At 37.0% G+C, this 72,089-nt stretch overlaps 3 protein-coding genes, 1 long non-coding RNA gene and 2 pseudogenes across 4 annotated transcripts; 3 read left to right on the top strand and 3 right to left on the bottom strand.

The window, feature by feature from the left end:
* The first annotated feature begins 15,383 nt into the window (after positions 1-15,383).
* LOC107646630 (kinesin-like protein KIN-12F) lies at positions 15,384-17,211 on the top strand (annotated as a pseudogene).
* A 350-nt stretch (positions 17,212-17,561) lies between these two features.
* Positions 17,562-19,479, top strand: LOC107646115 (3-ketoacyl-CoA synthase 1). Its single transcript, XM_016350309.3, has one exon. The coding sequence runs from the start codon at positions 17,856-17,858 to the stop codon at positions 19,419-19,421; it is 1,566 nt and encodes a 521-aa protein (XP_016205795.1). The 5' UTR covers positions 17,562-17,855; the 3' UTR covers positions 19,422-19,479.
* Positions 19,480-20,353: 874 nt separating this feature from the next.
* LOC107646116 (death domain associated protein) lies at positions 20,354-20,882 on the top strand. The gene has a single exon (XM_088490120.1). The coding sequence runs from the start codon at positions 20,354-20,356 to the stop codon at positions 20,735-20,737; it is 384 nt and encodes a 127-aa protein (XP_088346246.1). The 3' UTR covers positions 20,738-20,882.
* Positions 20,883-21,610: 728 nt separating this feature from the next.
* On the bottom strand, positions 21,611-25,427 carry LOC107646117 (heterogeneous nuclear ribonucleoprotein Q-like). Its single transcript, XM_088490119.1, has 9 exons — positions 25,155-25,427; positions 24,395-24,806; positions 24,185-24,301; positions 23,732-23,872; positions 23,477-23,653; positions 22,706-22,910; positions 22,267-22,445; positions 22,077-22,162; positions 21,611-21,995 (listed from the first exon to the last, which is right to left on the bottom strand). Exons 2-9 carry the CDS (start codon positions 24,779-24,781, stop codon positions 21,857-21,859), a joined length of 1,431 nt encoding a protein of 476 aa, XP_088346245.1. The 5' UTR covers positions 24,782-24,806; positions 25,155-25,427; the 3' UTR covers positions 21,611-21,856.
* Positions 25,428-28,112: 2,685 nt separating this feature from the next.
* On the bottom strand, positions 28,113-29,468 carry LOC148554843 (uncharacterized). The gene is made up of 3 exons (XR_015885879.1): positions 28,948-29,468; positions 28,729-28,819; positions 28,113-28,467 (listed from the first exon to the last, which is right to left on the bottom strand). It is a non-coding gene; the product is annotated as an uncharacterized LOC148554843 (long non-coding RNA).
* A 7,569-nt stretch (positions 29,469-37,037) lies between these two features.
* LOC148554844 (uncharacterized) lies at positions 37,038-38,291 on the bottom strand (annotated as a pseudogene).
* Between the last annotated feature and the right edge of the window lie 33,798 nt (positions 38,292-72,089).

A 72,089-nucleotide genomic window follows, 5' to 3' on the forward strand; every position in this document is an offset into this window, starting at 1 on the left:
GCACTCTCTCTCCTCACTTGACACACTCAAACACGCTGAAATTGGTATGGAGGGGGGAAGAACACTCTCTCAAGTTCTATCTCTCACTTGATCTTTAAACCACCATAACTTTTGATATAGAGCTCCGATTGCCGCACCGTTTGCGGCCACGCGTTCACCGCGGAGAGCTCTACAAAACCCATACAATCAATCTTGAGGTAAGCCACGTTTTTCTCTTCGAATTTCCAGCCTTGATTTCGAGTTTCATGAGCAAAAATGTTGAGATTTTGGGCTCTTTGATGTTATAGGACCCAACTCTCTTGAAGGAGAAGGTTAATCTTGTCTCCTTGGACCTTGGGTGTGGTAAGATTATCAACCCTAGTGTAATTTGTTGTTCTATGATGTTTGGGTATTGAGATGTTGTGTATGGATATGATGATTGTGGCTTAGGTTGTGTATATGTGAATATTGGAGCTTGATTGGTGATTTTGGAAAGCTTGGGAGAGGGTTTTGTGTGATAAAATCTATTCTTGGAGGTGTTGAGACCTTGAGAGCTTGTGGACAAGTGGTTTGGAAGTGCTCCGGTTGAGCGTGGGAAATCGGCTAAGGTATGGTTTCGGTTTCCCGTATCTAATATGTAATGTGGTAGGAAATACTTAGGCTAGAGGCCCTAAGATAGGCATTGAATTGTTGGTGTTGTTGAATGGTTGAGATATATGATGTGTTCATATATGTGATTATGAATATTGATGCCTTGATTGCGTGATATATGAGAAATGCATGTTGTGATATATGCTTGATGGATGATTGAGGTTGAATTGATGGGTGGTACCATGTTGATGGTGAGTATGATATTGATCATGTATAATGATGGTTGATTGGAAATGGTATTATTGGAAATTGGGATGAGGAAGGATGTATGACATGATATTGTGTTTGTCCTTTAGCCATTTGATTGAGAAGTGTTAAAATGGTTGGATGTGGTTTTGGAAATTTTGGTAAAGTGTCAATGTGTGAGTTGAGGATGGCTTGTTGTTGATTTTGGTACATTTTGAATGATTTCAAAGAAAAGGGTTGAAATTGGCATGTTTTGATTGATTTTGAAAAGAGTTGAAAGTGGCTTGTTTTGAAAATGGCACTTTGTGGTTTTGTATGAAAACATGGTTTTTGGGCATACTTTGACGGGACATAACCTGGACTACGGATCTCTGATTTGTGCCAAATTTATTTAGAAATGAAATTGGATCCGGGATGTCCATGCCGTTCGAAGAACGGGTAAAAAATGATTTAAAATGAGAGAGTTATGACCGTCGGAAGATTGGGGGTTGAATCTGTGAATTCTGCAGCTTTTAACTTAGAAAAATTTTAGCAGAATAACCCTCCGCGCGTAGGCGCACTTGGCGCGTGCACGCCATTCTTCCAGGAAGCACCATCCACGAGTGCGCGTGGTGTGCGCGGGAGCGTCGATGCGCTGCGCCATATGCCCAGCTATTTTCCAGAGAGTTGTGCCAGAATTGTGCCAGTTTTGTGCCTGGGCACAAGAGCACCCACGCGTACGCGTGGCTGACGCTTGCGCGCCGTTTGGATATTTTTCAACCCGCGCGTATGACGCTTGCGCGTCGATGAGTTTTTGGCCATCCGCGCGTGCGCGTGGAGTGCGCGTACACGTGGCCCTGTTTTCATCCCAAAGTTGATTTTTGAGTTTTAAAAACCAAATTTCATACTTCTAAGCCTCCGATCTCACCACTTATGTCTTGAATCATTATGATATGCCTAGCATGAGAAAAAGGGCTAGTGAATGTGGTAACTTGCGAGTGAAGCAAGGGAAAATGGATGATCATTGAGGATCAAAGATGATTATGTGAGATGCGGTGGAAGTGCTTGTTATGCCATGGGCCGAAGGGCCGTGATTGTTAATGAATTGGCTGGTTATGGATTTAACCGTGAGCCAGATGGCTAGATTATTGTCGTGTTATGGCAGAGCCATGATTATGGCTAAGTATAAATGCATATATGCTGTTGAATGAATTGTGAATGTTTGCACTTCCACCATCAGAGATGAGGGTTTCCCTGGGAGGAAGCAGTGGCTAGCCACCACGTGCTCCAGGTTGAGACTCGAAGCTCTTTTGACCCTATGTCGTAAGTGTGGCCGGGCACTGTGAAAGGCCCGGATGAGCTCGCCCCCGTAAATATTCACCAGTGAAGGTGATGGATATGGATCATGATTATGAACAAGTTTATGATGAGTATAACTCGAGTTGGGGATGCGCGACAGAGGGACAGTCCAATGGTTAGCTACCAGGACTTGTCGGGTTGGCTCTATAACCGACAGATGATATCATCAGCCACTAGGGACAGGCATGCATCATAAGCATACTACATGAATTGTTTGAGATTGCCTATTTGACTGCATATTACTTGCTAATTGTCTAAATGCCTTATCTGTTCCTATTTGTAAATCTCTTGTCTGATATAACTGTGTTTGCTATATTATACTCCTGCTGGTGGTTGGGAGGTCTGAAGGAATTGGAAAGGAAAGTATTAGTTAGACTGAAGAATCTTTAGTCAGTTGCTACTTACGGTTTAGCTTGTTTATAAGCTTTGATATTATCTGGAGGAAGTTCTAGGATTGCCTTCGGCTTTCCTCTATTATTATGTATTATATATGTGGAAGCTGTTACCGTGCTGGGGACCTCTGGTTCTCACCCATGCGGATTTTGTGGTTTTCAGATGCAGGACGCGAGGCTTCTCGTTAAGGCATGCTGGAGACTTCTGGATTAGCGAAGATCCTTTGTTCTTGGGACTCCGTCTTGGTTTATATATTTTGTTTAGATACTTTTATCTCCATTAAATAATACAAACTGTGATGACTCCTTCTAGAGGGGATTTTGGAGAATAGATTTCTGTATTTGTGTCCCTTTGGGTTTCCTTTGGGGTTTTCCTTATTTTATTATATGTATATATTGCTATGCTCGGACCGGTTATCTTCGCAGCCGGATTTTGAGTCTTGATATTCCCGTTTTTGACACTCTTTGTATATATATGATCTTGCGCTAGCTTATCCTTTGCTCGTTACGTTATCGATCGGAGTGTTGCGCTTTCGAGTTACGGTTTTTGTTTACCCCTTTTTCTACAAAGGCTCCTAGTTATAATCAATTATTCATACTACTATACGTACTAAATTTTTGTTTTAGAGGTCGTAATACCTTGCCATCTCTGAATTATGACTTAAGCATAAGACTCTGTATGGTAGGGTGTTACAACAGGACAATGTTGAGTCAATTTTGAAACGTTAAGGACTTAAATAGGACGATTCAAATGTTAGGGACAACTTTAAAACTTACCCCAAATGTTGGGGATAAAAATGATACTTTATTCAAACAAAAAATCCTTTTCAACTATTGATCTTTAGCTCTGTAAAACTGGTTATTCTCTCCGTGAATGATCTTTCTCTTGAGTTAATGGAACAAACTTACGTGGTATGTTGATAAATTTATCTGTTAAGTGCCAACTAAGATTGACAAATTTTTTTATTAAAAACTTGTTTTTTGGATAATTATCAAAAACGATTTAAGATTTTTTTTTCTATTTTTTGTTATCTTTTTTATATATATTAGCTAAATCTACTGTATAAGAATTAAAAAATATTCATAATTTTTTATTTTTTTATTTTGCTTATATAAATTGAATAGAGGATATACATATTAATAAGAATGATCGTTGTTAATCATCATTGTTATTAATTTTATCTATTTGTTATTAATAATCTCAAAATATTAAACTTTGGATCTTTGATGTTATATCTACTTGGTTAGTTGACATAAATATATTCTCATTTGTTATATCTATTTTAGATAAAATATTGTGCCAATTTTTTTATTATCTATTATAAAATAGAATATGTATTTTTAATAATAATAATAATAATAATAATAATAATAATAATAATAATAATAATGATTTTATATGAATTATAATGGTTAATTTAAATTGAATACACCTAAGAGTTAATATAGTCTTAATAATATAATATTTTAACAACTTTTTTAAGTAATAGTAAAAAAAACTAAAAAATATATCATCTATTTAATTTCTATAAATAGAAAAGAATTATTAATATTTTTTAATTTTGCACAATAAATTTAGTCAATAAATATAAAAAAGGTAATGAAAAATAGAGAAAAATCTTAAATATCATGATAATTATTTTTAAAAGACAACAAGACATCTAATAAAGAAAATTATCAATTTTAATTAGTACATAATAAATAAACTAATAGTTTAATGTATCAGATAAATTTGTTCTGTTAACTCAAATAATAATAATAATAATAATAATAATAATAATAATAATTGATCAATGTCATAAAAATAGATAAGAGCCGCAACAAAAAAAAATTATTGAAAACTTCATTATATTTCGGAGTAATTATTAATGATTGTTTAGACTTTTTTCTCCTTAAATAACAAAAATGTCCGCATCTCCGCCGTGGTCGATAGTCTACTACTCTAAAAGCTTAGTCAATTAGTCTAATGTGCCTTACAGTCCTTACTCTCGGTTGTAGTTTCATCTTTATCTCATCTCTTTTTTATAATGTCATTTACATATATTATGATAGGATTAGTATTGGACTAGGCTAATTAGAAAATTATACTATAAAGAGGAATATAATGTAATAATGTGAGATACGTATGATATAATTGAAAATTCTATTTTCTTTCTTTGGTCTTAATTCTAGAAATTTCTCTTCTATTCTCTCATTATCTCTAATTCTCTCTAGTTTTTGATACAAATTCGTATCATATTAATACATTAAAAATTAAGTATATCTAGATATAAATCGTACCTAAATTAATTATTTACATTCAGATTTAATAAATTTCTGAAACATTAATTTGTCTAAATAAATAGCGATTTAAAATTAGAGGGCAATTATAAACAAATGTATTTTTGTCCATACATTAAAGTGCCATTAATTAAATATGAGTTTGGTATTGTTTCTAGATATTTTCAAAAGTTGTTTATTTTCTTAATTTTTTAAAGACTGTTACCTTTAAAAAGTTGGAATAATTATATTTAAGTTTAATTTTGATATAAAAATTATTTTTTAAAAATTTCTATGTTTAATTTTAAAATCAAACGAAATACAAGAACATAAATACTTTAACAAAAATATTATGTATATATTAAAAATTAATCACTAATAAATTATTATTTATTTGTATAAAAATATATATTATTTAATTTATTTTTAATATATATTTTATATTTTAAAATTAATTTTTTAATAATAAATTTGAAATATCAACTAAAAACTTTTACAAAAGTAGAAACATTCCTCTAATAAGAATTAAATTGTCCTAGCCCATGCTAAAAATGCACATCGTACACATTTTTTTGAAATCGAAGAACTAACTATTTAATCATTTAAATATTTTTTATCTAAGTTTATCTAAGTAGGTCTAACACTAACAAAAATCACTCTCATTAAAAGAACATGATTACACGCGCATCTTCTTCTTCTTCTTCTCACACTCGTTTACGTATGGAGCGTTGATAATCGGATTTTTTGACGGTTTAGAATTTTACTAATGAAAGCTCGTTGCAAGTATAGTTTCTAAACTAACAATTATCCTTTCATACAAAAGATTGTTTGTCACAAGTACAAACCACTAAATTTATAAACCGAAGTATTGAACCTCGGGTCGTTCTCCCTAGGAATTGCAATAAAGTGTCTTGTTATTGGTTATATATGAGGTATGTTTTGGGGTTTTTGGGATAAGAGACATGAAATGTAAATGGCAAGGAAGTAAACTAATAGCTACAAAGGTCTTGGCAAAGTTTGGTGGTCAAGGATCTCTATCCCTATCACTAACCACAACATGAGAATTGACAAGGATCAATCCCACTAAGTCATCCCCTAACTAATAGTAAAGGAAAGTCAAGTGAACTATAACAATCCAAGTCCATAAGTCCTAGCTCTCCACCAATTCAATTAGTGAGACCTAGAGTTAATGGCTCCCAATCATCAATTACTTGGACATTAGTAACTCAAGAGTTCCTAAGTTACCTTCCCAAGCCAAGAGCATAAAATTCTACTCTAACATCCTTCCAAGCATTTCATCAAACACTTGGAAGGCATAAAAGGAAAGCATAGTAAAATTGCAAGGAAAGTAAATCTACACTACTCAATTTCAAGGAATTAAACAACAACAAATCAAATGAACAATAAAGGAACATGAAAATATAAATTGCATTAAAGAGAAATAGAAGAACAAAAGTGCATCAACATAAAAGTAGAGAATTACAAGAATTAAATGCTAAACTAGAGATAGGAGATGTAGAGGAAGAAGAAATTGCAAAGAAAAAGTAAATCAAAGCATGAAACTAACCTAGATCTAAGAAGTTCTAATCTAGATCTAACATAATCCTAATCCTAGAGAGAAGTGAGAGCTTCTCTCTCTAAAACTAACTTTTCCTCCAAAAACTAATCTAAACTAAACTAATAATGACTAGATGTCTCATTCATCTTCAATCCTTGGGTTAAACAGCATAAAAAATGAGTTGGATTGGGCCCAAAATGCACCAGAAATCGCTGGCCACGAGTTGCACTTTAGTGAGTCACGTGCAACATCGGCGCGTACACGTACAGTGTGCATGCGCATCTCTAAACGCGATGCAACTATGGAAAATTTTATATCATTTTGAAGCCCCGGATGTTAGATTTTCAACGCAACTGGAACTGCATCATTTGAACCTCTGTAGCTCAAGTTATGTTCGATTAAGTGCAAAGAGGTCGGGCTTGACAGCTTTGCGATCCTTCATTTCTTCATGAGTTCTCCATTTCTACATGCTTTTCCTTCATTCCCTCAACCCAATCCTGGCTTCTTAAATCTAAAATCACTTAACAAACATATCAAGGCATCTAATGGAATCAAGGTGAATTAAATTTAGCTATTTTAAGTCCTAAAAAGTATGTTTTCACTCTTAAGCACAATTAAAGGAGAATTTACAAAACCATGCTATTTCATTGGATACATGGGAGAAAAGTTGACAAAACCCCCTAAATTCAACACAAGATAAACCCTAAAAATGGGGTTTATCAACCTCCCCACACTTAAACCATAGCATGTCCTCATGCTAAACCAAGAAGGATAAGAGAAGGGGTATGGACATTTATTCAATGCAAATAACCTAAATGCATCTATCTATATGGATGCAACTAAATACAAAATGATTCTACCTACTTGGTTAAAATAAATCAATCCTCCAAGAGCATGTATAAACGGGTAGGGCTAAGGTCATATGACGACTCATGAATCCTACCAATTCAAGTATAAAAATAAAGTTCAAGTAGACTTGCAAGAAGAACGCTCATGAAAGCCGAGAATCAAGGAATTGAGCGTCGAACCCTCACCGGAAGTGTTTGCACTCTAGTCGCTCAAGTGTGTAAGGTCGATTCTCTCAATTCTCTCCTAATCATGCTTTCCAAGATTTATTTTTCATCTAACAATCAACATTTATTTCATGCATGCATACAACTATCATGAGGACTTTTCATAAGTTGTAATGGGGTTAGGGTCAAGGTAGGATGCATATTTGGTCAAGTGGACTTGAAATTTGAATCTTTGATTACCTTAAACTTCCCACCTAACCTATATAGCAACCTATACAATTCTAAACAAACCTAACTACCCATTCTTCACTTTTTCACATACTCATGCATTTTTTTCCTTGATCACAATACATATGCATTGATTATTATTGAGCTTCACTTGGGGCATTTTGTCCCCTTTTTATTACTTTTCTTTTCTTTTTCTTTTCTTTCTATTTTTTTTTCTTTTTCTTTTTCTTTTGTTTTTCTCATTTTTCTTTCTTTCCTTTTTGCTTTGCAATAAAATATATACAAAAGCATCAATGCATATGGTTTTACATTTATTACACATGAGCATGTACCCGATTCCCGATATTTACAACAAAAATACAAAACTACCTTTTATTCACCCAATGTCCCGAGTTTTCCCACACTTGAATGATACTCACACTCACTAGCCTAAGCTAATCAAAGATCCAAATAAATGACATTTATTGTTTTCCGCTTTAAGGCTTGTAATGTGCTAAATTAAGAACAAGTGAGTTAGTCGTAGGCTCAAATTGACTAACAATGGACGATAAGAGGTAAGGCTATTTGGGTAAGTGAGCTAATTGAAATGATGACCTCAATCATATAAGTGCATGAATACGCAAAATAATGGAAATAGAGAATCAAACAAATCAAAGATCACAATCATAGAAAGAGAATAATGCACACAAGAAGGAAAATAAGTGGTTATAAGATGTAACCACACAATTAGGCTCAAATCTCACATGCTTGTATTCTTAGCTCAAAAATCATGTTCCAAAATAAATTCTTTCAAGCAAGTTCAACCAAAAATTTTTTCTTTCAATTTGGTAGGGCGCCCTATAAACAGTTTCTTGAAAAAGGAATCATCACCCTAACCAAGTAGTCCTAATCATAAAAAGAAGTGGCAAGATATGTACAAATTCTAACTAGCATGCAACCTAACATGCAATGCAATAACTAATCTAACACTGGTGTTGAAAAAGGAAATTGTTACCCATGGAGATCGGTCAGACGACCTCCCCACACTTGAAGATTGTACCATCCTCGGTGCATGCAAAGGAGAGCAATGTGGATGGGTTGCTACAACTGATTAGCTTCTTCAAAAGGTTGTGAATATGAACTTGTTTGTTGCCCCATTTAGAAACTTTTCCTTTTTTCCCTTTTTGGTGGCCAACCTAAATGGAAAGAAAAGGAAAGAAAAATTAAGCCTATGATGAAGATATCAAAGGAAATAGAACATAGGCGGGGGCTAATGCCAAATAAGCGTATGGTTCTCTACTACATGGTAGCTACAACATGTAGATGAGAAAGCAATATAGGCAAAGGCATATCATTAAACTTGATGCAAGAGTAAAGTCAAAGCATGAATAGCATATTGAGCATCAAGGTCGAACAAGAAAGAGTGGGTCATGAGAGACAATATGAGGTCATATCAATCCACAAAGACACAAGTGTCATAAAAGATTGAGCATTGATTTAAAAGTTTCATTATCCAACAATATCAAACAAGTCAAGAGGAACCAAAATAATGCAAGAACTTCTCAACAATTGAGTAGGAATATGCAACACCATTATTAAAATGAGAAACTTAGAAAATAAAATGAAAACAAGCTATAAAAACAAAATTAAAATGTAAAGAATAGAAGTATACGAATGCAATAAACAAAAGAAAATGGAAGATGAGAAAAAAATTATTTTTTTTAAATCGACGCGGACGCGTCATGCACGCTCACGCGCCGATGCGCAGTTTGGCAGAAGGACGCGTACGCGCCAGGTGCGCGCACGCGTGGGTTAGGTTAGGCGCAGGGTACAGTGTCAGCTCAGGGTTGGCTCAACTCTCTGGAAAATGTACCAGGAGGGCAGGTGGCGCTATCGACGCGCGCGCGCACAGCGTGCATACGCGTGCATTGCGCATTTAGCTTTATGGACATGTATGCGCCAGGTGCGCGCACGCGTGGGTGGTGTTGGGCCTGGGGCTCAATGTTTGCGCAGTGCAGCGTAACTCTTGGGTTTTTGGCTGGGGGTGGAATTTTTGCATCCACGCGTGCGCGTGGATGGTGAAAAATGCTTGGGTCACGCGTACGCGCCAAGTGCGCGCACACGTGGGTTGGTGCTCTGTTTTTCAAAATTTTTCCAAGTTCTTGCACCAAACCAAGCCTTCCATACCTCCGAACAGCTACCAAAACACCCTAAAACCTTATTTAACATATTATACTACCAAATATACTCAACTAGCTAAACTAAACATAAAATCAAAACTATTCTACCAATATTTACAAAAGAGAAAAATGAAAAGAGTTTACCATGGTGGGGTGTCTCCCACCTAGCACTTTTGTTTATTGTCCTTAAGTTAGACTTATGGGGAGTTCCTCATCAAGGTGGCTTGCGCTTGAAGCTATCTTTGAACATCCATCAATGCTTGAATCTCCAATAAGCTCCATTCTTCAAATTCAATATCTTCAAGACTTTATGGAGTTCCGCACAAGCTACGAGCTCCCAAAGGCGATCCTCATGTATTCCCGGATCACATATCTTGTTTTCACACCCATCCTCGAATTGATCATCATTGGTCCATCCGGGTGGCAAGTAAGGTGAATTCTCAAGAAAGTGACCAACAATCCTCCTAGACCCATCTAGTTAAGCTCTATTCCAACCTTTATATTCCACCTTTGATATATCAACCAAAATGAGCCTTGATTTGCAACGCCAACCATAAAACCTCTTCCACTTACGCTTCATCCCACAAAGTTCCCTAAGTTGGTCATCCGTTTCAAGCAAACCATACTCAAGTGGGACAATAAAGCTAATAGAGATAAATTTTACCCACTCGAATGAATGAGTGGATGGCAACCTAGGCAAAGAGGCTTCTAAGGGTCTTGACAAAGCGTATTCCACTCCCATCCTTCTCTTTCTAAGGACTTCCACCTCTTCACGAGTTTTCTCAAATGTAATCCTTTGTTCAAAAATTCTATCTAAGCCTTTTCCCTTACTCAAATCATAAATAGGAGGATGAGAGAGATTTACCTCCACAACGCTTTCAAATCCATCGGGAGAAGGTTCTTCATGTTCAAAGGATTCTTCACCTCTAAGACTTGATGCTTGATCTTCATTGCCAAGGGAACTCAATTCTTACTCTATCCCATCCAATTCTTCATAAGGGATATGCCTTGGGGTTGTGCACATTCTTCTTTAGCATCAAGTTCAATCGTCTTGGAGGGGTTTTCTTCAATTCTATGTTCCCATGGAGGCTCCGCATCTCCTAAGTCTTCAACCACTTCTTCCTTGTCTTCAACAATTATAGCTTCCTCCAATTGTTCCAAAATAAAGCAACACCCTCATTCTCCACCAATCTCTCCTTCATGTTATGCTCTTCATTAGGTTCTCCACATGTAGCCATGGGAGTTCCTTGAGTGTTCAAGCATTGGGATGCTAACCGGTTTACCACCTCGTCCAAGGCGGCCGTGAATTGTTGCACATCCCTTTTCATCTCCTCTTGTCCTTGAACAAGAACATCAAGGATGTCATCAATTGGAGGTTGGGGTGGATGGAAAAGTTCATGATCTTGGGGGAAGGGGTCATAGTAGGAAGGTGGTTCTTCTTGGTAGAGTTGTGGTGGTTCAATAATTTTCACTCTTTCCACTCGTTGCACAGCACGCTCCATGGTCGCTTGAAGTTGATCCAATGTTTTCTTGAGACGATCCCTTGACTCTCCTCTTGGATATCATAAGTAGGATCATATGGCTCTTAGATCGATGGACATGAGTATTCTTCCATGGGAGGTTGTGGTGGGAAGTAGAGTTCATCTTGTGGTTGAAAATTTTCATACATTGGAGGTGGTTCATCTTGGTAATAATATGGAGGGGATGGTTCTTGAAAATATTGATGTTGGAATGGTGGTGGCTCTATATGTGGTTCATATGGCTCAAAAGGTTGTTGGAATGGTGGATATGGATTAGGGTCATATGAAGGTGGTTGGTAAAAAGGGGCTTGTGAGTATGGTTGAGGGTTATGTTGTGGATATAGTTCATAGGCATATGGTGGTGGTTCTTGAAAGTTACAAAGAGATTCACCATAGCCATTGGATTGATATGCATCATAGAATGGCTCTTGTTCATAGTGTATTGGTGGAGGTTGTTGCCATGAAGATTGATCATATGCATATGGCTCCTCCCACTTTTGATTGTCCCATCCTTGATACACATCCTCATTGAAGCTCTCATTTCCTACAACATAGTTAGAACCAAACTCATAGCCAAAGTGAGAATTCATAATGGAAAGAGAAAATAGAAACAAAAGCTAACAAGAAATAATGAAACAAAGTCCTAAAATTAGCAAAAACTTAACAAGCAATCCAAAAATCAAGCTATTCATAATATTCACATATATACAATTACCAATAACACAACACCATTGCAATTCCCCGGCAACGGCGCCATTTTGATGATCGGATTTTTTGACGGTTTAGAATTTTACTAATGAAAGCTCGTTGCAAGTATAGTTTCTAAACCAACAATTATCCTTTCATACAAAAGATTGTTTGTCACAAGTACAAACTCCTAAATTTATAAACCGAAGTATTGAATCTCGGGACGTTCTCCCTAGGAATTGCAATAAAGTGTCTTGTTATTGGTTATGAGGTATGTTTTGGGGTTTTTGGGATAAGAGACATGAAATGTAAATGGCAAGGAAGTAAACTAATAGCTACAAAGGTCTTGGCAAAGTTTGGTGGTCAAGGATCTCTATCCCTATCACTAACCACAACATGAGAATTGGCAAGGATCAATCCCACTAAGTCATCCCCTAACTAATAGTAAAGGAAAGTCAAATGAGCTATACCAATCTAAGTCCATAAGTCCTATCTCTCCACCAATTCAATTAGTGAGACCTAGAGTTAATGGCTCCCAATCATTAATTACTTGGACATTAGTAACTCAAGAATAAAAGAAAAGCATAAAAGAAAAGCATAGTAAAATTGTAAGGAAAGTAAATCTACACTACTCAATTGCAAGGAATTAAACAACAACAAATCAAATGAACAATAAAGGAACATGAAAACATAAATTGCATTAAAGAGAAATAGAAGAACAAAGGTGCATCAACATAAAAGCAGAGAATTACAAGAATTAAATGCTAAACTAGAGAGAGGAGATGTAAAAGAAGAACAAATTGCAAAGGAAAAGTAAATCAAAGCATGAAATTAACCTAGATCTAAGAAATTATAATCTAGATCTAACCTAATCCTAATCCTAGAGAGAAGTGAGAGCTTCTCTCTCTAAAACTAATTTTTCCTCCAAAAACTAATCTAAACTAAACTAATAATGACTAGATGTCTCATTCCTCCTCAATCCTTGGGTTAAATAGCATCAGAAATGAGTTGGATTGGGCCCAAAATGCACCAGAAATCGCTGGCCACGAGTTGCACTTTAGTGAGTCATGTGCAACATCGGCGCGTACGCGTACAGTGCGCGTGCGCATCCCTAAATGCAATGAAACTATGGCAAATTTTATATCATTTTGAATTCCCGGATGTTAGCTTTCCAACGCAACTAGGACCGCGTCATTTGAACCTCTGTAACTCAAGTTATGATCGATTAAGTGCAAAGAGGTCGGGCTTGACAGCTTTGCGATTCCTTCATTTCTTCATGAGTTCTCCATTTCTACATGCTTTTCCTTCATTCCCTCAACCCAATCCTTGCCTCCTAAATCTGAAATCACTTAACAAACATATCAAGGCATCTAATGGAATCAAGGTGAATTAAATTTAGCTATTTTTAAGTCCTAAAAAGCATGTTTTCACTCTTAAGCACAATTAAAGGAGAATTTACAAAACCATGCTATTTCATTGGATACATGGGAGAAAAGTTGACAAAACCCCCTAAATTCAACACAAGATAAACCCTAAAAATGGGTTTATTAAGCGTCTTCTTCTTCGCCTTCTTATTCACGTTCCTCCTCCTCCTCCTCCTCCTTTTCCTCCTTCTTTTTTGCGTTCCTTCTTCTTTCTTTTGTTGTTGTTACTGTTATATTTTTTTTCTTTCTTTTCCTCTTTGTCTCCCTGATGAAGAAATAGTAGAAGGTGAGGAAGAAGAGTTTTAAATTGTGCAGAACAGAAATGAACCGAAATTATATTCAGAATGAACCGAAATTATATTCAAAATGAACCGAAAGTTAAATTCAGAATATAAACTCGTTTCAAAACAAGCACAGACTAAATGCACTTTATTTAAATCCAGAAGAAATCAAAATTACTTAATGATTGTAACATACAAACTTAATTCAAAAACAAACAGAAAAACAAATTTGAATCATGAACAAAAACACATCCAAATCCATTAAGTGATTTTGCAAAACTATGTATTTCTTCTTCTTTATTTGATTCTATGAAAATAAGAAAAGAACATGATGAGAAGTTTTGAGGAACTTTTTCTTCTTGTTTCTTTTTTTTGTTTGATTTTTTTCTCTTTTTCTTGGTTTTATTATTCTCAAGATAGTGAAACAAGAAAAATCATAACAAAATAATTCACTCGGAAATGAATCAAAATTATATTCAGAATAAACATAAAATTAAATTTATAATGTAAACTCGTTTCAAAACAAGTATAGAACAAATGCACCTTATTTAAATCCAGAATAAACCGAAATTACTTAATGAATACGACACACAAACTTAATTCAAAAACAAACACACAAACAAAATTGAATTATGAACAAAAACACATCCAAATCCATCAAATGATTTTGCACCATTATGTGTTTCTTCTTCTTTGTTTGATTAGATGAACAAAACAAGAAAAAGAACATGATGTGAAGTTTTGAAGAATTTTTTTTCTTATTTCTTCTTTTTTTTATTTTTCTTCTCTTTTTCTTTGTTTTATTCCTCTCAAGAGTCAAGATAGTGAAACAAGAAGAATTATAACAAAATAATTCACTCAGAAATGAAACGAAATTATATTTAGAAATGAACCAAAAATTATATTCAAAATGTAAACTCGTTTTAAAATAAGTACAGACCAAGTGCATCTTATTTAAATTCAGGATGAATCGAAATTATTTAACGATTGCAACACACAAACTCAATTCGAAACAAGCACACGAACAAAAGTTGAATCATGAACAAAAAATGAGAAAAGAAGAAGAAAGAGGAGGAGAAAGAAGAGGAAGAGGAGGAAGGGGGTGGTGGTGACGACAATAACAAAAGTGAAAAATAATTAAAAAAAAAAAGAGGAAAAGAAGAATACGTAACTCTCAAAGGTGAAGAAGAAGAAGAATAGTGAAGAAGAAGAAGAAGAACGTATGCGTCAATTTAAAAGAAGATGCATGGGGAGAGGAAAAAACAACAAAATGAAGTGCGTGACTCTAAATTATTTGGATAAATTTGGGAGTTAAGCCTTCAAAGTGGTCTCTGAAGTTGCACTCGAGCCTTATAGTAGTCCCTAAACTTAAAAGTTACCCATATTCATCCCTAAAGTTGCACTCTGGGACTCATACTCGTCCTTCTGGCACATTCCGTCCATATGGCGCTACCGGAAAGCTGAGTTGGCCTACTTCGTGACACGTTGGCAAAGAAACGGCTAGCTGACATGGCAGAGTAAACTTTTTTTATTCAATTTGGTCCCTCAATTCAAGTTAAAAACCCTAATTCCTAATTTTGAAGAACCATCTCCACAGTGCTCACACTCTTCTCTTCTCTTCGATTTTCTTCTCTTTTCTTCTCCAACTTCAAAGCCAGACAGTTATGACCAGTGCGAGCAACGTAGCTGGGAGCTCGAACAACCCACGATGGACACTTCCATGCTTAATAGCTGCCTCATTCTCTCCAGTAGCGATGTATTAAGACAATCATTTAAAGAGGATGAGCATATCCGATCCTTACTACATTCAAGCAAGGTTTTACTAGGCCCAACGGAGTCCTTAGGGGCAAGCCTTCAGAGGGGACTACAGATAATTGACTCTCACCAGCGAAATTCCGCACTAAGCAAATCTTCAGCTTCATTCTCTTTTGAGTGTTTAACCCCTTGTCAAGAAATTGATAAGGGTAAGAGGTTTTCTATTGATGAAGGGTCTACAAATTTGCTTTGTGAATCTTGCCGTAGAAAAATATCCAATGTAGAATCCAAGGAAGCACATATTGACAAAGTTGAAGTAGACAAAGTTCAAAAAGTATGTCTGGACTTTAATACTTTTATAATGTTCTTCAATTAGTAGTCTTTTGAGCTCACTTATCTTTATTTCCTTTCTTCAAGGATCTGGAAAATGAAATGGCAAAAGCCACCATGAGGGAGAAGGAGCTAGAGAATGTTTACAAGGAGCAAGCAGCTAGGATTGAGGAACTAAATCAATTGGTATCTGGATAATTGACCCTTACCGAATAATTATTTATGTCATTTTGAGTTTACATCACTAATAATTGGAATATTTTCAGGTTGAGAAATTGAGATGAGAAAAAGGATTAAACTTCGTTATTGTGAATGGTCAAGATAGCATCAAGGAGACAGGAAAGGGAGAAGACTATAACTTGCTTGGAGGTGAAGACGAGGTATACTAGTGTAGTCTTGTAGTTTACAATATAAAGTTGGATAAATCCATTTCAAGAACCTTTTTTTATTTACATTTGTTCATCTTGTTTGTAGCTTCCAAGGAGCACTTCCCCAGACATCAATTTACCAGAAATTTTGGAGAAAAATGTGAAATCAAAGAAGTTCAAGTCCAGGAAGAATTAACTCAAAGAGACAGCTCTTTCGATGCTAATGAGAAAGAAGAACTTCTTAAGGAAATCTATAGCCTAAGAAGCAAGCTGCAATTAGGTAGTGACATAGCAGTTAAAAGGTCCACCGACAAACTGAGATCTTCATTGAAATCTATTCAACTGAGAAAATGTGGCATATTTTCTCAAGGTAGTGGTGGTGAAGCGCTGGAGAAGGAAAGAGAAAGATGGACTGAAATGGAAAGTGAATGGATTTGTCTTACAGATGAGCTAGGAGTTGATCTAGAGAAGAACCAATAGCGAGCAGAGAGAGTGGAGTTGGAACTGAGGTTAGAGAAGAAGTGTACCGAAGAATTAGATGATGTGCTAAAAAGATAAGTTCTTGGACATACTAGAATGCTAGAACATTATGTTGAGCTACAAGAGAAATATAATGATTTGGTTGCAAAGCACAATACTATAATGGAAGGCATAACCAAGGTGAAGAAGGCTACAGCAAAGACTAGAAAGAAGGGTCATGCTCGCTTCGCCGAGTCTCTTGCAGCTGAACTTTCTGCATTGAGGGTGGAGCGAGAAAGGGAAGCTAAATTCTTGAAAAAGGAGAATATGAGTCTCAAGATTCAACTTCGAGACACTGCAGAAGCTGTTCATGCAGCTGGAGAACTACTTGTTAGACTCAGAGAAGCCGAGCATGCAGCCTCTATTGCTGAGGTAAGAATAATATGAACACTACATAGCATAGGATAAGTAATTTAAGGATATGAACACAACATAGCATAGGACTTTTGGAATCGTTTCATATGATTATTTCAAGAGGCAGCTATTAAGCATGGGGGTGTCCATCGTGGGTTGTTCGAGCTCCCAACTACGATGCTTGCGCTGGTCATAACCGTCTGGTTTTGAAGTTGGAGAAGACAAGAGAAGAAAACCGAAGAGAAGAGAAGAGAAGAGTGTGAGCACTGTGGAGATGGTTCTTTAAAATTGGGGAATAGGGTTTTTAACTTGAATTGAGAGACCAAATTGAATCAGAAAAGTTTACTCTGCCACGTCAACTAGCAATTTCTTTACCAACGTGTCACGAAGGAGGCCAACTCAGCTTTTTGGTAGCGCCAGATGGACGGAATGTGCCGGAAGGACGAATCTGAGTCCCGAAATGCAAGTTCAGAGATGAATATGGGTAACTTTTAAGTTTAGAGACTATTATGACGCTCGAGTGCAATTTTAGGGACCACTTTAAAGTTTAACTCAAAATTTGGATGTTAAAATTGTTTGAATGTGAAGAATAATTCGTATTTAATTCGAAAGAGTATTATATTAGAGGTTAAGAAATAAATAAGATTATTAAAAGAAGCGAAGAATTAATCTCTCTTTGACTGCTAGTCTGCTATATAAAGCAACCTAAACCCACAATCTAAATTCAGAAGCAGAGCAGGTAGCACCCTCAGGAGAAGAAACATACCCTCTACCTTGCAGCGGTAGCATAAGCAAATATATCTTACAAGAAGAAACACAAACAAACACAAAAAGAAAGCAATACAGTAAGCTGAATGGCTGCAGCTGGTAATAGCATAGACATGGATAAGGAGAGATTAACGGCTGAGATGGACTTCAGGGACTCTTCCTCCGCCGTCATCAGAATCCGTCGCCGGTTACCGGATTTCCTACAATCGGTGAAGCTCAAATACGTCAAATTGGGGTACGGCTACTCATGCAACCCCGCCACCCTCCTCATCTTTGCTCTCATCCTCCCACTCCTCCTCTCACTCATCGGCCTCAACCTCCACGACCTCCGCCTCGACACCCACGCGCTCACGCGCCTCGCCTTCTCCGCGGCCCTCCTCTTCCTCTTCGGCCTCTACTACGCCACGCGCCCACCTCCTGTCTACCTCGTCGACTTCTCCTGCTACAAGCCCAGCAAGGAACGCAAAATCTCCGTGGAATCGTTCCTCAAGATGACGGAGGAGAACGGCGCGTTCGACGAAAACGCCATCCAGTTCCAGCGGCGGATCTCCACCAAATCCGGCCTCGGCGACGAGACCTACCTGCCGAGCGGGATCACTTCCCGCCCTCCGAACCTGTCCATGGAAGAAGCGCGCCTCGAAGCAGAAGCCGTTATGTTCGGAGCACTGGACGCTCTGTTCGCCAAAACAGGGTTGAATCCCAGAGACATTGACATCTTGATCGTGAATTGCAGCCTCTTCAACCCTACCCCTTCTCTCTCCGCCATGATCGTCAACCACTACAAGCTCAGGACCAACATCAAGAGCTACAACCTGAGCGGCATGGGATGCAGCGCCGGATTAATCTCCATCGACCTCGCCAAGGATCTCCTCAAAGCGAACCCCAACTCCTACGCGGTGGTGGTGAGCACGGAGAACATAACTCTGAACTGGTACTTCGGGAACGAGCGGTCCATGCTCCTCTGCAACTGCATTTTCAGGATGGGCGGCGCCGCCGTGCTTCTGTCGAACAAGCGGCGGGACAGGGCGCGATCCAAGTACGAGCTGGTTCACACGGTGAGGACGCACAAGGGCGCGGACGACAAGAACTACAACTGCGTGTACCAGAGAGAAGACGAGACGGGGAAAATTGGAGTGTGCCTAGCGAGGGAGCTGATGGAGGTGGCCGGAGACGCACTGAAAACAAACATAACGACTTTGGGGCCGTTGGTGCTGCCGCTTTCGGAGCAGTTGATGTTCTTCGTGTCGTTGGTGAGGAGGAAAGTGATGAAGGGGAGGAACAGGGTGAAGCCTTACATACCGGACTTCAAGCTGGCGTTCGAGCACTTCTGCATCCACGCGGGTGGGAGGGCGGTTCTTGATGCGTTGCAGAAGAACCTGGGGCTGAGCGAGTGGCACATGGAACCTTCCAGAATGACGCTGCACCGCTTCGGGAACACTTCGAGTAGTTCCCTCTGGTACGAGCTGGCATACACAGAGGCGAAGGGGAGGGTCAAGAAAGGCGACAGGGTTTGGCAGATTGGATTCGGCTCCGGCTTCAAGTGCAACAGCGCAGTCTGGAAGGCCCTCCGTGGACTCCCCGTACTCCATGACTGGCGTGGCAACCCCTGGGACGATTCCATTCACACCTATCCTCGTCACCCATCCCCATAGTTACCTTCTACCTCTCTTTAATTGCTTATTTTAATTTAATTCTCTACTGCGGGCCCAACGTCGTTGCATATTTGCATCTCTTCAGCTTAATTTACCAAACCGTTACCTAATTTAGCTCCCTCCCTCGTCTCTTCTTTTGCTAGAAACCGGGAACGCGTGCATTAATATTCTATACCATGCATGGAAACGCTCAAACAGACATTCATAAGAAAAATTTATTTTTTACCCTAAAACAAAGTAAAAAATCAGAGTCCTCTGTATACATTTCAAGGCGGTGCACAATTCTAATACTTGTTTAATATTACCTCATAAGTTGATCTTTCCTACTACAGTATGAAACAGAATTTTCGATCAATTTCACTACAAAAATAGAACAGTATCGTCTCATATGTCGTGATAAAATGATGGCATGTGAGATAATGGAGGTAGTCATTCAAGGAAAATTTATTCAAAAATATTTTTCCTAATAATACAAATTTTTATTATTTAATAATTCATTTTTTGTTATATTACCACATATTTTTACCATACAATAACACATTTTTATTCATTAATAAACAAAAATCATAATTTTATTTTAAAAGTCACACATACTATTGGAATAGTGATATTATTATTGGAACGAATGTAGACCACAGAATTTCGATGGGCAAGTGCCAAGACAAGACAGTGAAGAATGAAGATAGAAATTGACAAATCATTCATTGAGACCCAAAAGAGTTAAGAGAGCGAGTCCACAAACGACATAGGGCACGTGACGTTTTGTATTGCACTGCTCTGTGGATATCATTTGGACTAAAAAATCAAATAAACGGGGAGAAATTAAAATCCATTCTACAAAAGCCCACCAAGCTAGAATAATTGAAAGAAAAAAAGAGAGTAGAAATTGAAAATGTGAGGAAGAGTGTAGAAGAGGAAAGTGGGAAACAAAGATGCGGTGTTTCTGGCTAGCTCCGGCTCCAGCAATCCCCAAACACGCCACGCCAAGCTACAGTGTTGGTGTTCCTTCCTCCGCCCCTCAGCCACGGCAGCGCTGCCGTGCAATAGCTCAAACAAAACAAGGGCCAAAGAAGGACGTGGAGATCAGTGGATCAGATATACTGCGGGCACTGCAGAGAGCAAGTGCCAGTAAGAGTAAGAGTAAAAATAGGAACAAGAAGAGGGTCTCATCCTCTTCCTCTGTGGAGCCTCCCACGGAACAAACACAAACTGCTGCGGACTGCACCAGTGTTCGCCCACTCTGCATAAAACCTCACTGGCCTGCCAAATTAGATGACTTGGATAAACGTCTTCGTGAGCTTTCTGAAACCATTTAATTTCTGCCACTCCTCAATGCTAAATTATTTATTTTTTCTTTCTTTGTGTCTTGTCGACTCGTGCTTTTGCCATCGCTAAAATTGGAGTTGAAATGGATTTTGCTTTCAGTTTTGAAACAAGAGCTAGTATTATTTAATTATTTTATTAGTATATCATTTTATATATCTTTGTGTTTTAGTAATACTGATTTCAAGGAAACGAGGAAATCGTGCTTTGCAGGACTATCACAGAGTCCGGTCAGGGATTTCTATGTTGAGTTAAACATGTTATTAATTTATTATAGTGGTTTCATTTTCAAATCTTATGCATGCCATGTTCGGTGTTCCCATTATACTCTAGTGATTTTGAACTAGGATTTACCTAACCAAAACTTATTTCTGCTTAGAAAGCAACGAGTCAACGACCCCTGCACAAGGATTTTATTAACACTTAATGCAGCGGGGTCACAATTATGTTATGCAATCTGTTGCAAGATATGGTGGGTCACAGAATTCCAAACATGTTAACCACTTCACATCACACTGTGTAAGATCCTAAGGAAGCACTCTTGCAGATGAGGGAGGTTCAACTCGGATACACCCAATATTCATTATTATTTTCTTACTCTAATTTGTTCACTGTAACCTCAACCACTGTAGGTTAAATCATATAATAGACTACTACTATATAGTCATTTTAGACAAAAAATAATATGGAAAAACAGAAACATAAATTGGAGTGAGGTAAATAATCACAAGCGCATGAAACCAGTGCTATAAATATAGCAACAAATTATTCATTTGGTGTTCTCAATCGATAATTGCTCCACAAATCGCTAATAAGAGCCATTGAGAAGAAAATGGAAAATGAGTAAAAAGAATGACGCTATTGTAGGTAAAACCAAATCAGACATCATTTTTGCTGATTATCAATAAAGATGCAAGGCATTACCAAGCAGAAAACATGAACAGTTACTCGGCTGTGGCTCACCCAACAATAAACAATAGCTTTCATAGTTAATATAATTTCTCTGGTCCTAACCCTAAACCTTTTCTTTGATCTCCCCCCACCCCCCAAAAACACACAAAAAAAACAAAAAAAAAAATAAAAAAACCATTGCATCTATCTGCATTCTACCACTAATAGGGTCGGTACCTTCTATTACGGTTGCTTTCTTCGCTGCCACCACCTCCTGCTCGGCCCGGTTGACCACTTGGACCATTGTTCCGATCAGTTCTGCGAGGTCGGGCCGGTGGTGCCTGTACACCAGGCTGTTGACTGCAGCATGTCCCAATATGAAATTAAGGTATCATATTAGATAACTCAAAAAGAAATTGTAAATAGGCTGTAACAACTTACAGGACATAGCCGATTTGACCGTCTGGTAATACCATTGGAACCATCTGCATTCCTGCCGGCATTGGACCTCTCCCATAAATCATTGGCTGTTTGAATGTCCATAGGAAACCCACATTGTGCAAACGTATTAGAGCTAATGACAAAAAGCGAAAAAGCACGGAAATAGATAATGTTATAAGAAATTAAATACCTGTTGATAACCTGTAGCAACACCATATCCTGCAGCTAAAGAGCCGTAAAGGTTTCCAGAAAAACTACCATATCCGGGATGTATAAGATGGCTTGGATGAAGTACAGGATTGTAGGCATAACTAACTTCAGCTTTTCTATCAGTTTGAGGCTTGGCAAGAACAACTTCAAGCACTTGGCCTGTAGTTCAAGTCCGTTAAACATAGTCAGGTAAACATTCAGAATGCACTCAAAGTTCTCTCCATTATTTGGATCAGAATTCTGTTTTATCTTAAAATAAAGCATCCAATGAGAAGTATTTTTAACAGATGAGACTTCTTAAACATTTATGTAAGGAAAGTTTCAACCTATTGTTATTGTTTTGCATAGAATTCCACGAATCAAGTAAGTACGAAGCAAAACACAATACATCTTTAATTCATATTTCATTGGAAATGTACCATTAATTTCATATTTTTCTGTATCTTTGACAGCTTTCAATACACTTGACCGCTCTGCATAATGAATGAAACCAAAATCACGTTTCCCTCCAGCTTTACCAGGTGGCATGACCACTTTTGTCACTTCTCCATGTCGCCGGAATAGTTCTTTTAGTTGTTCAGTAGTAACATTCTCAGGTATGTTTTTAACATATAGAGCTTTAACCTGTGAACACCAAAAAAGTTCAAAACCAAACCATCAGTAAAGTAATTATTCCTTATACAGAATACATAGGTAAGAACATCACATCTACACGTCCATAACACTTTTAAATTCAACAACAATCAACAGCAATCCCTTTCTTAAGCAAAACTAATAATCTTTATGGCATGGTTGGGCCAACAAGAGCTACCATTGAGGGTTGGCTCAGGTAGTAGGATAAAATTACATTTACAAAATTATCTATCGTTTGAGCTCAGCGGAAAAATCAATTTGTTCAAACTGACAGCTTGTAAGTGGCTCAAGAAATCATGCCGCCTAAATTGCAATAAATTTCTCATACACGAGCGAGTTTTCATATTTACTGAGCTCCATATCAAAGGCAGAAAGAAAATCATATATACCCACACTCTTGGGTGGCTCTGCTGAGAGAAGAAAAAGGCTATACAGAAAGAGAAACATTGCAGTAAAAGAGAAGAAACAATTACGACCATAAGTATCTAATTAATCACTTGATGTAATGATAGGTAAAAAGCAATTTAAAATCACTTTTCGCATCTAAGTTCACTTACCTGTGAAGATGAAGAATGATCAGGTGAGATCTTTGGATCTGCCCATGTGACATTTGGGGTATTACCACCCAGCTTAAAACTTGCAATTGACATCTTTTGCCGCGAATAGTCAGCACATGCATTATTGTAATACAAAACAAAAGCAAACCCACGATTCCTAGTGGGGTTTTGGGGGTCCTATAATAAAAAGAAATAGAGTGGTAAGAGCAAGATAGGGCTTTTAACAGTTTACTGTGACCTTGTAGTGCATTGCACCTTGATGAGCTCGATGTTTTCAACACCCGGACCAACAGCCTCGACATGTTTCCTGAACTCATCCTCCGTCCAAGTCTTTGGAATGTTACTAATGAACAATCTGTGTTTTGTTTCAGACAGTGAACACCTCAAGGTTTTGCCCTGAGAACATGAAGAATGTTTAATTAGTTAAAACTAATCTACAAAAGAAGATTTTCTTATAATAATATTACTACACCAATACCAAAGGTCTCAAGGTTTTTCCCTGAGAAATTGAAAAAGGGGCTCAATGTTGCAAAGATGACGATGTTGCATTGGATGAATTGAGTAAATACACTGGACTATTGGGAAAGAATGCATTAGATAAAAGAGTTGGTTTACCACCCATTGTGCAAAAAAAAATAGTAGAATAATATGGAGGGAGACCAAGAAAAAGTATAGGCAAAGTCTGAGAGTTTGAGAAAGCATCAATACCTTAAATTCCTTGTTGTGTATGTCTTCAATGGCCTTTTGTGCTACCTCCTTTGTTTTAAAAGCCACAAAAGCATAACCCCTGTTTTCGCCGGTGTCCTTGTCTTTCATTAGTCGCACCTGAAAAGTAAAGAGAAATTAAATTCTTTGCTGGTCCCAGTCAGTTATAAAGCGATTAGTTTCAAATACAACATTTGCAATCCTCTGTCTAACCTCTAGAACGTCACCCATTGGCTCGCACAGTGCCTTCAAATCATCTTCATGCGCATCGCGAGGAAGCCCACCAATGAAGACTTCAGAACCATGAGGAGGAAGGGCAAGAAGTTCATCATGCTTTTCCTTCTCCTCATCTTCATTGACAGAAGATGGTTTCTGCCCATCTTGGAGAATTTCAGCAGCAGTGTCACTTCTTTCTTGTTCTTGTTCAGGCAACTGATCTTTAGCAGCAGCCTCAGCAGGTGACCCCTTGTGTTCATGTGGAGGTTCAGGTGCTTCTTGTCCATGGTCATCTATCTGTTCTTCAACATCATCATCAATCTCTTCCATATAATTCTCCTCATCAATGTCGACACGCTCATTGACCTCCGCACCCTCGGACATTGCATTCACAGCAGAATAGCCGCACCTGCAGATTGAGACAATCATAAAAAGAAAAAAAGTGTATGGAACAGTAGGTGACTGCATTGCTGAGGCACAAACATTAGGAGCAGTTAGAAGAGTTTTAAGGCCATGGGTAATTTAAGATAATTACTTTTCCCAAAGAAAAGGCGTAGGGTTTAAGGTGGCGATGCATGTTGCTTGCAAGTAAAAGAGATTGAGGCTACATTGATAAATAAAAACTGGGCAAGTGAATGGGAACCCTAAGGCATTACCGAAACAGAGGAAACTCAATTGTTTATACCACAAAAAATGGAGGGAGGGGGAAATTGACATAATAATATCAATACGAGAGACATGTAATGGCAGTGCATACCATTAGCCATAAAAATACATGACGATATTGATGAGTTTTCAGATTCGCTTCTGAGTGAGTTGGTCTCTTTGGTTGTTGTTCTAATTTGTAACCCTAGATACATAGAAACACAGAGGCAGTGAGTTTTACGTGAAATGTGTAGCGGTGGTGACTATCTATGTATCCGCCAGAGTGAGGAAGGACGGAAGGAAGGAAGGAAGGTAAGAAGGGAGGGAGCAAGGAATAATATTACATTTACTACCTCCTCATTTCTTTCCAGATGAGCGACTCTCACTCTCACTTTTCTCTTCTCTTTCGCTTTTCACCGCACATTTATTAAAATCGTACTAATTAGCAATGGTCACAGAAACTTTGCTCGTAAATATTTTTGTTATTAAGTTGTCAGAAAAAAATTAATATTTAATGTGATAAAATTTTTTAATTAAAAATAAAAATATTAAAAAAAATAATATCTTTTAAAAAATTATATTTATCAATTTTTAAAATATATTTATTTTAAAAAATTAAATATAAATGTTCATTCAAACAAACTCTTTAAACATTTATTAAAATTTCTTTTTTTTTGTCTTATTGAAATTTATCTTTTGTTAAAAACAGTAATTAAACCGTACTACAATAATAAGACATTAAGAATTCAAAAGTAAAACTTAATCTATTTATGTCTTTATTTTATCAAATAATTAAAAATATAGAGAAAATGACATTTTCAGATTTTAAATGATAATTTCTTCTCTTTATTAATAAAATGTGCATTCACTTTTTTGAAAAATTAAAATAACATGTATTTTAGTTTATTTGACCAAAATACTTATCAATATTCATTATAATTAGGGTTAAGTACTAAAATCGTTCCTAAGGTAAGGGGCGAAAATCAAAATCGTCCCCGACCTTTTTTCTTTATTAAAATCATCCTCAATGTTCAAAAACGCTTTAAAATCATTTTTTTTACCAATTTTAATTTTTTTATTATCAAACTACCCTCTCATTAAAATAATTATAAAATAAAATAAATAAAAAAGAAAGGAAAGAAAGGGATATAGAGAGAAACGGCTTCAGGAAACAAAAAGAAAGAAAGAAAGAAACGGTGAGGGCTTGAGGGAGAGAGTGACAGAGAGCTAAGAAGGGAAGAGAGGGAGGCCGTGTCCAGCGCCGCTGCCGACATGCCCAGCTGCCTTGCTTGTCATCGTCGCCATCAAAAGGGAAGAGGGAGAGAGAGTGCCGTCGCGAATCAGAGTTGAGCCGAGAAGAGAGACAGCGCGAGAGAAGGAGTGAGCCACCGAGGGGAGCGTCACCACCGCTAAGGCCGCCGTTGAGGGGGGTGGGGGAGGGGGAGGAAAGGGAAGCCGCACTGCCGCACCGCTATACCGCCACTCCGTCGCACCGCCGCACCGCCGTCCTGCCGTCTGTGATCTGCCACTGTTGTAGAATTTATGAATTTTTAGTGAAATTTGTTATGGAATATCTATAATTTAATTTTTTGTGATTTGGCTTAAATTTGGAATATTGTTGTTGCTGAATTTGTTGATTATTGTTCAAAGTGAATTTGTTGATTATTCTGAGTTATGATTTTCTGAGGTGGGGGTGGTGGTGGGTTCTGGTGTTGATGATGATGGTGGGGCTGGTGGTGGGGTGAGGAAGGTGAAGAGGAGAATGATGAGGCTTCTGTTATATATGAATGGTGATGATGTCTGTTCTTGATGTTGCGTTGTTTGGTAGCAACTTGAATTCTGATTTGATCACCAAGACTACATTACTTGATCTTTCTGAAGTGAAGAAGCTCAAGGTTATTTTTGGTGGCAGTAGATAATAGCTTCGTTAGTGAGATCATGTTGGTTAACTCAAAATTAATCCGTTGCTTCTATTTTGTGATGTGAGATATTGCAATTTTGAGTTCTTGTTCCCAGTTTCTTCGCGTTGTTCTCTTTCTCTCTTCTTCTTTTTTTTTTTTTTTGAAGAACATATGAGTTCTTCTTTTTAAAATTTTTTAATTTATGTTGTTGCTAATTTTGGATCTGAAATTATAGTTGATGATTGCTGAATTGTTTAATTTGAAATTTTTGTTGATTTATTTTTTATTGTTGCTGTTGGTGTTGCTGGATTGTTGGTGGTTATGGTGTAGCGATGGTGATGGTGATGATAATGCATAGGGTAGTGGTGAAGGTGGAGAGACTTTTTAATTTTTGTTTAAGGACAAAATTGTCCAAAAAATTTTATTTATGGACAAAAGGACGATTTTATAACGTTTTGTAACGTTGGGGATGATTTTAATAACAAAAAAAGGTCGGAGACGATTTTGATTTTCACCCCAGACCTTAGGGACGATTTCAGTACTTAACCCTTATAATTACATATAAAAATAAATAATAATTATTTGGTTGATTCAAATAATAATAATATAATTATACATTTATTACTATGATAAATATTATTCATTTTTAATATTGTATAACATAATATAAAATATTTTATCTCATTAAAAATATTTAATTAAAAATTTGTTATATTTCTTGATTATTAATGTAATAATTTTATTTATTACTAATATAATAAATTTTATTTATTACTAATATTTTATTATTAATCAAAACTATATATATATATATAAAAAGTTTTAAATCAAATATTTTTGTAACAAATTAAAATATTCTATATTATGTAATAAATATAAAAATGAATAAATTTATTATTATTTAAATTAACCAAATAATTATTATCGATAAATATTTTAGTCAAATTGACTAATAATATGTTATTTTACTCTTATAAAAGTAAAAATATATATTTTATAAATAAAAAATATAATTTGAACATCTCGAAAATGTCATTTTTTCAAAATTATATTCATAAAATATATGAAAAAGGATAAGTAGTAAGAATATATTAGGGTTAGTATTAGGCCTATAACTCACTTTGAGAATTATGTTATAAATAGGAGTATGATATAATTAGAAATTCTGATTTTTTTTTTTGCTCTAGTCTTAAGTCTCTCTTATTATCTCTCATTCTCTGTATCTCTTGATACAATATCGTATCAAATGACGATTTCATTAAACACTATGCCAGTAATGATCACTGCTTTCATGGTAGTTCGGATTTCAGTCACATTTCTTTGCATGATTTTCCAATGTTCGATGGTGAGAAAGGCTATTGGTGGATCCTTTGAGCTTGGAAGCTGTGGAGCACTAAAAGAATATTGGAGGCACAACATTTTCGGGAGGTTGTTGGAAGACTAGTCGGCCGCGATCTGACGTGGTTGCAGCTCTGACGACAGCACAATCCGATGGCAGATTGGCCAACCTTCGAGATAGCATTCCTGCATCGTTACCAACCAGATTTTCAATCAATATTATCAAAAATTTCTCAAACAACATTTCAAATTGAGAAATAAATTTAGAAAAAGCAATGTCCAAATTCAGATATCAACTACACAGTCATTCAACAACAGCAGGATGTAGATTTGAAGCTTCAATTTTAGAGATTTCAACCACAACAAATAGAGCACTTTCAGAAGCAAGCGATGATAGTGAAGTTCCAAAAATTACGAACAAGAACGATGAGAAAGTTATAAACAAACCTGGTGATAGCGATACCATGCAGACCAAAGGAGATCGACAGTGGCCTGCATCTGTAATGGCGGACTGAAGGAGATTGACAGTGGCCCGCATCTGTGATAAAGAACAGAGGAGATTTAAAGACAGATCGCAATGAAAGAAAGGAGGGAGAGAAGCAGAATGACAGAGTTTCCATCAGAATTAAGGACAGTGCCTCTGTGACAGAGAGGGATGAGTATGACCGAGATTTAAGGCGATTCTGCGACGGTAGCAAAGCTAGGAACAACGCCGAGGTTGATGCTTCCACGATAGGAAGGCGGGCAATTACGATGGCAAAAGGCAGAACAACGTCAATTACAATGGAAGGAAAAACAACGAAGATGAACAGTACAGTGGAGATTCATTCTGTTTTATCCCTCTATTAGTAGCCAAGCCACTACCACTCATAGTGGCTATCTTCTCATAGGATCGCGGTGGAGGACGAAACAACGACGGCTGCCAGTGGCGAGCGGCGGCTTCAGCAGGAGGTTGAGCGAACGCCATAGAGAACAGCAGAGAAAGAAGACAAAGAAGGAGGGACGGGAGCAGGACGGCGGTACCAAGCGACCGAAGGAGGACTGAAAGCGGCGTGGATCACCAATTCATCCTTGTGAGCTTGCAATGACCCGCGAAGTACTACTTGGAGCTGCAGTGGCTATTCCTGCCCTATCTTCACCTTCAAGAACGAAAAAGGAGGGGAACGTATTGTCCCTTCCTCACAGGTTGGGCCTCTCATTTGGTGTGCTCAGCCTAACTTCAATTTTTACATGGTTAGTTAACCATTAGGCCAATGTCTAAAGAGAATTATTTTGATATTTTAATGGGCCTATTTTTTTTTAAAACAATGGAATTCAAGTGGTAATTTTTTTTTTATTCTAAGCTGTAGCATAGAAAATATTATTTACGAATAATTTTTTTTTATTAATTATAATTTATGTTTACAATTTTAATTAGGATTTATATATATTTTTTTTATTTGCTACCTTGAAGACAAGTTGTTTTAAAAGGGAGGATAATGTTAATTAATATTGAGCCTATGGCTCACTTAGAGAATTATGTTATTAATAGGACTATAAGAATATAATGTAATAGTGTGGATATACATGAAGTAATTAAAAACTTTAATTTTTTTTCTTTGGTTCTAGTTTTAGAGATTTCTATCTAATTCTCTTTTATTATCTCTCATCTCTATATCTCTTGATACAATATTGAATCAAAATATCCTATTAGTCTAGTGAAAGGTTCATATCAAAATGAGGCAATATTTCTTTCTTGGGTGTGAACATATTCAATTTTTTTTTTATTGAGTAATTTTTTTTATATGTTGACTAATGCATGTTTGTAGACTTTTTTTTTATATTGTACTTTTAAGAGTGATTTATTTAATATTATAATATTTTGTGTAATATATTGATATAAGATACTTAGGGTCAGAAGAAATTATTAGTAACAATTTCATAACGTTATTTAAAACCTGTAACTAGCGATTTTTTTTTTTAATTTTGATGAAAATTAAATAAAAAATTGTTACTAAACGATTTGTAAATAGAAAATTTTAAATATTATAAAAGCGTTGATCACGATTTATAAGTGCTAATAGTAATAGCCCTTCGTGATGCCTATTGCCTAACATTAAGAACAATAAAAATATTAGTATGATAACAAAAATATATATCATATTATTCTAAAATAAGATATATCATATTCTATAATAATTACTAATAATAATATCTAAAATATGCAAATAATAATAATAAAAATAATAACAATTAAAATAATTTTTAATAATAATAACAATACCATCACACCCATAAACAATAACAACAACAATAATAATAATAATTGTTCTTGGCCCAATAAATCTTCTAAGATCATATAGTTCATCCTTATAGAGTAGGTCTAAAACTTTTTTAAGGAGCGAAGTATATGATAAATTCATATTTTATTATAAATTTTGGATTGAAATGAGTGAAATTTATCAATTTAACTTACACTTATTTTTTCTAAGTGTATACTTTTGTAAATTTTTTCTTTGTTGAGCTTAATGGATGAAAACATGTTTTTCCGACCTCTAAAACCGTCAAATTAATTTCACTTTTATTCCATTTGATGTCTTGAAATGTTTGTTCAATTTATTTAGAGATTAGGAGGCAAGAATAGTTTGGGAAGATGAAAAAAAAGTATGCAGAAGGGGAGATTTCGCAAAGAAACAAAAGATGAAACAATTTTGTGCGATGCGCACGCACCCACCTGTACCCCACGCACCCACCGGTGCACACACACATGGTTGGAAATTTCTGCTTGGGTGTGTGCGCACGCATCTATCTGATCGCGTACCTCATTTAAAATGGTATGTGACTCGTGATTTGGGGCCATTTTAGCTCATTTCATACCACTTTGGAGCCAATATGAAGCAAGACTTGAAGGAGGTGGAGACACAACCTATCATATACTCATTTTTTTTCTTTCTTTTCTAACTTCTCTCTAGATTTCAAGAGCTTCTTATGAACTTTTCTCTACTTCTAGATTTTAGTTTTGTTTAATTATAATTTTTAGTTTATATTTTTTTTGTTTGGCTACTCTAAGTTTCTTAGAATTTCTTGTTTCAAACTAAAAACTATAATTAAACAAAACTAAAATCTATTACTAGAGAAATATTCATAAGAAATTCTTAAATTGTAGAAAGAAGTTGGAGTTTCTCTATCTAGAATTCAAGAACTAAAAGCCCTAAAAAAAATGAGTGTATGATAAGTTGTGTCTGCACCCCCTTTAAGTCTTGCTTCATATTGGCTCCAAAGCGGTCTAAAATGGGCCAAATGGCCCCAAATCACGAGTCACGTGCCATTTTAAATGAGGCACACAATCAGACGAGTGCGTGTGTGTGCACTAGTGGCGTGTGCGCACTGCACATAATTGCTTTCTCGTTCATTTTTTCGCAAAATCTCCACTTTCACATGCTTTTCTTCCATCTTCCCAAACTATTCTTGCTTCCTAGACCCTAAATAACTTGAATAAGTATTTCAAGGCAACAAATAGAATAAAAGTGAAATTAATTTGACAATCTTAGAAGTTGAAAAAACATGTTTTCATCCATTAAGCTCAACAAGAGAAAATTCACAAATGCATGCAATTAGAAGGAATAAGTACAAGTTAAATTGATAAATTTCACTATTTTCAATCCAAAAACTATAGTAAAATATGGATTTATTAGTATACGTATACTTTGGGAGACCAAGCGGCAGTAGATACCTGCAAAGGTACTTCGACGCTCAAGTAAGAAAGAGTCTATATTGAGTAATTGAATCTCAAAATAAGTCACGTACATCTTTTCTTTATCCAGGTTCCTACTAGAATAGGAAGCAAGGGTTCCAAACGTGCCCTTGTGTTTAGTTATTTGTTTGACTTGATCTTTGTAAGTTTGCTATAGTTGTTATTCAAAAAGGTCGCCTATTACCTCTTTTTGCTAACCGAATCATATATGTTTGTATTTTGAACTCTTCTAGTGAAATCAACTAAGTGGCTGATTTATAGCGTGTGACTTATAAAGTATAATGGATGGATCACATCCTCCCAAGCTTGACCTTGACTGTTTTTCAATAAGATAGGTTGAACTTATATGTTGTTGTATAAATCGGCGCTTGCTAGAATAGAGGTTAGCTTCCTAAGCTCAATCTGACATAATTAAGCAAAAATTCAACTAACTGTTAGAAAATAGTATGTAAATAAATAAAAAAAATAAAAAGAAAATTTTTTGTCCAGGGTGATGTGAAAGAGAGAGAATTTTAGTAATAAACAACAATTACTTTTTGCAGTTACCAAGATCATGCTTGACGCACTTATAGGCATAGTGGATTTCACGTAATAGGCTTTACTAATTGACGATGATTGTCATCTGGTAACCATAAAGTCTCACAATCTAGGGCATTGGTTTGAGAACTCATTGAGATATCTTCTTTTATTGGCAAAAAAAGAGTTGGAAGTTTTGCTCTTTAGTGTATTCTTCGTAAGTGTATATCAAGTTTTCAAAGAAGGAAAAATAATGAGTAACAGAGGTTAATGATTTTTTGTTTTTGCTACATTTTTCTTCTACTTGATGCTTTTGAATTTTTGCAAAAAATGGTGAAAAGAAAGATGAAGGGGAAGGGAGGTGAATTATAGGAGGAAATAGAGTTTATTATAGACATAGTGAATCCATACTCGTGGGTTGATAAGAGTGTCCTTCTCGGGTATCTCTTTTTAAAGATAAATAGAGTATAGAGCAATTAGGGACTTCAAGTTGGGTCAAGGAAGGTGAGAGTTTGAATATGGAGTTCCTTCCATGTAGTTCTTCAGATCGGGTGTGTTATAAGAGAGAGGGATTTGAATACTTTTATATGTAGTCATGTGTGTTTGTAGAACTAAGGGTGAGATTTTCTTTTACCCGTTTTGAGTATGAGGTATTAGCGTAGTTAAGGTGTGCTCCAACTCAACTAATTCCAAACTCTTGGGCATTGGTTTTGAAGTTTTAATGGAGTTTCTAGAGCAAGAGCTTTTTCTTGAGGTGTTCTTTGCGTTATTCCAAGCTAAATGAGTGAACAAAAGTAGGTGGATCAACTTAAGTAGCACTCCGAGCTGAGGTATTTTTAGTCTACATAAATCTTCATTTAAAGGTTTCAAAGAAATGTTTGTAAGGTAAGATAATGTAAAGATGAGTACCCGTTTTACTTAGACGGGTTTGTTACTGAGAATATTGTTTTGTTCTGGCTGAGCAAGAGGTTGCTATTGTTGAATTTTTAATGAATAATATATTTGGCCGAGGATATTACAACTTGTTTTTGTATATGACTAATGTGTTTTTGTATTGTGGCAGGTGAAAGATTGACGGAGAAAAATTATCGGTAAAGAATTTCTCAAAATAACTTCGTTGTAAGTATAGTTCTAAGCCAACAAATTATCCTTGGTCAATGTTTAATTTGTTTGTCACTTAAGCAAACCCAATAAAATTAACCGAAGTATTTAAACCTCGGGTCGTCTCTCAAGGAATTGCAGGGAAGTGTGTAAATTATTGGTTATGATGTACTTCTTTTTGGGTTTTGAAATAGGGAACAAGAAATGTAAATAGCGCGAAGAAAATAAAATAATAACTAAGAAAGGTCCTAGCAAGGGTTGAGAATTGGAATTCTTATCCTCATTATCGTCGTCAATTGTGATAGTAAATGTAAATTGCCTTCACTTAGTTAACCTCTAACCAATGAAGGAAAGTCAAGTGCATACAATCAACTTGAGTTCACAAGTCCTAGTCAACTCATAGTGAGAGACTAGATTTAGTGAACTTCAAGCTAACCGACAATCTTCAATTACCAATCAACAAGAGACTTTGACAATTCAAGAGTCTCCAAATCATCAACCCAAGCCAAGAACACAAAAATCTAATTCAAAATCTAACCAAGCATTTTATCAAATACTTGGAAGGCAAAAATAAAAACATAGAAAATTAACAAGGAATAATAAAACCTAAGACTAACAATTGCAAGAGATTAATAACCAACAATTAAAGAAAGAAGCCATAAACATGAAACATAAAATTGCATTAAAAAGGAAATTGAAAGTAACACAAGAGTTCATAAACTAAATGGGCAAAATAAAAGAATCAATAAAAGAAGTAGATAACTCAAGTGCTAGAACAAATAAAAGTAGAAGAAAGCTAAATTAAAATAAAATTGAAACCTAAGCCTAAGGAGAAATTGAAAGAAGAAACCCTAAATCTAGAGAGCCTCTCTCTCTAAAATTCTACATCTAAAACCTAAAGTGTGTGAATAAATGAAAAGTGAATCGTCTGAATTGAATCTGCTCCACTCCCCAGCCTCTAACCTGTATTTTCGAGCCTGAAACTGGGTCAAAAGCAGCCTAGAAATCGCCCCCAACGAATTTTGTTAATTGCAGCACATGACGCTCATTATGCGTATGCGTCAGCCACGCGTACACGTCGCTGGGACTCTGCACTGACCACGCGTAGGCGTCAGCCATGTGTGCGCGTCATTTAGTTATGACTTGGTCACGCGTACGCGTCAGCTATGCGTACGCGTGGACACCAGCTTCTCAAAACTTTAATTTTTGTGTTCCTTCCATTTTTGCATGCTTCCTTTCCATCCTCTAAGCTATTCCTGCCCTATAAACTCTGAAAACATGTAACACACATATCACGGCATCGAATGATAATAAGAGAGGATTAAAAATTAGTGATTTTAAGGCCAAAGAAGCAAAATTAGGAAGGAAACTTAAAAACATGCAATTTACATGAATAAGTGTAAGAATAATTGATAAAATCCACTCAATTCAATACAAAATAAACCATAAAATTGTAGTTTATCAATCTCCCCGCACTTAAACAGTAGCATGTCCTCATGCTAAATTCAAGAAAGACAAAAAGGGGTAATGAATTTATTCAAATACAACCTATATAAATGCAAGCTACCTACATGTGTCTAGTTATTCTAATTACTATCTATCTATATATATATATAAGCATATGTGTGTTCAAAGTGAGTCAAAGTTCCAAGAAATTATATATGCACAATCAAGGGCTAAATCAATCATATCAAAGCACATTCACAATTGAATTGAGTTATTCAAAAGAGTTCACAACTTGCAAGATAAGCAATGATCAAAGATGGACATATGGAATTGAACAATTGAACCCTCACCGGATGTGTATATGCACTCTAATCGCTCAAGTATTTAGGGTTAATCCACTTAAATCTCCTCTAATCATGCTTTCTAAAACTTTGTTCTTCATCTAACCAATCAACAAATATTTAGTGTACAAATGCAAATATCATGAAGGCTTTTCAAGGTTGTAATGGGGCTAAAGTAAGGGTAAAGATATATGTATGGCCAAGTGAGCTATCATTTGAATCTTTGACTAACCTGAGTTCTCACCTAACACATGCACACTCTCTATACAATTCTAAAATCAAGCCTAGCCACCCACGATATCACTTTTACACATATACATACACTCATGTATCAATTCCAATTCCATCACATATGCATTAATCTTTTTATTGAACTTAACATTGGAGTAATTTTATCCCCTATTCATTTATTTCTTCTTTTTTTCTTTTTTTTTTTATATATGAAAACATAATATATACAAAGGACATCAATGCATACGGTTTCTATAATTTCACACGAGTACACACTCAAATTCTCAATATTTGTCAATAAAAAAATACATTCTCATCAACCAAAGTTCTCACATTTTCCCACACTTAGTTGACACACACTCACTATCTTAAGCTAGCCAAAGATTCAAATAGGACAATTAATTATTTTTCCGTTTAAGGCTAGTGATGTAGTAATATAAGGAACAAAAGGGAATTAAACAGGCTCAAAGTGGCAAACAAGGGCAAATAAAATGGTAGGCTATTTGGAATAAGTAAGCTATAATCAAATGATGGCATGAATCACATAATTGCATGAATATACACTAAATAATGTACATATAGAATGGAACAAACCAAAGATTGCAATCATAGAGAAGAAAATACACAAGAATCAAAATCATGGTTAAATAATGTAACCATATAATTAGGCTAAAAAACTCACGGGCTATATGTTCTTAGCTCAAAAACCATATTCCAAGCTATATATATACATCATGCAAGTTTCAAAAAGTTACAACTCAAATCAATTTGAATCTTCATGCCCTTTTTAAGAAAAAGAAACATTCCTTGAAAATTTTATCAAATTGACCAACATTTATTATATATATACTAAATGATATGATGTGATTGTGAAAAGTTAAAAATTCCTAGTTTAATCCTATTTTCAACCAAATCAATTTCTCATATGCAACGGAATAAACTAAGCTCAATTATGCGCATTTTTCCAATCACAACTAATAAACTAAAATACTATATATATATCAAACTAAAAAGTGCAAATCAAACTAAAAATCTAAGGTATATACAAGCAAAAGTGCAAAATGCAAAAAACTAAAAGGTATTCAAAACAACTAATATATACAAGAATCCAAAAGTGCAATAAAGTAAAAATGCAAATACTGAAAAGTAAAACAAAATAAAAGCAGAAGTGTCTGGAATGGTTCACCAAAATATAACTCTGTCGATGACAGCGGCCTCCCCACACTTAAATGACAACATCGTCCTCGATGCTTCTCAGGTCAAGTCGGGTGAGAGGGGTCAACACTTGCATCTCTGCCGTTGCCTATGGGTGGATACGGCTCTGGCTCTGTCGGCTGTGGCTGTGCAGGTGCCTGTGGCTCTGTAGGGATCTCATGTTGAGTCTCTTCCTACTGGGCATCCTCCTGCTGGGCATCCTCCTCCTCCTCAGACTGGTTGGATGGAGTGTCAGACTCAGAGGGAATATCCGTGCGGCCAGAAGTCACAATCAACTTCAAGTGTGCATAACGTCGCTTGTTGCGACGCTCAGACTGCTCATAACGTTGCAACAAATGCCGCTCCATTCAATCCATGCGCTCAAAGAGGCGCTACACAAGACGGTAGACCAGCTGTGATGTAGATGATGGTGCTGATCGAGATGGTGCAGATGGTACGGATGGTCCTGCTGCAGCTGAAGAAGTAGCCGGCTCAGTAGCTGCTGCTATGGCCGCTCGGTCTCGGCGCCGAGCTACTGGGCGGTCACTAAACCAGTCACCCTAAGGGGTAACCATCTCCTTACCGTGAACTGCTGGTGCCTCATCGCCCTACTCCCAAGGTACCTCAGCCCGGTGAGCTAGCTATGTAACCAAACAAGGGAATGGCAGGTTACCCCTGATGTGGGCCCGATACATGAATTGTCTGATGAGTCACGAAAGGTACAACTCCTTCCCCTCTAGGACACACCAGATCAACACTAGCATATCTACCGAGACCTCTGTGAAGTGAGTGCTAGGCATGACATATGTGGACAGAATCAGCTGCCACACCTTAGCCTCCTTCGTCAGGTAGTCAAACTTCATGCCCTTGGGAGTCACTTTAGAGGAACCCATCTCCCAAGGTGCACCTGGCTGGGCAACTATACTATGCAGTGCATCCCAATCAAAGCTCATGTAGTGCATCTCCTTCTCAGCCTTGTGGAAGGCATCCTTATCATTGATCTTAGGCTAAAAGTGGACGATGTCCTCAATATCTGCCTCTGTGATCATAACCTGTTTGTCTCGGAGGTGAACTGCGTCAAGGGTTGCTCTGTAGAAATTTCAGTAGAACTCTCGGACCCAAGACTCATTCACCTTCACTAGCTCTCTGTCCAAAAAGACCCAACCCCGCTCCTCAATCTGATGCTCAGTATACTACTTCAGATCAGAGGGTACAGCTAGTTTCTTCTCCACAATGAGGTTCCACTTATCAAAGTGCAAAAATCTAAGCTCACAGTATAGGTTGGCAAACTTAACTGAGTTGGTAGAAGGCGTAGCTTGGTCAGCCTTCTCCTTCTCATTAAGCTTTTGCTCAGATAAGCCTAAGGTCACCGGCTCAGTGAATGGTTGCGACCTTTTCCTCTTACTGGAGGTGGCCTTGGCTTTGCCTTTCCCTCTTTCAGACATCATGAAAAACAGAATTCACAGGATACAGAATATTAAACAAAGCCGAGGAAAGAAAAGAAAACCGCATATAATCAAACAAATAGAAATCAGAAAACAGAAGGGCATTGAAACAAAATCATGAAGTGAGTATAAAGATGTAAATTCTTGGAATGAAAGAAAAATGGAAGTCAAAAATCAATCAGAAATCACAATCCAAGAATTTATACAATAATGCCTAGAATACTTGTTCGTGAAGAAACCAAAATTATCATGCCGTAAAAGAATTCAAAAGAGTTAAACTAGAAAAGGGAAAAACTAAGAAGAAAAGTTAGAAAGTTAATTAAATCAAAAGTTAGAAAAGCAGGTCAAAAATTAGCGGCATGACAAGTATTGAACTTAACCAAGAGAAGTTCAAAAGTTTAGGAAACAATCATACTCACATTCATGAATTGTAATACAAGTCATTGATGATGAAATATGTAATGCAACATAAGCACACAAAGTTCACAAAATTGTAAAAATTGGTGTGAAAAATATTGAGCATGCACTTAATGTAACCTAAAGTTGATTGAAAACTGAAACTTTATCAAACGGTTACAAAAGTGAAACCGCACCAATATTTACAACTACAAAAGAACCTCAAACAAAGATGAACAAGATTAGGTCAAATAGGAAATTTATGAAAGTCACTTCAATGGTCAAGAAAAAAATTTGAATTGAAAAGGACCAATGAAGAAGAAAAATTTTTGACCTAACTTGAAAAATTAAAAACACCAAAGAGGTTCAAAATGACTTAGTCAATCAAGGTTCTATTTGACATAGAAATCCATCAGATAGTTCCTTGATGTCCTCAATTATGTAATAAAACATACGGGAAGCAAAGAGAGCGGAGATGCTAGCCGACCAAATCATGAATTGAGTTTGGTAATAACCAATGAACCCAAAGTCAAAATATACCAAACTCAAATCACGAATTGGAAATTAATAGCATAAAGATTTCAGAAAAATTGGCAGCATTCTGACAGTAAATTGAGTGTTCCCAGAATACAAACAAGCAGCAAACTCAAATCATATAAGTGTAAGACAAATGTAAACCAGAACAGAAATTATAACTCATATGATTCTGCCATTATCAAGCAAAATAGCACCAAACAGCAGCAAGCATAATGGCATGCAGTAGCCAGCAGTAAACAAATGAAAACCAGGCAGCAGCATCAATAACAGATATACAAGAAAATAGCATTAAACAACATCAAACAAAACAACTCAGCAACATGCATAAAAACATGATCAAGCAGCATAATAATCAAGCAAACCTATATCCACTATCCAGCCAGATTCGCTAACCACCTAATAACTAACATGCAATTCTAACTAACGAATTAACAAAAAATTAAACTAATTGCTAAAAGTAAAAGTAAAACTGGCCAACAAAAAATTGAAGAACAGAGGTGGAAACAGTAAAAGAACTGAAACTGGGAAGGGTGGAAACAGAAACAGACTCTGGATAGGGAGATAGAAGGGAATGGAATGCAGCACAAGGTCAGCCCAGCGGTGGCTGAGGCAGAACCGGCACCAGAAGCTAAGATAGGGGCTGAGCTCCGGGGTTACGGTAGTGATGAATTGAGAAGAAGGAAAGGGGAAAAGAACTGAATGTAGAAGAAGAAAAAGAAGGGGAGTGGTTGTGGTTGTGGTTGGAGGTCACCGGCGGCAATAGGAGGCCGCAGTGGTGCTTGGTGGCATGGGAGAAGGTGAATGGAATGGGCAAAGAGGGAGAGAGAGAGAGAGAGAGAGAGAGAGAGAGAGAGAGAGAGAGAGAAAGAAAAGGGAAACGAGAGGGGTGGCCGGCGGCGGTTAGGGGTCGCCGAAACTGAGGCTATGTTGGAGACTGGGTGGTAGGTATGGAAGTTCAGTTTGGGGAAGAGGAAAAGAGAAAGAGACGTTAGAGGGAGGGTAAAGGAGGCTACACGAATGAGCTAGGGCACTCGCGTCAGGGGTTATCATATTTGAATCCACACGTAGGCGTGGCTGACGCGTGAGCGTCGGTGGAGCAAACGGGGCCTCGACGCATATGCGTCAATCATGCGTGGGCGTGAGAGGAGAGAAGAGGGTATGATGCATATGCGTGGACGACGTGCACGCGTGGGGGAAATTTGTGCTAGACGCACGAAACCAGCACAGTTCCATCACAACTCTCTAGTTTTTGTACCAGAGGCAGCATTTAGGTACGATGCGTACGCGTCAGCGAGGTTTTTGCGTGGGTTGGGTTGTGCGCCTAGCACCCCACCCGCATAGTTTTAGCATAACTCTCTGGTTCTTGTACCAGAGAGCAGCAGCAGCAAATTTTTTTTTTTAGAAAAACTACCGAAGTAATGCCAAATATTATTAAACAAGCTAAATCACAACTTAAACTAAATAAACCTAACTAAAAATGAAAATTCATCTTATTACCAATAAAAACTAAAAGGAAAAATGGGAAGAGTTTACCATGGTGGAGGTGTCTCCCACCTAGCACTTTTAGTTAAAGTCCTTAAGTTTGACATTTAGTGAGCTCCTTGTCATGGTGGCTTGTGCTTGAACTCATCTTGAAACTTCCACCAATGCTTGGACTTGCAATAATCTCCAAAGTTCAACGTTAATAGATCCAAGCCTTGATGAAGTTCCACACAAGCTAAGGGCTCCCAAAATTGATCCTCATATATTCCCGGATCCCAAATCTGATTTCTACACCCGTCTTTAAGTTGATCATCATTGTTCCAATGGGGTGGCAAGCAATCCAAATTCTCTTTGAAATACCAAACTTTTCTCTTAGATCCAACCAAATGATCACTAGTCTAACCCTTGCATCTAGCTCTTGAAATCTCAACCTTAATGAGTCTTGATTTGCAACTCTAACCACTAAACATCCTTCTCTTACGCTTCATTCCACAAAGCCTCCTAAGTTGGCCATCCATTTCAAGCTTACCATACTCAAGTGGGACAATAAAGCTAAGAGAGATAAGTTTTACCCACTCAAATGAAGGATTAGATGGCAATCTAGGTAGAGAAGTCTCCAATGATCTTAACAAAGCATATTCAACTCCCGTCCATCTTTTTTGAAGGACTTCCATCTCCACATCATTTTCTAACTCAATCAGAGAAGGTTCTTCAAACTCAAGGAGTTCATTTGTGGATGCAAATTCATCACTAGGAGGACTTGATTCATGATCATCACCACCAAGGGAACTTGCCTCTTGATCTATTCTGTCCAATTCTTCATAGGAAACATGCCTTGGAAGTCGTGCACCTTCTTTCTTAACCTCTTTTTTAAGTCTAATGGGGAAGGATTCAATTGTAAATAGAAATTCATCAATTATTGAATGCATCTCTTGATCAACCTCCTCAAAGTCTTCCACCATGACATGCTTTGGAGGTTGTACACCCTCCTCAACATCAAATTCAAACTTCTTGGAAGGAGGCTCTATGACTTACGATTCCCATGGAGGTTTCGCATCTCCCAAGTCTTCAACCACTTCTTCCTCTTCAATAATTTTGGCTTCTTCCACTTGCTCTAGTACAAAGTCACATGCCTTATTTTCCACTGGAGTCTCTAGTCTCTCCTTCATGCTACGCTCCTCATTAGATTCTCCACATGTGGCCATGGGGGTACTTTTAGTGTCGAAGCATAGGGTTACTAAATTATTTACTACCTCAGTCAAGGTAGCCATGAATTCTAGTGTCTTCCTTTGAGTTTCACGTTGCTCATGAAGTAATGAAGCGAGAGAATCATCTATTGGGGATTGGGGTGGATAGGAGGGTTCATTGGTTGGGAGAAAGAGCTCATAATAGGAAGGTGGTTCATCTTGATAAGGATATGGAGATGGTGTATATGGATGTGGTGGTTCTTGGGAGTAATTGTGTTGGAATTGGGGAGGTTCTATGTATGGTTCATATGGCTCATAAGGTGGTTGGTATAGTGGATATAGGTTAGGGTCATACAGAAGTATTTGATTGTAAAGGGCTTGTGAGTATGGTAGTTCAAAACTATGTTGAAGAGAGGGTTCATAGGCATATGATGGTAGTTGTTGGTAGTCACAAGGAGGTCCACTATATCCATTATTGTCTTGGTATGCATCATGGAATGGCTCTTTCTCGTAGTACATTGGAGAGGGTTGTTGCCATGGAATTAATAACCAAGGGAATTAAAACATAAAATTGCATTAAAAAAGGAATTGAAAGTAACACAAGAGTTCATAAACTAAATGGACAAAATAAAAGAATCAATAAGAGAAGTAGATAACTCAAGTGTTAGAACAAATAAAAGTAGAAGAAAGCTAAATTAAAATAAAACTGAAACCTAAGTCTAAGGAGAAATTGAAAGAAGAAACCCTAAATCTAGAAAGAGGAGACAGCCTCTCTCTCTAGAATTCTACATCTAAAACCTAAAGTGTGTGAATGAATGAAAAGTGAATCGTCTGAATTGAATCTGCTCCACTCGCCAGCCTCTAATCTGTATTGTCAGGCCTGAAACTGGTCAAAAACATCCCAGAAATCGCCCCCAGCGAATTCTGTTAATTGCAGCACGTGACGCTCGTCACGCGTACGTGTCACTGGGACACTGCACTGACCACGTGTAGGTGACAGCCACGCGTGCGCATCATTTAGTTATGGCTTGGTCACGCGTACGCGTCAGCCATGCATAAGCGTGGACACCAGCTTCTCAAAACTTCAATTTCTTGTGTTCCTTCCTACCCTATAAATTCTGAAAACACTTAACACATATATCATGGCATCGAATGGTAATAAGAGAGGATTAAAAATTAGCGATTTTAAGGCAAAAAAGCATGTTTTCAATCATAGCATAAAATTAGGAAGGAAACTTAAAAACATGCAATTTACATGATAAGAGTGAAAATAATTGATAAAATCCACTCAATTCAATACAAAATAAACTATAAAATTGTGGTTTATCAAAGATCCCCGAGGATCACTACTACAGGGTTAAGATCACACTTCAAGGGAAAGAATGCCAAAAAGGAGGTTTCACTGTCTAATACGAAAGTTGAAGCCAAAGAGCTGGGGTTTATCAACTAGGAGGTCGAAAAAAGTTCATTAGGATTAAAAGGAGAAAAGTGGAGATTAAATAGGGTAAGAGAAAGGTAGTAGACTTAATAGAGGCCAAATTTGCTGAGAGTGAAGTGGATCTTGCTGAAGTGGAAGGTTTTACTAGGAATCCGAAAGAATTAACTTTACAAAGGTAATGAGGATCTTACCTCAATGTGGAGTGAATACTTCCTATTCATGTTAATGATCGATGAACATGCCCAGTGTCCTACTAATGTGAAGTTGGTGGAGAGTATTGGTGATGTTGGCATAAGCCAATACCTTCAAGCAAAAAGTGAAGTAATTTTGATTTTTAAAGTGGTACTTATTGCAAGTAGAGTGATTCGCTAAACTATAATTGTTATTTTCTGGAATAAATGATGGGAGCTCGGCTCATTTCAATAGGCCAAACCTAGGAATTGAAGTACTCTAAGGAATGATTTGACAGGGAGAGCATAGAAAAACTTATGCGAGAGAATGCTGAAAAAAGAGAGAAGCTACGAGATGTGCTAAAAAGCTTACTGGTAAGGATGAAGAGATTAAGGGTTTAAAGGAAAAACTAGCTACAGATGAAAAGACAGAGAGGAAATTAGAAAATGATAAGATGGATCTTGAAATGAGAATCGCTGAGCTAGGTATAAAGAAGAATGTGTTGGAGAGTGATAAAGGATCACAAGGGCTAGAGATGTTTCCAGCGAGATTTGATAGGGATGTGGACTAAGCGAGGATTTTGGCTATATTGGACCCTTGTAATGTAGTTATCAACGAAAAGTTAGTTGATGATGACCAAGCCCAAGAGGGTGGTGATGACAATATGGCTATGCCATGAGGTCTTTGTAATGTTATGTTTGACATATTTTATGATCAGTTGTTGAACTTGTTTTGGTATTTTGATATTATGTTGCTTATGGTTGAAATCGATTGTTTAGGTCGAATCAAATTAAAAATTTGCTATTTGTATTGAACAATATTTGCTAACAAAGGCATGTGTCCAATTTGTTAGGTTTGTTTGAGTATGATTTGAGTAGTGATTTGCCATCATATAAGCAAAATTTGGTCGGTAGATTATTGATTGTACCGACTTATATGTCAGTTTGCTTAAGTGAGCCAAAGTAATAGGTTTTGCTCTTAGTGCACGTTATTGTAGCATCTAAGTATATGAAGATTAGCATTGAGCTATACTTCGGAACTATAACCATTCAAAATATCAAACTAAAGATAACTAACAACAATATGGAAAAAATAATTATTTTAGAATTAACAAATAGGTTAGATATTGATGATAGATTTTGCCTCGTTAAAACCTCTCCTGGAAAAACTCAAGTTGGGATAAAATCCTGGTAGTAGAAAAAAGAGTACATCACATTGTCCTAGCTTATAACTTACTTGTAGTACATCTTGAGAGAAGATATGTTCCATGTACTTGGTAGCTCCTTCCCTTCTAGGTTTTGTAGTATGTAAGCGCCTTTGCTGATCACTTTAGAGATGCTTAATGGTCCTTCCTAATCCGCGCTTAATTTGTTGTGACCATGTGGCTTTCTCATGTCCTTAATCTTCCTCAGCACTAAATTATTGACATTGAAAGAGCAAAGAACAACCTTCTTGTTGTACTTCCTCTTCATGAATAATTGCATGGATCTTTATTGGAGCAATGCGGTGTCCCGATCTTCCTCGATCATATGGAGCTCTGCTAGTCAAACTACAGATTTTGTTGTATTATTGTATAGTTTGGTTTGTAGGGACGTATTTGACACTTCTACCGGTAACATTGCTTCAGCACCATACACTAGTCTGAAAGGAGTTTCATTTGTTGTTGAATGTGTTGTGGTAACATAACTCCACAAGACCTCAAGTATTATCTCGACACATCTTCCTTTGGCTTCATTAAGTTTTTTCTTTAGGGCTTGCAAAAGAACTTTATTAGTGGCTTTTGCCAACCTATTTGTTTTGTGGGTGTTCGACAGAGAAATAATATTGCACAATATAATACTGCTGTAAAAAGGCTTTAAAGTTTTTGTCTATGAATTGGCAACCGTTATCTACTATTATTTCTTGTGATAATCCATATCTACATATAATATTTTTTTCACATGAAATATTGCACTTTTTTCTATGCTATTCTGGCCAATGGTTAGGCCTGTATCTATTTGGAGAAATAATCTATAGCTACTAGGAGATATTTTAGCTGCCAAGGAGTTGTGGGGAATGGTTTGAGGATATTGAACCCCCACCTTTGGAAAGGCCAACTTACCTTTACAATGTGCAATACCTTGCCAGGGTTATGTACGATCGGTGAATGTTTCTGACAATTGTCACAGTGCTTCACTTTTAATAAGCAATCATGTTTCATGGTTGGCTAGTAGTAGCCAACCCTCAATTATTTAGCTGCTAGGCTTTGTCCACCTATGTGTGTCCTGCAGACTCTTTGATGAATGGTAGATCGAATTTCCACACTTCGCACAACTGAACCAGCAAGTGCACTGTGTCATCCAAGCTAAGTAATACCTGAGTCTGTCAGGGTCGATCCCACTACGATTGTGATTTGAAGTAAGCTATGGTTATCTTATAGATCTTAGTCAGGTGGATAGAAGAGTTGTTGGATTTGTTTAAACGCATAAAATTGGAATAAGATGGAATTACTATGTTTGATTATAACCAGTGATAAGAAGATTGTTAAGGCTTGGAGATGCTTTGCTCGTCTGGATTAATTCCGGTCTTACTGTCTTCATCAACTGTGAATGATTTCTTCTATGGCAGGCTGTATGTGATCAACGCCGGTTGAGAGGTAGCCAATGCTCCTCCAGATTTGAACCCCAGGGTTAGTGCGGATCCATTCTGATTGAGGGTGAAGCTCCTACAGTTCATTCTCTTTGGTAATCCTACTCAAAACACCACAGACAATGTCAAATCTTCCGGATCAAAGGATGTTGTGCCTTTGGTTCTAGCCTCTACCACAAAGACTCTAATCTCCCCATACTTCGGCTGAACTAGTGTTTCGAGAAGTCTCCAACGAAGTCGTGGATTAGCTGTCTAAGAGATGTATAATCAAGCTAGTGGTTCATCATTGTCCGATGAAAGACTCACTTTGAACCCATGTAGAATGAGATAACCTTGTGCCGGTTCAACGCATTCATATTGATGAAGAATGAAGATACATCTTAGAATAGAGAATCAAACACGGATTGAAATAGAACAGTAATACTTTTATTAATCCATAAAACTCAGCAGAGCTCCTCCCCTCAACCTAGGAGGTTTAGAAACTCATACTGATAGAAATTACAATGTGAAAAATGAAATATGGCTGAAGAGGTCCTTAAAAGATGTAAAAGTTCTCAAATAAATACTAGACTAATGACTAAGGATTACATAAGAAGGGTAAAACAGTCTTTTAGTGCTAAAATTCACTTCCAGGGCCCACTTGCTGAGTATTTGGGCTGAGCTTGATTGAGATCCACATGCTAGGAAGCTCTTTGGGTGTTGAACGCCTGCTTGAGGGTCCTTTTTGGGTGTTGGACACTGGTCTCTTCTCCCTTGGGCATTGGACGCCAAAATAGGGCAAGAGGCTGACGTTGAACGCTAGTTTTAGGCCTTCAATTCTGAAGCAAAGTTTGAACGATTATATATTTCTGGAAATCCCTGGATGTTAGCTTTTCATAGCCGTTGAGAACGCTCCATTTGAACTTCTGTAACTCTAGAAAAGCTCTTTCGAGTGCAAAGAGGTCAGATCCGGACATCATCTGCAGCACTTTCTCTGTCTCTGAATCAGACTTTTGCTTCAACTCCTCAATTTCAACCAGAAAAGACCTGAAATTGCATAAAAATACACAAACTCAAAGTAGAATCCAAAAATGTAAATTTTGCACTAAAACCTATAAAACTTAATAAAACTTAAATAAAACATACTAAAAACTATATGAAAATGATGTCAAAAAGCGTATAAAATATCCGCATCCGCTCATCAATGAACTTCATCCATTAATTGTTCAGCCTCAGTCGGAATCAAGCATAGGAGTAACGATTGAGAAAATCATCTTCTATATAATTTTTCACCTATTATGGTGAAAAAACTTGCATGTATTTTAAAAGATCGGTTATCTATGACCCATTGGTGGAATTGAACCTGTACGCAAGCATATGATATATGGTATTCTCTAGTCTGGTACCTATGATATATCCACTACAGATACAATATTTATACTGGATTCAGCTAATGTTAGTTGTGATAAAATTGGTGTCATATCATGTTTCCTAGTTGTGACCAACTTAGACAATCCATCAACTCGGCTGTCATGTTCATGAGGTATCTGTGTAATTTCAAAATGACTAAAAAGGAAATAAAAATTTTAACCAATTGGAGATATTATTGTTCTAGGAGATTGTCTCGTATTTGATAGTTACCTATTACTTTCTGGACTTCTAGTAGTGAGTCACAACGTAATGTGATATTGTCAATGTTGAGTTTTTTGGCCAATCTTAACTCAGCGAGTAATACCTCGTACTCAGCTTGGTTATTACTAGCTGAGAAGGAAAATTGCAGTGATTGCTCCACAACTAGTCCATCATCATTTTGCAAGACGATACCTGCTCGAGAACCTTCAGTATTGGAAGCACCGTCAACATGTAGTGTCCATCTAGGGATATCAGGCTCGTTAGTCAGGGATGTAAACTCAACTATGAAGTTAGCTAAAATTTGTGACTTCAAGGCACGACGTGTTTGATATCTGATGTCAAATTCGGAAAGTTCTATGGACCATTTAATTAGTCGGCGAGCGACCTCTAGTTTTGTTAGAATTTGTCTTAGCGGGTTATCTCTTCGGACGATTATTGTATGACTCTAAAAATAAAGTCATAATTGCCTGGCTTTGTATGGCTAGAACAACTTAGCATTTATCCAAATCTGCCTCAATACCTTTGGACGTGAGCATGAATCCTAAAAAATTCTCGCTTTGCACTCCAAAAGCATGTTTCTCTGAATTTAACCTCATGTTATATTGGCAGAGTTGATGGAATTTTAGGTAATTCATCATAGTGAGATCCTCCATGTGAGGGTTTGGTGACCATATTGTCTACGTACACTTCTATGTTTCTGCCTAATTGATGCTAAAAAACCTTATCCATGAGGCGTTGATATGTGACATCTGCATTCTTAAGACCAAAAGTCATAACCTTATAGGAAAAATTACCTTGTTCAGTTATAAAATATGTTTTATCTTGGTCATCAGGGTACATTAGTATTTGGTTATAACCGGAATAGGCATCCATAAACTTAAAGTAACAAAACCTGATATGTTGTCACCAGTTTATCGATGCATGGCATATGATATGCATCCTTTGGGCATGCCTTGTTGAGATCGATAAAATAGATGCACATGTACCATTTTCCTGAATTTTTCTTCACCAAAACTACATTTGCTAACCAGATGGTGAATCTGATCTCTCTCACAAGCCTTGCGTCCAGTAATTTCCTCATTTCTTACTGAGCTACCACCTTTTTCTCGGTTTCTAGATTCTTTTTTGTGGGCTATAGGCCACGTCAGGGGGTTGATTTCTAGCTTGTGGTTGATAACATTTAGGTATATACTTGGCATGTTAGCAGGCATCCAGGAGAATAGATCCACATTTCTCTAAAGTAAGTTCGCAAGTTGTTGTTTCTAACCTGCACTCATAGTATTGCCAATGTATGTAAATTTGTTAGAATAATCATATAATGGTACCTTTTCTAAAGCTTTCATAGGGGTCGATCTTTCTTGGATGTCCGCACGAGGGTCAAGCTCGGATAATAATGGCATATTCTCTAAGTTATAAATAGCATTGAGATAAGGGATTAGTGAAGGGCGAGTTCAGGATGGGACCATCTTTAGACTTGCATTATAATATTGCGTTGCTTCATATTGGTTAGTGTGCACAGTTTCTATGACATTACCCTACATAGAAAACTTAACATAGAGATGAAGGGTGATTATTATACGCTAGATACGTTTGATATGCAATATACTTGTCCAATAGTCCTTGTTGAGCTACTTTTTCCAAAAGGTCTTTAGCCATTGCACAGTCGTCCATAGTAAGATCGAACTTCTGATGAAATGTGTAATACTTAGATTTTTCCGCATGTTTCTAATCCTGGTATGTGCCAGCTTTCCGGGGAGGTTTGATGATCTTTGCATGGAGGATTTCTTTGATAATATCTTCTTGTTTGGTGTTAAATCGAGTGTAGATATCAAAACATGTTGGCTTGAAAGGCTTCTTATTGTCGTGAAGTTCATAATGTTTATTATATTTGTCCTCCTCCCGGTTTGAGGCTTGTCTCTCTGACTTTCGAGCTTGTTGAAGCTCCTCTATCTCCATCTGACCAACCGCTTTCTTCCTGAATTCTGAAATTTGCTATCATTTTCTGAAATTTGCTAAGGCACAATCCACTTTTGAGATTGTGTAGGTGTACATCTTGAGTGAGGTTCAGTATTTCTATGACTACCTTAGCGAACCTCGTCATGTAGTCGTTAAGACTCTCGAGTCGTCTTTGCTTGATAGTGCTCAAGTAATTTGTGTCGTGCACATATATTTTGGAAGCAGCAGAATTGTTGATGAAACGATCAGCAAATTCATTAAAATTAGATATGGAACTTGCTGGCAAAGAAGAGAACCAATTCAAAGCAGTACCATCTGAAAATGTAGGAAAAGATTGACAAAATATTGGATTAGAAGCACCATTCAATAACATCATAAAGTGAAATTTTGGAAATATGGACATTGGGATCTCCCAGTCCATCATAGAGTTTTAAAGTTATTGGAAGAGTGAAGTTTTTTGGACATTTTAAAGTTCATGATCTCAGCTGAGAAGGGATTAGGTCTCTGTCACTTTTGTTGAAGTGACTTTCACCGTGGTATTAGCTTCCGAAGCATGATCATCACGATTGTCTTTGTCATTGGGATTCTTTTGTTCCTCTTCGTCGCTTCTACCGTTCTTCTTTTGGTTCAAAAGCACAGTCACTCTCTGGATCTCGGCTCGCAATGACTCATTTATAGACAATAGTTTGGCCTGATTCAGAGGAGAAGAAGGATTTTGCTCTTTCACCATCAGTCAAAATCCACAAAAGAGAGTAAGACACAAAAAATGTAAAGGAAGGATGGTAGTACAATTCGAAGAAACTTCTGCCCACGGTGTGTGCCAATGTTTTTGCACAATAAGTTTTCTGAGATCATATAGCTCGTCCTGATAAAGTAGGTCTGAAACCTTCTTGAAGGGTGAGGTATACGTCAACTTTAGGTGACCAGGTGGCGGTGGGTACTTGCACAGGCACCCTAATACTCAAGTAAAAAAGAGTCTATATTGAGTAATCGAATCTCAAAATAAGTCACGTACCTCTTTTCTTTATTCAGGTTCTTACTTAAATAGGAAGCTAGGATTCCGAACGTGCCCTTGTGTTCAGTTATTTCTTTGACATAATCTTTGTAAGTTTGCTATAGTTGTTATCCAAAAAGGTCTTCCATTATCTCTTATTGATAACCAAGTTATACACGTTTGTATTTGGAACTCTTACACTAAAATCAACTAAGCGACCGATTGATAGGGTGTGACTTATAAAGTATAACGGACGAATCAACAACAACAACAATAATAATAATAATAACAATAATAATGATGCCGTCACACACATAAACAAAATAATAATAACTTCCCCCTCACCTTCATCATTATAACAATAATAATAGTTTTTTCCTTTACTTCACCTTTCTTTCACCATTACAATAATAATATCCTCTGCACAATGAAATTGTAAAATACGAACTTTTGTTTATTTGACTTCACAAATCATCACTTGTGATTTCTACTAAATCCTGATTACGTAGTCATATTTTAGTATTACATCAGTGTATCTCAATATTACAATATTTCACTCATTTTATAATCTTATTAAAAATAATTAACGCATGTTTGTATGCATGACTGCATCAATGACTTTGCCTTTGCATACCTTGTCTTTGCCTAGACTATTCTTAGGATAATTCATTATTTCATTTAGCATATTGTGGTGCTTATATTAGACCTTTTACGTTTTCATTTAGTTTATAGACATACATAAGGCCTATTTATACAATTTTTTAAGGTATCTTTATTGTGTTTAATTTTTATACTATATAATATAAATAAAAAAATGCTATTTGTACACTAAAATCAGCCATTAAAATCAACCACCACTGTATTTTTTTTTTACCGAAGATATGGAGACTCGAACCCGCAACCTCTTAGTTGAGTATGGGGAGACTATGCCATTTGAGCTATTGCTTCTTGGCAACCACCAATGTATTTGTGTATAAATACATGTGTGATTTAATTTATTTTCAATATGTATTTGTATTCCAACATGTATTTTATACTGGTAGCTGAATTTGGTGTACACGTAGCATAACTCAATATAAATACAAAAAGTAAGGTCTACATTTTTTCTCTTTCACTTTTTAGACAAATTAAACACCAATTCTTTAGGTATTATAGAATTTTTTTTAAAAAATTCATATATGGGTCCAAATGAAGAAGAAAAAGGAAAAGTAAAAAAAATTAAATGACATTTAATAAACTTTAAATTCTAAATGTAATATTTAAATTTTTAAAAATATTATGTATATACTACAACAAATCAGCTACAATATATTTATGTATAAATACATATATTGCTTAACAAAAATATTATGTATACAATCAAATTAGTGACTAAAATAAGCCACCATGTATTTATATATAAATACATATACTGTTTAACTCAATTCAATGTATATTTTGTATTCTAACGTATATTTTATACTAGTAATTGATTTTGATGATTGATTTTAGTGTACATCTAATATGATTGTTTCTTTAATTTATTTCATTATGTATTGAAAATGAGTTAAATGTATTTATATACTGTTCTAGCTATTGAGGAATGCTTCCGATGTATAGCTGAGGTTTGGATGATCTGTCGATTTCTCGGCGTCAATAATACACGTTGACTTTTTCAGAACACAGAACGCGAATGGTACCTTCAAAAAGTACTCTGACACTCAAGCCAATGAGTAATTCAAATTTCAAATAATATTATGTTATTAGAGTTTTCTCCTTTTTTCAATGTGTCATTCTATTTTTCGATCCTATCTTTATAGGCGATAATGCTTATTTGTATCTATTCCCTAATATATTGCACATATTCAAGCTGATAGAATCTTGCTATTGATGTTAAGTTAGGTATCTTTTTGACTTTGGTCTCCTTTTATCGTTTCATGTATTCTTCCTTTTAAAATTGGTAGTTTAAGTGATTGTTATATAGAATGTGTGTATGTTATTTTTTTAACAAAGAAAGCTCAACACACTAAAGTGGAGCGACTCAAAGAAAAAGACACATACAACAAAAGTAAAAGGAACACAAATACGACCAATCCATTGTCATCTCCGGCATTGCCATCAACAACCAAATGGATCAGCACCACACCACTCCTTATAGTTCAACAATGACCTCATTTTATTTTCCTCAATGCTACCCTCTTTATTCTTAAATATTCTCGTAACCAGATATTCCAAATTACTGCAAAGAATCCAATTAGCCACTTTTTCTGCTCATCTTTTCTGTCAGACACTCTTGTCCAACTCTCAAACAGTTCTTTGATCGTAGCTGGAATAACCCAAGCTCTATCAAAGTATGTCAACCATGCGCATCACACCTGCCAAGTTAACTCATAGCAAAGAAACAAATGATGAACAAATTCTACATCATTTTTACACAGAATACAAGTATTATCATTTTGATAAATGACTCCTAATTTACTCAATCTCTTTTTGGTATTCACCATTCTCATTAAAATAAACCATATAAAATTCTCAATTCTTGGCGGGATCAAGCCTCTCCAAATTGAACTAGTGAAGGTATAACTTGTGACTTCCTCCAAAATAGTCTCTGTCTATAACACCTACACAAAATAGTTAGTAGAGAAAAATACTTTTTTTTAATTTTTACACCACTCTGTCCTCTCTACTAGTTGATAATTTAATTGGCCTTAACCTTTCATGAAGTTGGTGGACAAGTGCCAACTCCCATTGGAACAACTCTATCCTCCAATAGAAATTCTATATCTACTTTAACACATCCCAAAACTCACAATCTCTTATAACAGATCCTTGTTGGTTTGAAACAGAGAAAAGTCTCAAAAAATTCCCTTTCAAGGGCCCACCTTGTAACCAATTATCTTTCCAAAATCGAGTTCTTCTCCCATCGCCTATTTCCATAGACAGCCCACTAATCATCTTGTCTTTCACCTGTTGCTCCTTCAAATTTAACTAATAGATATCATTCCACAAACTACCTCTTGAAGGTAGTAGCTGATTTGATAACAATATATTGGGATTTAAATTATTACAAGAACATACAATTTTCTTCCACAATAGACAATCCTCCTTTGAAAAATGCCACTACCAGTTAAACAGAAGCGTTGTATTCTTAATCACCGCATCCCCCACCCCTAATCCACCTAGCAGTTTTGGCGCCTACACCACTTCCTATTTTACAAGAGGCATACCATTATTTTCCATCCTCTTTACTGCATAAAAATCTCCTTTACAATGTAATCAACTTCTCTGCAACCCCTTTAGCATCTTATATAAGCTAAGATAGTAGACTGGCAAGCTATTAAGCATAGACTTGATAAGAACTAACTTTCTGGCTTTGTTAAGTACCATTGCTTTCCAAAGACTGAGCTTCTCTTCCACATTATCTATAATCAGTTTTTAGGTCTTCACCAGCTAAGGATTTGCTCCTAAGGAAATTCCAAGGTATTTCACAGGTAGAACAACTTCCGTACATTCTAGTAACTCACACATATTTGTCACCCACTCTGGCTCACAATTAACCGAAATCAAATTTGACTTGTCAAAGTTAATACTCAAGCCAGACATGAGTTTAAAACATCATAGGAGCCTCTTATAGTTCAAAATTATCTCTGTCTTTAGTGGACAAAACAAAATAGTGTCATCTGCAAATTAAAGATGTGACAATTCTATATTGTTTCTTCCGACATATACTCAGGTTTTGAAATTCTGTTTTACCGAGGATAAAGGTATGGATCATATGCAAATAAGGGGTGTCTAATTTTTATTTTGCATAGTATCTTTTATGTATATTTTATATTTTAACATGTACTTTATACAAATATTTAATTTAATTACTACTTTTTATGCATGCATAATTTTCTTTTCTTCTGAAGAAAAAATTAATGAGTTCAATCCAAAAGCACTAAAAGAATAAAAAGTAATAATATCGTTAAACAAGAAATTAACTTAGATGCATTAATCATTATTAATCAAGATGAAATAACATAACATATATGATTAATTACTACTGTAAAAATGAAGCAAGCACAATATTACAAAAAGTTGTCACAGCTAGTTTAGATAATGACCGTTGCTAAGAATAGGTCTCCTAGTAAGTAAGCCTGTTAACCGTATAGTTCTTAAATGAATAATTTAAATCTGCATCATTTTGTATACAAATAGATAATACTATCAATAATGAAAGATCATGCCTATGAAATATGGAATATTAACGAAGAAATTCAAAGGTGTAGTACAAATTACATGGCTCTTAGAAGATAAGGGCTCATAAAAAAAGCCAATCTCTACTGAGAGATAGAAAGATTAGGTCTCTAATCGATATTTGTATATAAAAAACATAAATATGACAAAGTGAGTTTTGCAACTCAGTTTTGAATAAACAATATATCCATAACCTACATGAGAAAATACAAATTATATCAAAATAAATCATGAGTTCAATATCCATATAAAAATTAAAAGGGAGTTCATAATTTTTAAAAACACACTAGGTGGCTCCACCTCTTTGGGTAGCCCTTTTATCTAATGTGTCAGAGTGAATTAACAGCTCTAACGTGTGGCCTATACATCAGGCTAGTATCACCCATACTAGCTGAGGTCTGAGCGAGATGTATCCATGACTAACGTTATTGTCATTAGCTACGGTTTTTCTAATTAGAATCTCCCAAAATTATTCAAAACATAGGGCATTATTTCATATTTAAAAAATACCAAATCTGATAATAAATAAATAGATCTTAACTTTGAATAATACTTATATGGTATTTCAAACATATAAAAAGATGTATTTTTAAGGGTAAAATGCATAAATAAACCAAATACAACCCTATACTACACAAATCACCAAAACCAGAAAAAGTTACGTTGATCTACCAAATGGGTGTATCTATGTAAATCGAATAAGGCTTGTTCGATTTACAAATTTTTCTACTAAATCGAGCCAACCCAAATCGAATTACGTTGAAAACATGCAAATCAAAGCAGGGTGAATCGAATTATGCATGCATGTAACATATCATAGTAAATCGAATCACATTGTATCGATTTATGCATGCACGTGATTCAGCTAGTAAATCGAATCACATTGTATCGATTTACCCAAGGTTTTGCATGCATATAATTTGAATGGGGTTGATTCGAATTACTAGGCATGGAGCTATAGGAATAAATTGAATTTGGGCAATTCGATTTAGTGGACCATATCCTATATAAATATGATCTGAATGCAAATTCTTTATGATGAGAGTGAAACACAATGGCTAGTGAGGAAAATTTTTTAGTGTTGGTGCACTATAGAGGGTCGATAAAGAAAACAACACGTTCGGGAATTAAGTTTATTGATAAGGAACCCCTTAGTGTTTCCCTGAAACCTTCAATGAGCTTCACTGAGTTCCTGAATTCTATAATCCAAAAACTGAGGTTGCAAGGTGTGAAACGGGTTGAGAAGTTATTCTATAGGATTTTGAGTTTAGTTTTGCGGGATGATATGAAATACGATTCGTTCGTCATGGGGAGTGACGAAGATTTGCAAGTTTTGTACCATTGTCATCGGTAGTTTCCCGAGGTCAGGACCCCTGAGCTGTTGGCCAAGCTTGTAGATATGGTCTCCAGCTCAAGAGGTTCGAACCGGAATCTCCAACCTCTAGCAATGGCAACCTGTTCTAGTTCGAGGCCTGTTGGTGTCTCTTCATTCGTGCCTGTGATTGCACCTGAGGCAATGTTAGTTGCCTCTCCATCCTTCGCAACTGACCTTGTCCGCAGTCGTCAAGGAGAAGTAGTGATACTACGAATGTCGGTATTACTGATACGACACCGGTTTCATTACAGGGTGGAGCACCAGATTGTGTGGACGATGTATTGCGGGATGATGATGACGATGATGATGTGGATCCAGACACAATTGCTAATGATAGTGGTGATGACATTGTAGGGAGTAATGTAGTTGGGGTCGTGGAGCGTCTAGTTTAGGAACTCAACAGTACCCCCCGCACTTTTCAACTTTGGACTTGGATGCCATGAGACAGCAGGGGGTTCCTGACGTACCTATCAGATTTGGGGCTAGAGATACACGGGATATTGGAGGAATAGTGGAGTTTCAGGTTAGTCAGCAGTTTCAGGATAAATAGGAGGCCGTGTTAAGCGTGAAGAGCTATAGTATCTGATGCGGGGTTCAATACAAAGTTGTGGAGTCCGATTGTCGCAAGTACTATGGAAAGTGTAAGGAATTTGGCAACGGGTGCACATGGTTGATTCGAATCAGTCTCCGCCAACGCAGAGGTATTTGGGAGGTAAAATGGTACAATGGACCTATGCTTGTCTGGCCACATCGATATCAAGTAATCATAGGAGTCTTGATTATCATGTGATCTCGGCATTCATACTGCCTATGATACCATAATGTAACATAATGTAACACCCTTACTTTTAGCACCTCATGATCGTAATAAAGGTTCAAGCATTACTTACCTCTAATCCATTAATTTCATATTATAATTATTTAATATTGAGCCTTTGCAAATAAAAACCGAATCCTTAGTTACGAAATCAAAAAGCCTTTACTTTAATTCACTTAATCACACAATTATATCAACACAATAATAAATACATAGAAATATTCAAAACTCAAAATACAAGTCCTGCCCCTCTGAAATCTCAAAATGATAATTGACGAGGGGTAAAATCTTAACTAAACCATCAAACAGAAAATACAACATATATATAAATCTTGTAGATCAGTTGCGGCTTCACGCCAACACTTCCTGAACTTGTTATTGAAAAGAAATCCTGTAGGGGGTGACAGCATCGTCCTCGCAGGTTCTCAGTAGGGATGGGAATACCATCAAAGCAAAGAAACACTTGCAAATAGAATAATTTTCATTATAAAAACAGATTACCCTTGAAATAATCTTTTGGAAAAGCTTTGCAGAAAATCTTACTTTAAAAGGTCGTAAAGAAACTTTTTTAATTTACAAACCCAGCAGGGGAATAGTTTAAAGGAAAAAAGAACCAAAGACATGCCCGAGGGCTTTCTACCCCATGACTTACCCCACATAAATCCAAAACTGGGTATAACTACAACATACACACTCAAGCTTTTATCCAACATTTCACGCAGCTTATCTCTTTTCATTTACACAGTCTATCTGCATATAACTTAGCAATTCATCATTAAAACTCAGTTTTCAACAAACATCCCATCATCAACATCAAGAACAACCCTCAGCGTCACCATCGTCAGCATGAGGGATCTCTCAGTTGTCAAACACAGACAAGACAAAGCAAAGCATACACAATTAGAGAGTACAGATAGAGCAATTAAGTCAATTAGCAGATACATGCAATTATTCAATTAGGCAAACCCACAAACAAGATTCACACCCAAACAATACACACAAATGCAAATGATGCATGTCTGCCCTATGGCCGATGATATCATCTGTCGGTTATATAGCTAACTGATAACCCCCGATTTCGTGGTTTATCTTGTGCCTATTTTAGGGGATTTTACCACCTTTTCCCACATTTATTCAATGAAATAGCATGGTTTTGTAATTCTTCCTTGAATTGTGCTTAAGTGTAAAAACATATTTTTAGGCCTTAAATTGGTGATTTTGATTCACTTTAATTCCATTCAATGCCTTGATGTGTTTGTTGAGTGATTTCAGGTTCATAAGGCAAGTATTGGATGGAAGAAATGAGGATAAAAGCGTGCAAAGTGGAGAATGCATGAAGAAACAAAGATTGAGAATGCATCAATGGACGCGCACGCGCAGAAGTGGTTTCGCATAGAGACGTGCACGCGTACATGACGCGTCTGCGCGGATGAAGAATTTTCCAATCGACGAGCACGCGCACATGGCGCGTACGCGCCGATACTCTCACGTGGCCCACTTAAAGGCAAAACGTTGGGGGCGATTTCTGAAGCACTTTGGGCCCAACCCAACTCATTTCTGATGCAATTTCATGCAGAATTCGAGCTTGGGCAAGAGGGGAGCAATTGTTTGTAGTTTTGGCATCATGTAGGTTAATTTCTAGAGAGAGAAGCTCCATCTTCTCTCTAGAATTAGGTTAGTTTAATTTCTTCTAGATCTAGGTTCAATCTCATCTTTTCATCTTGTTTCCTTTATGATTTCTTGCTTTTACACTTTCATTCTCTTAGTTTATGATGTTAATTTCCCTTTTACGCTCTCTTTTAGGTTCATGGATGCTTATGTTGGATTTAGATCCCTTTTAATGAAATTTAATGTTTGATGTTCTTTTAATTGATGATTTAAGTTGTTGATTTACTTTCCTTGTAATTTGTAGTTGGTAGATTTATGATTCTTGCAATTTATGACGTTTACTTTTCTTGCACTCTAGATGTTTGATAAAATATTTTCTCTAGTTTTTGAGTAGTTCTCTTGACTCTTGGCCTAGGCTAAGGGAATTGAGTGACCTTGAGTCATTGGGTCTCATTGAATTGGTGATTTGAGAACCCTTGGTGATCAATTTGATACTCATTGATGCCAACCCACTACTAATCTAATTAGTAGGTAGGTTGGGACTTATGGGTTGATGTGATCAAGCCTATTTGACGTACTTCAAGCCTAGGAGTAGATATTACGTACTTAAGGTTTTGGAAGTAGACTTAATAGGTTGGCCTCTCATAATTATCAACATATGGTTTGTAGACAAGGATGGTGATCTCAATTACCTATGTCTAGCCAAGAGCTCTTTTTCCTTTATTTTATTAGTTCTTGTCATTTTACCTTATTGTCATTTACTTTTTTTTGTCAAACTATAAAATCAAACCCCCATTGCATCTTCATAGCCAATAATTGACCACTTCATTGCAATTCCTTGTGAGAGGATGGTGCACGAAATTGTGATCATCAATGGTGCCAACAACTTGGTACGCACAATTGTAATCTCAACTCCTTGTCACAACTCCGCACAACTAACCAGCAAGTGTACTGGGTCGTCCAAGTAATAAACCTTACGTGAGTAAAGGTCGATCCCACGGAGATTGTCGGCTTGAAGCAAGCTATGGTCATCTTGTAAATCTCAATCAGGCGAATTCAAATGGTTATGGATAATTGATAATTAAAAGATGAATAAAATATAAAATAGGATAGAGATACTTATGTAATTCATTGGTGAGAATTTCAGATAAGCGTATGAAGATGCTTTGTTCCTTCTGAATCTCTGCTTTCCTATTGCCTTCTTCCAATCATTGATACTCCTTTCTATGGCAAAGTTATGTTGGGTTTCACCATTGTCAATGGCTACCTCCCGTCCTCTCAGTGAAAATGGTCCAAATGCACTGTCACCGCACGGCTAATCAGCTGTTGGTTCTCGATCATGTTGGAAGAGGATCCATTGATCCTTTTGCGTCTGTCACTACGCCCAACACTCGCGAGTTTGAAACTCGTCACAGTCATCCCTTCCCAGATCCTACTCGGAATACCACAGACAAGGTTTAGACTTTTCGGATCTCAAGAATGCTGCCAATTGATTCTTGCCTATACCACGAAGACTCTGATCTCATGGAATGGAAGGCCCTCGGTTGTCAGGCGAGGCAACCATGCATCATGAACCAGGAGGCTAAGAGATACACACTCAATCGAAGGTAGAACGGAGGTGGTTGTCAGGCACGCATTCATAGGTGAGAATGATGATGAGTGTCACGGATCATCACATTCATCAGGTTGACGTGCGAGTGAATATCTTAGAAAAGAAATAGGCTTGAGTTGAATAGAAAAACAATAGTACTTTGCATTAATTCATGAGGAACAGTAGAGCTGCACACCTTAATCTATGGGGTGTAGAAACTCCACCGTTGAAAATACAAAAGTGATAATGGTGATCATTGGCTTCGGCCCCAGAGAGGGAACCAGAAGAACCAAGATGAAAATACAATAGCAAAAGGTCCTATTTATAGAGAACTAGTAGCCTAAGGTTTACAGAAATAAGTAAATGATGCAGAAATCTTCTTCCGGACCCACTTGGTGTGTGCTTGGGCTGAGCATTAAAGCTTTCATGTGTAGAGACTTTTCTTGGAGTTAAACGCCAGCTTTTGTGCCAGTTTGGGCGTTTAACTCCAGCTTTTATGCCAGTTCTGGCGTTTTTACGCCAAAATTTTTATGCTGACTTGGAACGCCGGTTTGGGCCATCAAATCTCAGGCAAAGTATGGACTATCATATATTTCTGGAAAGCCCAGATGTCTACTTTCCAACGCAATTAAGAGCGCGCCAATTGGGCTTCTGTAGCTCCAGAAAATCCACTTCGAGTGCAGGGAGGTCAGAATCCAACAGCATCTGCAGTCCTTTTTCAGCCTCTGAATTAGATTTTTGCTCAGGTCCCTCAATTTCAGCCAGAAAATATCTGAAATCATAGAAAAATACACAAACTCATAGTAAAGTTCAGAAATGTGATTTTTATTTAAAAACTAATAAAAAATAATAAAAACTAACTAAAATATACTAAAAACATACTAAAAACAATGCAAAAAAGCATATAAATTATCCGCTCATCACAACACCAAACTTAAATTGTTGCTTGTCCCCAAGCAACTGAAAATAAAATAGGATAAAAAGAAGAGAATATACTATAAATTCCAAAATATTAATGAAATTTAGCTCCAATTAGATAAGCGGGACTAGTAGCTTTTTGTTTCTGAACAGTTTTGGCATCTCACTTTATCCATTGAAGTTTAGAATGATTGGCATCTATAGGAACTCAGAATTTAGATAGTGTTATTTGATTTTCCTAGTCCAGTATGTTGATTCTTGAACACAGTTACTTTATGAGTCTTGGCCGTGACCCTAAGCATTTTGTTTTCCAGTATTACCATCGGATACATAAATGCCACAGACACATAACTGGGTGAACCTTTTCAGATTGTGACTCATCTTTGCTAGAGTCCCCAATTAGAGGTGTCCAGAGCTCTTAAGCACACTCTTTTTTTGCTTTGGACCACGACTTTAACCGCTCAGTCTCAAGCTTTTCACTTGACACCTTCATGCCACAAGCACATGGTTAGGGACAGCTTGGTTTAGCCGCTTAAGCCAGAATTTTATTCCTGTGGGCCCTCCTATCCACTGATGCTCAAAGCCTTGGATCCTTTTTTTTTGCCCCTTGCCTTTTGGTTTAAAGGGGTACTGGCTTCTTCTGCTTGCTTTTTCTCTTTTTTTTTTCTTTCTTTTTCTTTTATTTTTTCGCCTTCTTTTTTTTTCCACAAGCTTTTCACTACTTTTTCTTGTTTCAAGAATCAATTTAATGATTTTTTAGATTATCAATAACATTTCTCCTTTTTCTTTATTCTTTCAAGAGCCAACAATTTTAAAATTCATAAACAACAAATTCAAAAGATACATGCACTGTTCAAGCATTCATTCAGAAAACAAAAAGTATTATCACCACATCAAAATAATTAAACTAATTTCAAGGATGAATTCAAAATCATGTACTTCTTGTTCTTTTGTAATTAAAACATTTTTCATTTAAGAAAGGTGATAGATTCATAGGACATTCATATCTTTAAGGCATAGACAATTAGACACTAGTGATCATGTAATAAGACACAAACATAAATAAAACATAAAGCATAATTCGAAAAACAGAAAAATAAGAACAAGGAAATTAAAGAACGGGTCCACCTTAGTGATGGCGGCTTGTTCTTCCTCTTTAAGATCTTATGAAGTGCTTGAGCTCCTCAATGTCTCTTTCTTGCCTTTGTTGCTCCTCCCTCATGACTCTTTGGTCTTCTCTAATTTCATGGAGGAGGATGGAATGCTCTTGGTGCTCCACCCTTAGTTGTCCCATGTTGGAACTTAATTCTTCTAGGGAGGTGTTGATTTGCTCCCAATAGTTTTGTGGAGGAAAATGCATCCCTTAAGGCATTTCAGGGGTTTCATGATGAGGAATTTCCTCATGCACTTGTCCATAAGTAGGATCTCTTGTTTACTCCATCCTTTTCTTAGTGATGGGCTTGTCCTCATCAATGGGGATATCTCCCTCTATGTCAATTCCAACTGAATTGCAGAGGTGACAAATGAGATGAAGGAAGGCTAACCTCGCCAAAGTGGAGGACTTGTCAGCCACCTTGTAGAGTTCTAGGGATATAACCTCATGAACTTCTACTTCCTCTCCAATCATGATGCTATGGATCATGATAGCCCGGTCTATAGTAACTTCAGACCGGTTGCTAGTAAGAATGATTGAGCGTTGGATGAACTCCAAACATCCCCTAACCACAGGCTTGAGGTCATGCCTTCTTAGTTGAATGCCATCCTTACATTTTCCGGACTAAAATCTAAGCATTTTCCCCGAACTATTGTAAGCCAATTCTTTGGATTCGGGTTCATACTTTGATCATGGTTCTTAGTGATCCATGCGTTTGCATAGAACTCTTGAACCATTAAGATTCCGACTTGTTGAATGGGGTTGGTGAGAACTTCCCAATCTCTTCTTCAAATCTCATGTCGGATCTCCGGATATTCGCCCTTTTTGAGCTTGAAAGGGACCTCGGGGATCACCTTCTTCTTGGCCACAACTTCATAGAAGTGGTCTTGATGCACCCTTGTGATGAATCTCTCCATCTCCCATGACTCAGAGGCGAAAGCTTTTTCCTTCCATTTCCTCTTTCTAGAGGTTTCTCCAGCCTTAAGTGTCATAAATGGTTATGGAAAAACAAAAATCCTTAGCTTTTACCACACCAAACTTAGAAGGTTTACTCGTCCTCAAGCAAAAGAAGAAAGAAAAGAGTAGAAGAAGAAGAAATAGAGGAGATGGAGGGTGCTTCTCATCCCTGCACCATGTTGGCATGTAAACTCCCCTTGCTTGCCAATCTTGGTATTAAACGCCAGGTTGCTGCCCATTTCTGGCGTTTAACGCCAGCTCTGTGCCCATTTCTGGCATTAAATGCCCAGAATGGTGCCAGACTGGGCGTTTAATGCCCATTCTGCTACCCTTACTGGCGTTTAAACGCCAGTGAGCTTCTCCTACATGGTGTGATATTTTTAATACTATTTTTCATTCTGTTTTTTCTTTTTCAGTTATTTTTGTTACTTCACATGATCATCAACCTACAGAAAATATAAAATAACAATAGAAAATAAATAGATATGATTAAATAAAATTGGGTTGCCTCCCAACAAGCGCTTCTTTAATGTCAATAGCTTGACAGTGGGCTTCTCATGGAGCCTCACAGATACTCAGAGCATGATGATGACCTCCCAACACCAAACTTAGAGTTTGAATGTGGGGATTTGACTCTGCATTGAGAGAAGCTTTTCATGCTTCCTCTCCATGGTTACAGAAGAAGATCCTTGAGCTTTAAACACAAGGGAGTCCTCCTTCACTTGAAGGACCAATTCTCCTCTGTCAACATCAATTACAGCTTTTGCTGTGGCTAGGAAGGGTCTACCAAGGATGATGGATTCATCCATACACTTCCCAGTGTCTAGGATTATGAAATCAGCAGGGATGTAGTGGCCTTCAACCTTTACCAAGACATCCTCTACAAGTCCATAAGCCTGTTTTCTTGAATTGTCTGCCATCTCTAGTGAGATTCTTACAGCTTGTACCTCAAGGATCCCTAACTTCTCCATTACAGAGAGAGCCATGAGGTTTATGCTTGACCCTAGGTCACACAGAGCCTTCTCAAAGGTCATGGTGCCTATGGTACAAGGTATTGAGAACTTTCCAGGATCCTGTCTCTTCTGAGGTAATCTCTGCCTAGTCAAGTCATCCAGTTCTTTGGTGAGTAAGGGGGGTTCATCCTCCCAAGTCTCATTACCAAATAACTTGGCATTCAGCTTCATGATTTCTCCTAGATACTTAGCAACTTGCTCTTTAGTAACATCTTCATCCTCTTCAGAGGAAGAATACTCATCAGAGCTCATGAATGGTAGAAGTAAATTCAATGGAATCTCTATGGTCTCAGTGTGAGCCTCAAATTCCCATGGTTCCTCATTAGGGAACTCCTTGGAGGCCAGTGAACATCCATTGAGGTATTCCTCAGTGGAAATCACTGCCTCTTCCTCCTCTCCAGGTTCGGCCGTGTGGGTTATGTTGATGGCCTTGCACTCTCTTTTTGGGTTCTCTTCTGTATTGCTTGGGAGAGTACTAGGAGGGAGTTCAGTAATTTTCTTACTCAGCTGACCCACTTGTGCCTCCAAATTTCTAATGGAGGACCTTGTTTCAGTCATGAAACTTTGAGTGGTTTTAATTATATCAGAGACTATGGTTGCTAAGTCAGAGTGGCTCTGCTTAGAATTTTCTGTCTGTTGCTGAGAAGATGATGGAAAAGGCTTGCTATTGCCAAACCTATTTCTTCCACCATTACTGTTGTTGAAGCCTTGTTGAGGCCTCTGTTGGTCATTCCATGATAGATTTGGGTGATTTCTCCATGAAGGATTATAGGTGTTTCCATAGGGTTCTCCCATGTAATTCACCTCTTCTATTGCTGGATTCTCAGGGTCGTAAGCTTCTTCTTCAGATGAAGCTTCTTTGGTACTGCCTGTTGCTGCTTGCATTCCAGAAAGACTCTGAGAAATCATATTAACTTGCTGAGTCAATATTTTGTTCTGAGCCAATATGGCATTCAGAGTATCAATCTCAAGAACTCCTTTCTTCTGATTTGTCCCATTATTCACAGGGTTCCTTTCAGAAGTGTACATGAACTGGTTATTTGCAACCATCTCAATAAGTTCCTGACCTTCTGCAGGCGTCTTCTTCAGATGAAGAGATCCTCCAGCAGAGCTGTCCAATGACATCTTGGACAGTTTAGACAGACCATCATAGAAGATACCTATGATGCTCCATTCAGAAAGCATGTCAGAAGGACACCTTCTGATCAATTGCTTGTATCTTTTCCAAGCTTCATAGAGGGATTCACCTTCCTTCTGTCTGAAGGTCTGGACCTTCACTCTTAGCTTACTCAATTTTTGAGGTGGAAAGAATTTGGCCAGAAAAGCATTGACCAGCTTTTTCCAAGAGTTTAGGCTTTCCTTAGGTTGTGAATCCAACCATATTCTAGCTCTGTCTCATACATCAAAGGGAAAAAGCATAAGCCTGTAGACCTCAGGATCAACCCCATTGGTCTTGACAGTGTCTGCAAGAATTCAGCCAAGAACTGATGAGGATCTTCCAATGGAAGTCCGTGAAACTTGCAATTCTATTGCATTAGAGAAACTAATTGAGACTTAAGCTCAAAATTGTTTGCTCCAATGGCAGTGATTGAGATGCTTCTCCCATAGAAGTCAGGAGTAGGTGCAGTAAAGTCACCAAGCACCTTCCTTGCATTGTTGGCATTATTGTTGTTTTCGGCTGCCATGGCTTCTTCTTGTTTGAAAATTTCTGTTAGGTCCTCTACAGAGAGTTGTGCTTTAGCTTCTCTTAACTTTCTCTTCAAGGTCCTTTCAGGTTCAGGATCAGCTTCAACAAGAATGCCTTTGTCCTTGCTCCTGCTCATATGAAAGAGAAGAGAACAAGAAAGTATGAAATCCTCTATGTCACAGTATAGAGATTCCTTGAGGTGTCAGAGGAAAAGATGAATGGAAGAAGGGGGTAGAGAGGAGAGAATTCGAACTTATCAAGAGAGAGTCCGAATTGCTGATAGTAGAGGAGTGTTAGTCCTTAAATAGAAGGATGTGAGAAGAGGGGAAGAATTTTCGAAAACAAATTAACAATATTTTGAAATAATTAAAAGAAATTTTGAAAAATTGATTGATGATTTTCAAAAATTAGAATTGAGAAAGTGGTTAAGTGATTTTTGAAAAAGATTTTGAAATTAGAAATAAAAAAGATATGATTGAAAATTATTTTGAAAAAGATGTGATTGAGAAGCTATGATTGAGAAGATATGATTGAGAATCAAATTAAAAAAGAAAGTTTTAAAATTAAAGTTGATTACTTGACTAATAATAAATTAAAAGATATGATTCTAGAATTTAAAATTTGATCCTTTCTTAATAGGCAAGTAACAACTTGAAAATTTTGAATTAAATCATTAATTGTAGCAAGGGTTTTCGAAAATAGTAAAAAAAATAGAAAATGGAAAGAAATTGATTTTGAAAAGATATGATTGAAAAGATATGATTTGAAAAAGATTTGATTTTGAAAAATTATGAAAATTTGAAAGAGATTTGAATTAAAAACAAAATCTTCCATCTTGTGTCATCCTGGCGTTAAACGCCCAAAATACTACCTTTTTGGGCGTTTAACGCCCAGCCAGGTACCCTGGCTGGCGTTTAAACGCCAGTTTTCCTTCCTTACTGGCCGTTTTGAACGCCCAGCTTTTCTGTGTAATTCATCTGTTGCATGTTCTGAATCTTCAATTCTCTGTATTATTGACTTGAAAAGACATAATTTTAAAAAATTTTTTGAGTTTCTAATGATGAGAAACAATCAAACTGCAACTAATCATGGAAAACTAAGATTAAACAAACAATGTATGCAAGACACCAAACTTAAAAATTTTCATATTAGAGACACTAACAAATTGAGAATGCATATGAAAAATAACAAAACACACAAGACAAGAGAATTTAAAGATCAGAGCAAGGAAATCATCAAGAATAACTTGAAGATCAATGAAGAACATAATGCATGTAATTTTCGAAAATTAGAAGAATGAAGACATGCAATTGACACCAAACTTAAAATTAGACACTAGACTCAAACAAAAAAGCATAAAATATTTTTTATTTTAAGATTTTATAAAAAAAATTTGTGATTTTTCGAAAATTATATGGAAAAGAAAATAAAGAGATTCAAAATTTTTAATAAGAATTCCAAGAATCATGCAATGTTAGTTTAAAACTCCGGTCCAGGAATTAGACATGGCTTACTAGCCAGCCAAGCTTTCAGTGAAAGCTTCGGTCCAAAACACTAGACATGGCCAATGGCCAGCCAAGCTTTAGCAGATCATTACGTTCAACAGCAAGATTGATAGAAATCAACAAGCCCTTGTGATGATAAGTTGAAATCTCGGTCCAAAAGATTAGACATGGCTTCACAGCCTGCCAGACTTCAACAAATCATCATGAAACTCTAGAATTCATTCTTAAAAATTCTGAAGCCATAGAATAATTAATTTTTTTGTATTTTTCGAAAATAAAAAGCCTAAAAATAAAATAAAATAAAATTACCTAATCTGAGCAATAAGATGAACCGTCAGTTGTCCAAACTCAAACAATCCCCGGCAACGGCGCCAAAAACTTGGTGCACGAAATTGTGATCATCAATGGCGCCAACAACTTGGTACGCACAATTGTAATCATAACTCCTTGTCACAACTCCGCACAACTAACCAGCAAGTGTACTGGGTCGTCCAAGTAATAAACCTTACGTGAGTAAGGGTCGATCCCACAGAGATTGTCGGCTTGAAGCAAGCTATGGTCATCTTGTAAATCTCAGTCAGGCGAATTCAAATGGTTATGGAGAATTGATAATTAAAAGATGAATAAAATATAAAATAGGATAGAGATACTTATGTAATTCATTGGTGAGAATTTCAGATAAGCGTATGAAGATGCTTTGTTCCTTCTGAATCTCTACTTTCCTATTGCCTTCTTCCAATCATTCATACTCCTTTCCATGGCAAGCTTATGTTGGGTTTCACCGTTGTCAATGGCTACCTCCCATCCTCTCAGTGAAAATGGTCCAAATGCGCTGTCACCGCACGGCTAATCAGCTGTTGGTTCTCGATCATGTTGGAAGAGGATCCATTGATCCTTTTGTGTCTGTCACTACGCCCAACACTCGCGAGTTTGAAGCTCGTCACAGTCATCCCTTCCCAGATCCTACTCGGAATACCACAGACAAGGTTTAGACTTTTCGGATCTCAAGAATGCTGCCAACTGATTCTTGCCTATACCACGAAGACTCTGATCTCATGGAATGGAAGGCTCGGTTGTCAGGCGAGGCAACCATGCATCATGAACCAGGAGGCTAAGAGATACATACTCAATCGAAGATAGAACGGAGGTGGTTGTCAGGCACGCGTTCATAGGTGAGAATGATGATGAGTGTCACGGATCATCACATTCATCAGGTTGACGTGCGAGTGAATATCTTAGAGAAGAAATAGGCTTGAGTTGAATAGAAAAACAATAGTACTTTGCATTAATTCATGAGGAACAGCAGAGCTCCACACCTTAATCTATGGGGTGTAAAAACTCCACCGTTGAAAATACAAAAGTGATAATGGTGATCATTGGCTTCGGCCCCAGAGAGGGAACCAGAAGAACCAAGATGAAAATACAATAGCAAAAGGTCCTATTTATAGAGAACTAGTAGCCTAGGGTTTACAGAAATAAGTAAATGATGCAGAAATCTTCTTCTGGGCCCACTTGATGTGTGCTTGGACTGAGCATTAAAGCTTTCACGTGTAGAGACTTTTCTTGGAGTTAAACGCCAGCTTTTGTGCCAGTTTGGGCGTTTAACTCCAGCTTTTATGCCAATTCTAGCGTTTTGACGCCATAATTTTTATGCTGACTTGGAACACCAGTTTGGGCCATCAAATATCGAGCAAAATATGAACTATTATATATTGCTGGAAAGCCCAGGATATCTACTTTCCAACGCAATTGAGATCGCGCCAATTGAGCTTCTATAGCTCCAGAAAATTCACTTCGAGTGCAGGAAGGTCAGAATCCAACAGCATCTGCAGTCCTTTTTCAGCCTCTGAATCAGATTTTTCCTCAGGTCCCTCAATTTCAGCCAGAAAATACCCGAAATCATAGAAAAACACACAAACTCATAGTAAAGTCTAGAAATGTGATTTTTATTTAAAAACTAATAAAAACAGAATAAAAACTAACTAAAATATACTAAAAACATACTAAAAACAATGCCAAAAAGTGTATAAATTATCCGCTCATCAGACGACCCAGAGTTCAAATACTTCAGTTATAAATTCATTGGGGTTTGTACTTGTGACAATTCAAATTTTTGATGTGGGAATTGTTTGGTGGTTTGGAGCTATGCTTACAACGAAGTAATTCTTTCTACAAGAAGAAATTCTAGACCGACACGACAAAACTCATCTATCAAAATGGCACCGTTGGCGGGGAGTTGCAATGGTGTTATGTTATTGGCTATAGTATATATGTTAATATGCTTCTTTGCTAGTTTTTTCTTATTTTAGGAGTTAGTTTTTATTAGTTCTTACTAGTTTTGTTTTTATTCTTTTTTGCTATTATGAATTCTCATCCTCACTTTGGCTATGAGTTTGGCTCAAATTATGTTGTAGAAAATGGAAACTATAATGACAATATGCATCAAGAATGGAACAATCAAAGATGGAAGGAGCCTCAAGAGATTGATCACCCTTCTTGGCAACAACAACCTTCAGATTCTTATGGTATAACTCCCATCCTAATGCATATCATTCTAATGGATGTGGTGACCCTTATTGTGATTATCAACAACCACCATCATATGCCTATGAACCACCCCCTCAACATGACTTTGAACCACCTTACTCACAAGCCCCCTACCACCAAACACTTCATTATGACCCTAATCCTTATCCACCATACCAACCACCTTATGAACCATATGAACCACACATGGAACCACCACCATTCCAACACAATTACTCTCAAGAACCACCTCAATATACGCTATCTCCATATCCTTGCCAAGATGAACCAACTTCCAATTATGAAACCTCCTTCCCAAACAATGAACCTTCTTTTTCCACACCACCTCAAATGGATGATTCTCTCCAAGAATGTGTTAGTTCTTACATTCGAAGGCAAGAAGAGAACCAAAAGGAGTTCAAGGAGTTAGAAGCCAAGATAGCTACCATAGCAGAAGCTGTTCACAATATGGTCTCCTCCCGCCTAAGCCTATACGATCAAGGAACTCCCATTGTTAAATGTGGAGAAGCAATCAAGGAGCATAGTAAGGGAGTGAGTTTGGTGCTTCAAGGTGGAGAAGAGGAGTTAAAGCAAGAATTGTCACAAGGGGAGGAAGTTAAGACAATTGAGCTGGAAGAAGTGGTTGAAGACGTAGGAGATGTAGAAAGTCCACGGGAATGTAGAATTAGAGAGCCCTCTCCCAAGATGCTTGATGTTGATGTTGAAGAGGGTGTATAACCTCCAAAGCATATCTTGGTTGAAGACTTTGAAGAGGTTGATCAAGAGATGGATTCAATTATTGAGGAGTTCCTATCTACAATTGAATCCCCTCCCATTGGGCTTGAAATTGAGGTCAAAGAAGAAGATGAACAACCTCCCATACCTTGGTAAGCAATGAAGAAGAGATTGAATTGGAAGCGAGCTACCAAGAGGAAGAGGTTGAAATTGAAGAAGCTTGTGAAGAGGTGGAGGTAGTCAAAGAAGAGCACAAGGGAGTGGAACTTGCAAGATCATTAGGACCACCACTTCCTAAGTCACCATCCAATACAACATTCAAGTGGGTAAAATTCTTATCCCTAAGCTTTGCTTTCTCACTTGAATATGGTTTGATTGAAAATGATGGTCAACTTAGAGCTCGTTGTGGAGTTAAGAGTAGAAGAGAGTTGTGTAATGGTTGGAAACACCATTCTAAGTTCATGATAGTTGCATGCTCAAAGTTGAATGGCAATGGTTAGTGTAGAACCAAATTGCATGGGTCTAAGAGAATGTTTGGATGCTTAATTGATAAGTCTAAGGTCATGCCACCTAATTGGAATCATGATGATCAATTTGAAGATGGGTGTCAAAACAAAGTGTGGGATCCTGGATCGCACAAGGAGAATCAAATTTGGGAGCCCATGGCTTGTGTGGAACTCCATCAAGGCTTGGAGTTATCATCTTTGAAGACTAAAGCTTATTGGAGATTCAAGTATTGGTGGATGTTTAAAGATAGCTTCAAGCACAAGCCACCTTAAGAGGAGCTCCCCATAAGTCCAACTTAAGGACAATAAACAAAAGTGCTATGTGGGAGACACCCCACCATGGTAATATCTTTTCATTTTCTCTTTTGTAAATATTGGTAGAATTAGTTTATATTCATATTTAGAGTAGTTTGTTGAGTCTATTTGGTAGTCTAATATGTTAAATAAGGTTTTAGGGTGTTTTGGTAGCTGTTTAGAGGTTTGGAAGGCTTGGTTTGGTGTAAGAAATTGGAAAAATTTTGAAAAATAGAGCACCAACCCGCGCGTGCGCGCGCCTCGAGCATTTTCGATCATCCACGCGGACGGGCCATGTACGCGTACGCGTGGATGCAAAAACTCCACCCCCAGCCAAAAACCCGAGAGTTAGGCCTGCACTGTGCAAACATTGGGCCTAAGGTACAAACCAACCCGTGCATGCGCGCACCTTGCGCGTACGTGCCCATAAGCTAAATGCGCAATGCACGCACATGCACGCTGTGCGCGCGCGCGCCGATAGCGTCACCTACCCCCCTG

Source organism: Arachis ipaensis, chromosome B6 (assembly GCF_059453495.1).
Source record: "Arachis ipaensis isolate K30076 ecotype BB chromosome B6, ASM5945349v1, whole genome shotgun sequence".
NCBI classification, from domain to species: domain Eukaryota; kingdom Viridiplantae; phylum Streptophyta; class Magnoliopsida; order Fabales; family Fabaceae; genus Arachis; species Arachis ipaensis.

Coding starts and splice junctions, on each gene's coding strand:
- LOC107646115 (XM_016350309.3), top strand. CDS start 17,856: ATGGCTGCAGCTGGTAATAGCATAGACATGGATAAGGAGAGATTAACG.
- LOC107646116 (XM_088490120.1), top strand. CDS start 20,354: ATGCGGTGTTTCTGGCTAGCTCCGGCTCCAGCAATCCCCAAACACGCC.
- LOC107646117 (XM_088490119.1), bottom strand. CDS start 24,781: ATGTCCGAGGGTGCGGAGGTCAATGAGCGTGTCGACATTGATGAGGAG. Junction 23,873..24,184: donor TACACAACAAGGAATTTAAG/GTATTGATGCTT, acceptor TCATGTTCTCAG/GGCAAAACCTTGAGGTGTTC. Junction 23,654..23,731: donor AAAACATCGAGCTCATCAAG/GTGCAATGCACT, acceptor TTTTTATTATAG/GACCCCCAAAACCCCACTAG.